Source organism: Polyodon spathula, chromosome 33 (assembly GCF_017654505.1).
Source record: "Polyodon spathula isolate WHYD16114869_AA chromosome 33, ASM1765450v1, whole genome shotgun sequence".
Taxonomy (NCBI): domain Eukaryota; kingdom Metazoa; phylum Chordata; class Actinopteri; order Acipenseriformes; family Polyodontidae; genus Polyodon; species Polyodon spathula.
In genome coordinates, this window is record NC_054566.1 from 5,586,923 (window position 1) to 5,659,011 (window position 72,089).

The following is a 72,089-nucleotide window of genomic DNA, read 5'->3' on the forward strand; positions in this document are numbered from 1 at the left end:
CACCAGAGGTTTCCTCCTGCAATCCATAGCTTGTCCCTACTAACCTCTCCATGTCCTTTTTGTTTTCCAGTTTACGTTTGTGTGAGGTTCTGCGGGGAGCAGGGAGTCCATTTTTGGGGGGGAAGTGAGTCTTACTCCCCCAGATGGGCCTGGCTCTGCCGCCCAGGTTCTTCGTAGGTCAGAGGGGACCCCCAGCCACACCTATTCTTTCGCAGCCCGTGCGCTTTAGCCTCAGAGAGGGTCTAATCTATACGCCTTTCTCTTAACACTCTCTCATTTTACTCCAGGTTCCACGGGCATCCAGCGGGTGCCTGGCCCTCACTTCGGGGCTCATGCCTGATGGAGGTCGGTTCTACAGACTGGACCTGTCTATGTCTTTTTCCTTTCCAAGTCCGGGTACCTTTCTGTCCCCCCGGGGTAGCTGCCGGGACGGGTCCTCCACCGAGGGGGGGGATTTCCTCTATCCATGTAGTCCCCTACTCGCCACAACCGCTCAAGCAGCTAGCAGATCTACAAGCAGTACGGGACCTGTCCTGTCTGTTCCATTTTGTCACTAACACTCTGTCGCCCAAGTCCCACAAGCATTCCATTCCCCTTCCGCCTTTGCAGGCATTCCGTGAATTTATATTAATTTGCTGTACTGCGTACATACGGTTGTAACATGGTAGGTGGTGCAGAGGTTGCTAAGAACTCGTCACACTTGACGACTGGCATTTGTAAGAACTGTTTGTGTGCTGTGCCTTACAATAAAATCCCCAAACCCACAAACAAATTAAACCAGATTTTCGCTTGTAAGTTCGGTTTCGATTCATTGTTGGCTGTCTATCTTAATTTGTATGGTCAAAGTGCAGTATTTTTATGACAAATATAATCCCCAAATATCTGTGGACATAATGCAGGATTTTTTATTTTATTTTTATTTTAGGAAAAGAAAGCGAACTAAGAAGAAAACTTAATGACAACAAAAATGCCCTCTCCAAAAAAAGAGTACCAAACCAAACAAAAAACTTTCAGATGATAGTGACCTTAATGGACCGCAGTTACCGGTAAGATGTAATGTACTTCAAATATTAAATAAAAAAAAAAAATGTATTGCAGACACGTTGTGCTTTATTCTTACAACTGATCCCATAATATTCTCCAAACGTTTCAAGAGTCCAGTAAAGATGAGCTACAGCAAAAAGTTAAGCAGCTCAAAAAGGAAAACACTAGACTTAAATGAAAACCAAGATCTTCGAAACTGTATGGTTGATGGTAAGTTTTTAATTTTTATTTATAGCAAATAATGCCTTACCTTGTTAAACGTTTGTCTTCAGTAATTACATTTACTTGTGATTTTCCTGAGTAATGTATCATAGTTGATCATACTGAAGTAATCTAGAACCACAATACAGATTATAATGTGCACCATCTAATAGGGTTACAAACCACTGTTTATTAAATACATTTTTCAACCTAACTTGTGCAAATCCTCTACATTAATGACTATTTGCATTACATTAGACCTGGTAATTCTTGTCTTTCCTTCTTTTTCTTTTTTTCTATAGCTAATGTTAAGGCCCACAAAAAGTTCAATTTGCTAATAACATACTGCAAGTCTCTCAAGTATAATTGCAGGCATTGATGTTTTGTTTTCACTTTGTATTAAATATATTACTAAAAATTATTAGCATTTAATACTAAGGTTTTTTTCCCCAGAGATTCCAGACATTTTGGAAAATCTGAAAAATTGTAAAATAAAGCTAGGTTTATCAACGATGAAGCCAAAAGAGAGTCACCAAGTGTTATCTGAAAGCCCCACACCAAGTTGTTCTGACTCTGACAAAGAAGCAGCAAAACAGATATAACACTCTTGGTCTACAATATTACAAAGACAAGGTAAAAATAAATATATTGAAAAAATGTATTGCTTATAAACAATCTAATGGTGCTACATTATCAGCTATATTCATATTTACAGTTGATAATAAGAATATGACTGAGTCATGGGTGTCGCAGATTCTGACTTTTTTTTTTTTGTCTGTAAATTAATCGACTTAGGATTTTACCAAATTGAAATTTCTGTAACAAAATCACAGCCTTACTGATAATGTTTGAGTATTCCACTTAACATAATGTATGAAACGTTTTGGGATTTACTTGTTTTTTTATTTACCTTGTGCCTTTTAGGTATTTCCAGTCACGGGAGTTTAGATCGACAAACTGTCCTGGATCTTTGCAGAGGTGCAGCACGAATACATCATATGTAAGAACCCTGACTGTTGCTGTCTTTGACATTCCAACATCACTAAAGAGGAATCTTCTTGATGGTGGCAGCAAGAGAGATCCAGCTTTTGAGAAAGACACCTCTGGATCGTTTAAAGGTGGAAGCCATATATGGTATGTAAATGCTGTTGTACAAAATTTCTAAATCTCCTTTTAAACTCTGTAGAACAAAAAGGGTTAGTATTTCTAATGTTCCTTTGGCCTTTGTTTTAGTTTCAGAGACTAGAGTTAATTTATTAATAAACAATAATACCTTACATGTAGCAGCCAGAAGGATCCAAAAGTGCTTTGCAGACTCACTTCACCCACCACTCAAGTGCAGCATCCTCTGGGGTGATGCACGACAGCCATTTTGTACCAGCACATTACAACACAGCAGTTAAGGTGGAGACAAAAAATGTGTTAGTCCTGATTGAGGAACGCCTGACTTTGGAATTTTGCCACCTCACTCTTTCAAAGACAATACCTTGTAAATCACCTTTGATTAATGTTTCAGACATTTGAATACATAATAATAATAATAATAATAATAATAATAATAATAATAATAATAATAATAATGTGACTTTTCAGCAAATACTTCACATTTCAGTCCAGTTGTAACACATCACTGCAATGCTTAAACAAGGTAATAATGGAGAAAAGACTGCCTTTGCATAGCTGCTTCTCCAAGTACAGATTTTACTATGGACTGTAGTGCAAGACAAGTTTAAGAGCATACACCAAAACGTTTAAATACACCCACACACAAAAATGTTGTTGATTCACTGTGGCAATATAACTAATGAACCCTTCTCAAAGATATGTGGTATGTTTTTTTTTTTTTTAAGATTTTTATATATCTATGTGCAAGTCGTTAAATCTATGCGATAAATGTTTTTTAGGGGCTACCTTGAAAACGTTTTCCTGTACCCCAAAGAGTGTAATGGCCGTGCAATTAACAGCAAGATAAATGAACTTCGACACGGAAACCAGAGTAAAGATTTGAAGGACCAGGAAACGGATCTGTATTTTTTGTTCTGTTTTCAACAGGGTTGGGGTCTATTCCAATTCCTTTTTCAATTTCCAATAAAGACTATTCTGTGAATGCAAAAAGAATTGATTTGAAGGAGGAATTGGAATTGAAAAACAGGAATTGACCCCAAGCATGGTTTTTAATGAGTGTTGTACAAATTGATATGTCAGTGTGTCTGTAAAAAACATTTTTTTTTTTTGTTTAAGACAAGTAATTTTTGGCTTAACTTTTGGGGTATTGTTTAAAAAATAAATTCTAATACTTTTGAATAGCACAGTATTTCAAAGTTATATTACATAAACTGCATAGGACCATTGTGCTTCTTGTCTGTCCTCTCAACATTCTTCAGGCAATCACAATTTAATTGTAAATGGGGGGGGGGGGGGGTAAGAGCAAAGATCAGAACTCTCAAACTTTTCTTTTAAAATTGTGGTTTATTCTTAAAACTAAACATAACTCTTTATCCTTTAAAAAGTTTGCCGATTGATATGAGTCATGTGTAATGTAATAGTAGTTTTAAACTGTGTCTTACATATAAGCTCATTCCATCAAGTAATATAAATGTTACTTATTTTTCAATATGTTGAAAAATCATTTTTTTTTGTTGAAATCTTGTGTTATCTTTTCTATGGAGGAAAAATACCAGGAATTATATTTATATGAAGTGTCAGTGTGACATTTTATTTTCTGGTTACAGTGTGGGGTATGTAAACCTTTGACGACAATTATATTTATAAATGCTGTGTGTATTTTAATGGTTTCATGTTTTTCTTCATTGGTTCATGGATATGAATATATGTAGATTTGAATAGAACATTCACTAAATGAAGGTGTGTATTTCCATTATAAAAAACAGTACATGCGAAGTATATTCAAAGTATAAAAAAGCATACATGTATTTAACTTATAAAAAAAATATTTAAACTATAAGAAACATTTAAAGTACAAAAGAGAATATTTAACTTATAAAAAGCATATTTAAAGTATAAAACAATCATTAAAAATATATTTAAAAAAAAATAAATTATAAAAAACATCTTGAATAACTTATAAAACAAATCATATTCAAAGTATAAGAAACACATATTTAAAGTGTAAAAAAAGCATATTTACCTGGTAAAAAAAAGCATGTTTAAAGTATAAAAAATAAATAATAAACATTAATTATTTAAAAAAAAAAAACATATTTAAATGGTTAAAAGCATTTTTAAACTATAAAAACACATATTTGCAGCACAAACAACATATACGGGAGCAATGTATATTGCATATACAAACACATAAAATCCCTTTATTGTACATACTACAAAAAGGGGCCAATTTTATGACAAAACCACATATGGTTTATATATGAACATATATAAATACTCATACAGAAGCAACATAAAAAAACAACAGGCATATAAGTTGAACATATATTGCTTTTAATATATGTGAAATAAATGTTCTTTCGGTATGGGTTGCTGGTGTAAATACAGTGGCACTTAAAAATGTCGTTGGACAATGAACACCAAAGTAACAAGCCAATTTATTTTATTTTTTTTACCACACATGGGAGGTGCTCTGTCTGTTGTTGTCAATCCAACTAATTTCTCCCACTGTAATTTCATGTTGCGCGCACACTTCTCAAGCTGTTGAAATATATTGTTTGCTGTGGTAGTGAGGTGTATAGCTGCAGCATCCAAAAGCTAATAATGAAGTCTGCATCAACACCCCGGATAAAAATAGATAACGCAACGGTATCAGTAACATCTGTGCTCTCGTCAACAAGAGTAAACGCTACAAAATCTCTTGCTTTTTCAGTGAGTTCTGAAGTTCCTCCAAGGGCTGTATTCGAGTTTGACACCCCTGCCGTAGACGCAAAATAACATGTATGGTAATAGAACATGGTTATAACAAGTGAGAGTGGTAGAGACAATGATGAAACCAACCCACAAAGCTGCATGGCGTGACCATGCTTGATTAACCAGGTCTTATTTTCAGTTGTTTAGCATGCATGTCTGGGATTGACTTTCCTTTGATCTTACTCTGCTTTTACCAGGTATATCACACAACATTTATAATGAAACAGCAACATTTCCTGAACGTATAAAATGTGTTACTGACTGGAAGAAATGTATCCTAGCAGGTCATTTAAAACAAATGTTATGAGAAGATGATTATATCGATGTCTACATAGTTATGTAAATGTGTAGCTAGATGCTAATAATAGACGCATAGATTTGGATATATGGGGGTTATGCAATGACCTGATTTCATCTTTAGAAACTTGTTATATTATTATCCATATTTCAGTAGAGGCTCCAAGACAGGATAGGAACTTGACAGTTATGTGTCTCAGTGTTCCTGAACCCAATTAATCTGTGACTTATGAAACATGATTACCAAACTTCATGATGGGACCCTACTGAACTCAGTGAGAGGAAGAATTGCTAAGTGTTGCTTTTCAATACGTTACTGCAGTACTGCACTGTGTGTTTTTCTGTATTTAAATCCTGCCATGCAGCTTAGATAAGACCATTGTTGGGTTTGAGATTTTTAATGAGGCTGGTTTTATGGGTCAAAAGGAAATGAGGGAATAGTTGGTGAGCCAAGCCCAGAATCGAGCTCAGTGCCTGGTGCTCAGTCACACCCAACCAGACCCAGGAATCAACTCTGCTGTAAATTAGAAACACTCACACACTGACTGAATGATCAGCTTTAAGAGGTGCACTGCTACGGGCACCCTGGAAAACAGGGTGATAAAATGATGACTTTCATTTCTTGTAGTTGGGAAGCATGTTTGCAAACAATGGCTTGTCCTTCTCGTGTATAAACACATATATTGATTTGCTTATTTTTAACTGATTCCTTACTTTGAAAACAGTCGATCATAGATTATGAGAAACTTTTAGACAAACTCAGTGATGAATGTCTTTGTGAGTTTTACAACTTTGTTTAATGCCCACGAAGGCATAGGCTGAAATGTTGACTTGACTTGCTTTTTTATAGTTAACTCAGGAAACTTTAAGGGGAGTATCATGGTGATGACAATGGTGAATGCCGCAACGCCTGAAAGCAAATAAGAAATGCAGCTATGTGTTTTTTATATGGGTGGAGTAAAAAACCATCAGTTTGAGATTTCTATATTCAAAGATGTACATTGTTTTTAGGTTTTTACTCTTCATGTTTATGTTTTAAATGGGAGCTTTGACCACAACTGACATATGACAGGAATTCAGAACACACTCACAGTACAAAGCAAAATGTGAACATCAGCATAAACAAGTCCGATGGAAGCGTCGTATGGAACCACAATACATGAGATGATTGTGCCTTTCAAAGATAAATCCCACATCTAATAACTGTTACAGGTGCTTTACAATGAGAATCCACAGGAACACAACTACTATCCCACATGGAAAACAATAATATTTGGACACAGAGGCACACTGAAACTCAAGCAACAAAGAAGACCTGGAAATACAAATACTGGAAACTATGAAAAACAGACACCCAAAATGAATTGATTGTAAAGAAAAGAAACAATAAAACAGGCAAACATTAAAAGAGTGGGCACATATATTTGTTTCAAAACAATGCTGCTACGCATTATAGTGAAAAGGCAATAAACTGGAGTTCCACTATTTCCAAGAATTGCCATGAAGTTAATCAGAAAACCAATGTATTTATGGCAGCAAAATAATGACACCTCAAGATGAGCGAGGCATTTAGTCTAAAACCATACTTTTATTTGTATGTGAATAGAACAAACATCCCTACATGAAAAGACAGAAACAGTACGTGCTCAGCAAGCGTGCACTGATTATTATAGAGCAAGCACTAAGCAATAAGATAATGCCAGACAAAAACAAGCATGCAACTTGTTTTCATAATGAAAAATTAACCGTGTAATACATCACTGCCTAAAAATAGAGCGTATTTTCAGATTTTTAATAACTTAGTGATTGCAAATGGCATTAATCACCAAGATGTTTAATGAAATGTGACGCAAATAAAATCGCTCCTGCTTTCATTAGAAGTTCTGCTTGAGATGAGCCACGTGAAGTGGCACAGCACACTGCCTTGCACGTTCTAAAAACAAATTGCAAGACATTGAATGCGAGGCAGCTGAATGACACGACAGCAGCTTTGTGGGCTGGAGCCAGTCCTTAATGAAAAACATTTTCTGAATCACTCTATGTGACAGAGTCATTTCCCAACAGACTGCGGTGTGTATATGCTGATTAACTCTGAAGAAAATACTTTTTTAAACCAAGGAAAAAGTCAATAACAGCAGATAATACAATTGTGTTGTTAGCAAGAGGACACTGTAACTAACTTGTGGATTTGTGAAAAATTAAAAAGGAGTTTTAGGAAGTCAGCCAATAGGATATTTAAAAACACAATTATAAGGAATTAAATGATGACTGCACTTAAGATATTTTGAGTACAAACTCCTAGAGACCATTTAATTGATTTTTCATCTTTTATTTCCAAGGTTAATGCCCTTCGCATTCGTCTGTATTAATAGAACTATATTACCAGTGGGGTCGTTCATGCTCATTTGTGGCTGTGCTTTCACTGATAGATTTAAAAGACACCAGGGCAAGAACACTTTTCTTTCTTTGTTTCTCTCTACACATTTTAGACTTACATTGGCAAAAACAAGATCAGCTTATTCATAGAAGCTAATGTTCATATATAAGTGATTTCCATTACATGAGAGTAGATGTTGAACTTCACGCAGATTTGAACTCGGCTCTTGCCAAGATAAGCACCAACTAAGACGTAGCTTTGCAGTAAACTAATGTGATCCATCTGCATCTCCATCCATTTGCGTTGTTCCATCTGATAATGTAGATATCCTTCTGTCTGGTGTTGATTGCTGAAGTGTATTGCTGGCTCCAGGGATCAGCTCATTTTGCCTCCCCAGTGCAGTCTCCCCAGCGCATCAGCATGACAACCGTCTGGATTGAGCTAAGTAGGGTACATCTCTGGAGTCTTCAAGTGGGCACCTTTCATCCTCGGTGTTTCGTTGACTAGCCCATGACACCTCAAGAGGCTCAACATTGATTTTGGCGTCCCAGCATCACCCCCCTACATCCCCCACTCAGCTCAGCCCAGCTTACTTACCTGTACATCAGCGTTGCTTTCTTTCTATAGTGCTTGAGGTCCCCATCCAGAATCTTTCTGTCTCAACCATAGCCAGTTGCTGCTCCTTTCTGCTGCTTCAGATAAGTTCTTCACTGTGCGACGCAACTCTTGGTCACTGAACCCATCGTCTCTGAGAAACCGGGTTGTAGAGTGTGCCACAAATCCTTGACGACCCACCTCCACTGGGTAAACTCGGACTCTCCATCCTCGCTGTTCTGCTTCAGCAGCTAGTTGAGCATACTGAAGTTTCTTCCTCTCATACACCTCATCCACAGCATCCTCCCATGGCACTGTTAACTCTACCAGATGAACAAGGCATGCTGATCCAGACCACAAGACAATGTCTGGTCGAAGGTTAGTGGTGGCAATCTCAGGTGGAAAAATAAGCCGTTGACCAACATCCGCCAGCATCCTCCAGTCTCTAGCAGCTTCCAGTTGTCCTGGGCGAGGCTTGGTTTTAACACCTTTTCTAGGTGGTTGCTCTCCTGGATGGAGGAATATTGTCTTTTGTGTGTAGTGAATTTTTTTAATCTGTATGTGTTTCCTCCAAATTTCTCTCCAGCTCAAACTTAGATGATTTTAGTGTGCCATTTTTCTCACTGGTGAATATTTTCTTTACAAATTTGAATGGATCTTTATAAAAGTTAATTCTCGCTCTCTCTTTTTGTAGTGTTTCTGTAGGCGTTCAGCACTGCGCAATATTGCAAGCTTATCTTTTATGACCCTTTGTAACAGAGTCCCTCCTTCTGACTTTGTTCTGCTCTTCTCCATTGCTTCCTCAGCTGCCTCCTTTCTCTAACTAAGTAAGAACATAAGAACATAAGAACATAAGAAAGTTTACAAACGAGAGGAGGCCATTCGGCCCATCTTGCTCGTTTGGTTGTTAGTAGCTTATTGATCCCAAAATCTCATCAAGCAGCTTCTTGAAGGATCCCAGGGTGTCAGCTTCAACAACATTACTGGGGAGTTGATTCCAGACCCTCACAATTCTCTGTGTAAAAAAGTGTCTCCTATTTTCTGTTCTGAATGCCCCTTTTTCTAAACTCCATTTGTGACCCCTGGTCCTTGTTTCTTTTTTCAGGCTGAAAAAGTCCCTTGCGTCCACACTGTCAATACCTTTTAGAATTTTGAATGCTTGAATTAGGTCGCCACGTAGTCTTCTTTGTTCAAGACTGAACAGATTCAATTCTTTTAGCCTGTCTGCATATGACATGCCTTTTAAGCCCGGAATAATTCTGGTCGCTCTTCTTTGCACTCTTTCTAGAGCAGCAATATCTTTTTTATAGCGAGGTGACCAGAACTGCACACAATATTCAAGATGAGGTCTTACAAGTGCATTGTACAGTTTTAACATTACTTCCCTTGATTTAAATTCAACACTTTTCACAATGTATCCGAGTATCTTGTTAGCCTTTTTTATAGCTTCCCCACATTGCCTAGATGAAGACATTTCTGAGTCAACAAAAACTCCTAGGTCTTTTTCATAGATTCCTTCTCCAATTTCAATATCTCCCATATGATATTTATAATGTACATTTTTATTTCCTGCGTGCAGTACCTTACACTTTTCTCTATTAAATGTCATTTGCCATGTATCTGCCCAGTTCTGAATCTTGTCTAGATCATTTTGAATGACCTTTGCTGCTGCAACAGTGTTTGCCACTCCTCCTACTTTTGTGTCGTCTGCAAATTTAACAAGTTTGCTTACTATACCAGAATCTAAATCATTAATGTAGATTAGGAATAGCAGAGGACCTAATACTGATCCCTGTGGTACACCGCTGGTTACCACACTCCATTCTGAGGTTTTTCCTCTAATCAGTACTTTCTGTTTTCTACATGTTAACCACTCCCTAATCCATGTACATGTGTTTCCTTGAATCCCAACTGCGTTCAGTTTGAGAATTAATCTTTTGTGCGGGACTTTGTCAAAAGCTTTCTGGAAATCTAAATAAACCATGTCATATGCTTTGCAATTATCCATTATCGATGTTGCATCCTCAAAAAAATCAAGCAAGTTAGTTAGGCACGATCTCCCTTTCCTAAAACCATGTTGACTGTCTCCCAGTACCCTGTTACCATATAGGTAATTTTCCATTTTGGCTCTTATTATAGTTTCCATAAGTTTGCATATAATAGAAGTCAGGCTTACTGGTCTGTAGTTACCTGGTTCAGTTTTGTTTCCCTTTTTGTGGATCGGTATTACGTTTGCAATTTTCCAGTCTGTCGGTACCACCCCTGTGTCAAGAGACTGCTGCATGATCTTGGTTAGCGGTTTGTAAATTACTTCTTTCATTTCTTTGAGTACTACTGGGAGGATCTCATCCGGCCCAGGGGATTTGTTTATTTTAAGAGCTCCTAGTCCCTTTAACACTTCTGCCTCAGTTATGCTAAAGTTATTTAAAACTGGATAGGAACTGGATGACATGTGGGGCATGTTGTCAGTATCTTCCTTTGTAAAAACTTGTGAAAAGTAATCATTTAACATATTTGCTATTTTTTTTTCTTCCTCTACGATTTTGCCATTTGTATCTCTTAAACATTTAATCTCCTCTTTGAATGTTCTCTTGCTGTTGTAATATTGGAAAAACATTTTGGAATTGGTTTTAGCTCCCTTAGCAATGTTCATTTCTATTTCTCTCTTGGCCTTTCTAACTTCCTTTTTGACTTGCATTTGCAGTTCTGTGTACTCTTTCTGTGTACTTTCTTTTTGGTCCTTTTTTAATGCTCTGTAAAGTGCCTTTTTTCGCTGAATATTTTTTTTAATTGATCTATTAAACCATTTTGGCAATTTAGTTTTACATTTAGATTTGTCTACTTTAGGGATATAATTGTTTTGCGCCTCTAGTACTACATTTTTGAAGAACAACCATCCTTCTTCTGTGGGTGTTTTCTCTATTTTACTCCAATCTACTTCTGTTAGTCTCTGTTTCATGCCTTCATAGTTTGCTTTTCTAAAATTGTAAACCTTAGCTTTAGTCTTTACTTTTGGGGTTTTAAAAAACACTTCAAATGAGACCATGTTGTGGTCTGAGTTTGCCAGTGGTTCTCTGACCTCTGTTTTAGTTATTCTATCTTCGTTATTTGAAAAGACTAAATCAAGGCATGCCTCCCCTCTAGTGGGTGCCTTCACAAATTGTGTTAGGAAGCAGTCATTTGTCATTTCCACCATTTCTATTTCATCCTTCGCGCTACCCACCGGGTTTTCCCATTTTATTTGGGGGAAGTTGAAATCCCCCATTAGTATGGCTTCTCCTTTGCTACACACATTTCTAATGTCATTGTATAACAGATTATTGTGCTCACCGTCTGAATCTGGCGGTCTATAGCATGCTCCTATTATTATGCCTTTTGAATTTTTGTCTGTTATTCTGACCCATATTGATTCGGTTTTATTTTCTTTGTCCAGGTTTAACACCTGGGCTTCAAGACTGTTTCTTATGTATAGCGCTACCCCTCCTCCTCTTCTGTCCTGCCTGTCTTTCCTATACAGTGTATACCCACAAATATTATATTCGTCCCCATCACTCTCAGATAACCACGTTTCTGTAACACCTATCACATCATAGTTACCTGTTAGTGCAGTAGCTTCAAGTTCTAGAATTTTGTTTCTGATACTTCTAGCATTTAGATAAATACATTTAATGGTTGTCTTACCTGAGTTGTTGTTCTTGTTTTGATGCGGTCTCCCTTCTGTTTTTTTGTTGATTTCTCCCCCCTTCCTTTCTAGTTTAAATGCTTCCGAACCTGCTCGAGGATCTTTTCTCCAAGTAGACTAGTTCCCTTGTTATTTAAATGCAGTCCATCCCGTCTATACAGATAGTCCTCGTTGTAGAAAGTGGTCCAATGATCAAGATAGGTGAAGCCTTCCCGTGTGCACCACGTCTTCAACCATTGGTTTTGATTTATTATTTCCAGCTGTCCATATGGTCCTTTGCAAGGTGCGGGTAGTATACCAGAAAATACCACAGTTTTGGTTTTCTCTTTTAATTTCCTTCCTAGCTCTCTGAATTTGTTTTGCAGGGATTTTGGTCTGTCTCTTCCAATGTTGTTTGTACCGATGTGGACGACTACTACCGGGTCGTCTCCTGTTCGTTCTAGGAGCCTGTCCACGTTCTCAGTGATGTGCTTGACCGAGGCTCCCGGAAGGCAGCACACTGTTGTAGTAAGGGGGTCCAAACTGCGAACTGAACTTGCTGTGTTTCTCAATATGGAGTCCCCAACAATCATGACCTCCCTTCTTTTTGCTGTCTGGTCACCACTGTCAATGGGGTCCTGGATGTTGTTCCTTTCATTCTCTTGTTGTTGGTTCTGCTCATCAAAATTCTGAAGTGACTCAAATCTGTTGGTTGTTTTGATTTCTGGTGGTTGTGTTTGACGAAGTTTCTTTTTTTCCCTGCTTCTGCCTACCTGAACCCAGCTGTTCTGACCTTCTATCTCCCTGGTGGCTTTCAGTCTATTAGGGGTGATGCAGACTTCCATGAATTGTGGGTGTGCCAGTTCCTCAAGATCTTGTTGCTGTCTCACTTCTTCCAGCTCCATTTCTAGCATGCTTACTAGTTTATGCAAATCCTGGATCGCGCGGCACTTTACGCACACTTGGTTTAGCTCCGCTGGGTTTTCTCGGATTTCCCACATCAAGCAGGTGTCACAGATTACTGGCTTGAAGACCATGTTGAGGGTTTTTTTTAAGTTTAGTTTCTTCTGCAGCTGTCAGCCTGCTTTCAAACTGCTTCGAAACTGCTCTGTACTTTTCCACGCCTGTACTTCTCCCACTCGCTGTCGCTTCCACTCGCTGTCGCTGGGAAGACTGCCTCGTTTAACTGCGTTGTTCTGCTGTGCTGTCGGCTCCTCCCCTCGCCCGTGTCTCAAAACGGCGCTGAATTTGAATCAGCTGCTCCGAGTTTCAGCTTGTTTGTTATCAGAAAAACACACGCGGCTGTGTTTCCCCAATGTCCTCTGTTTTCTGATTAAAGCAATTCAAGATGCAATTTCTCCTTTCTGCTTCGAAACTGCTCTGTACTTTTCCACGCTGTACTTCTCCCACTCGCTGTCGCTTCCACTCGCTGTCGCTGTTCATTCTCCTGCTGCCGTCTAGACTTTCCAGGAATAGTTTGTACTTTTTTCTTCCTTTTTTTAATTCCAAACCTCTCGCTTCCATATGCGTAGATGATGTCCCCAAATGTATCCAGCTTCTTTTCAACTGTTCCATTTAACCTTTCCAAAGTAAAACAGAGATCTGTGTTTACTGTGTCCCACGCAGTTTTCTCACAAGCTCTTGGCCATTTAACTCCAGGCTTGTGCCCGTTGAGGTTCTTTTCTCTCTTACGCTGGTTCATCTGACCGGGTTCACAAGGATCATTGGGTTCATCTCTAGTTTGATCCACACAAGTAGCAGCTGCAGGCAATAGAGGCAGCTGCAATCGTTTACCAAGGGGTCATGCATGATAGCATAATGGGGCTGGAGAATCATAAATCTTTTCCTTCGCTCGGTTGGAAGGACCGTGTGAGATGCAGAGAAAAGCGTACGAGGAATATTCTAGAGTGTTTTGTTTGTTTGTTCGTGTCTGTTTAAGTAACTGTCTGTGTTTGTATATCACTAGATGGCTAAACACAAATGTTGAGCGTCAACACTGCACTACAGTCACTGTTAAACTTGTTATCACGCACCACGAGCACTACAGCACTCATCTGGATTTGTTGATGGTGTTTGTATATTGTGGATGTACTAACTGTGTTTTTATTTGGGACTGCAACCCGTTATTATTAAACAGTGCAATACACACTGTTGTGTATTACCTGGGATTATTGTTTGAGGTCATCAGACTTGGATTTCTAAAATAAAGCACCCCTTTTTTTTCTAAACTGGATTACAATCATCTGCCTGTGATTATTCCTACACTGCATCACCTCTGCATCTGTTCATGGTCAGCAGCCAGTTTTCCACAATTGACACAACAAAATGTGAAAAAAGTGAAGGGGATGTAGACTTTCTAGAGGCACTGTATGAATAGATGGATGAATAGATAGATGGCCACCAACATAAAATCAATACAAACTAACAATTATAATTTTTTGAAAATGATTACTTATGTATGCAAAGCAGTTCAAACCTTCATCTTTTTCTTCAAAAACAATGGAAAATTTCCAATGCTTTTGCAGTAAATGTTGTCTTGTAGCACTCTGTGGAACTTTACAATAAGGACAGTTCTTGTTTTTTGCTGCACAGTTCAGGAAGTCATCGATTGTTTTGAAACCCTAACCCTAACCCTAACCCAAATAAATGCTTGTGCATCTGTGATACATGGTTATTTATTATTTAACTTTTATTCATAACTTTATGGTTGATATTGGTAATATTTTCACGTACCACATTAAAAAGAAACTGGCCAGAAATCTAAATTACAATCTTACAGTAAATAAGTTAGAGTACATAACTTAAAGACGTAAAGAAATAGGCTACCTTATTGTAATACTTGTGAAGTCATTGTAATTAACTAGACAAATTACAGGAAAAGGCATGCTTACACGACATAGTTACACTGTATTATTTCAAAGTTAGACGTGATATTAAATGACAAGTCTCTTATTGGTCTGATTTTAGGGTGCTCTGATTGGATTTCTAATACAATGCAAGCAACACATGTATATGTTGCTAATGTGACAAGGTGACCCACATCACTTTATTTAGGGGCATTTTGATTTATTTACATTTGACTAAATGTTAGTTTGTTTTTATTTTATTACATTTATAAAGCATGTGTGTTTATGTTTTAAATGGTTTTATATTTCAGTATTTTAAAAGACATTGGGGATTGTTCTTGAATTATAATTAACCATGATGCATGCAGTACAGGACACCGCAGGACACTCATGCAAAATGTCAGCATCCTATGCAGGACACTCACGTAGCATAATGCAGTCCTATGCAGGACACTCATGCAAAATGTCAGCATCCTATGCAGGACACACGCAGCATAATGCAACCCTATGCAGGACACTCACAGCAGTGTCCCAGGACACCACAGGCCACTCGACACATCTGGTAGCAGAGTGCCAGCACTCAGCACTCAAAATGTTCTAACTCCTACTGCACTGCTGCCCACCGACAGCTCAGCTTCTTGCTTCATTTGGTAAGAAATTTTCTGTTCGGAGTTTCAGATCCCATTCTTAGACTAGATCATGAGTTAGTTATCCAAGAATAATTGGTACTTATAAAAAAAAATGTTGATTTTATCTGGGCACAATTTCTGAAAAGGAAGTCCGAGAACAAAACAATTGATGACAGCTAAGCACCAGACTCAACCATATACTGTGCAGAATGAACAGAATCCACCTTGCAGAATTACTGCATGAGAGAAGCTCTATGTGACTACCCCATCTTCCACAAGCGCCCATAGACAATTCAGTGTGTTTAAACTGCTAATATTAATATAATAAAATACGTCTGATTCCACCGCCATTTTATTACACTATTTGAAATTATTTAGCCTTTCTACAGTGTTACTGCTATTTTGATATTATTAAATTAATAAATCAAGTCTTAATCTGACAAACAGTACCTCTGTCATGTATGTTCACATTTTACTGTACGATAGTTCAGTAGAATACTGCATTGATTATACATCTGAGCCACTTTTGAATGTAGGTGACAGAATTGCAGTGCTGTAGATTGATTCATGGCAGTACTATCACCACTGAACTGACAGAGAAGTAAAGCTTTCATTGGACAAAGACTAGAAAGATTGCAGTGCTCAAAGACAGAGACTGCCAGGCATGTCTGACATTGCTGCTATTTCCCTGTCACAAGAATGTGAAAATTGTATCTGGGGGAAAGGAATCGAGGCGAATGGTGATACTGGAAACTATCAGTTATCATGAAGTCTAATGGTCTAGAATGGCTAGCAAACAAGATTATCAATTGATTTTATAATAACCCCTCCAGCAAGTATTAGACAGGATGACTGCATGCACAGCGATTGGAGAAGTGTGTTTGTTATTCATTTGATACCACTTATACCCCTTGATGCTAAATATATTTCTATCTCTGGTAATTTATGAGCAATAGATAATTGTCTACTCTTTAAACACATGCAACAATCTGCCTCATAAATGCAGTGGTACCCTTAAATATGATTAATTTTCTAGGAACGCATAATGGCTGAGGGAGGGGCATTTGTTAATATTCTCAATCTACTTGAAAGCAGCTCAGAATGTCCGTTTAAGGAGACAAATTGACTTGGGTTTTTTTGCCAGATTAGTAACAGTCCAAATTGAATTTTGATGCAAAGACCTTGATAAAGAGGCCTGTACTTATTTAAAATGTGAAAACACCGCTCTTTAAGATCAGACTGATAAAGCCCATTGTGAGGCATTAGCACTCTCTGTTTGAACAGCTGGTTTGCATGTCTGATGGAACAGATCCAGATTTGGAGAACAGAGCCTCACTAGCCAGGCATTGTGAGAGACGCTCACTGCACCATCGAGTCTCTCTGCTAGTATTGGCACATTTCACAGACTCAACCCGGCAGCTACGGTACTTCCAAATGTGTGAAGCAGGTGACAGCTGCTTTGGTTAAGAGGATTGATAAATGGGTCCAGTTTACTGAAACCCTCCACTGGGAACTGAATATTAAGCAGGGGTTTTACTACACGCTCTCATAAATAGGACCAAAGTTGTTGCTGGGAGCACTGGAGTGCACCCTCTGTTACTACCTGCCGTTTAACAAAGTCTTGCTAATTGTTGGGATAGAGAGCAATTTCAAAGTAGCTTATGATGTCAACTGAGGCTTGTACCAAAACCTCTTGGCTTGTATAGGAAACATCCATTTATCAGTAACGTTGTTTTAGCACAAAGGAAATAGTTAAGCTACAAATAGTTAAGTTTCAAAGCACTGATTTGCACTTCTTAGAAACAATTTAATTTCATTAGTTTAAATTATCTCCACTCTGAGACACAGGCCTGCTTTTTCTCTCCAAATGCAATATAACATTGTAGCCCTTTCCTTATCTGATCTATTATCACTGAAGCACAGTGACGCTAAAAGCTTTCAATGTAGCCTTTATGTGTAGTTCGTAGTTCGGGGGGGTTCGGAACAGGAGAAAAACTCTAAAGGTACTGAAAACAGGTATTGTAGATAAAAAAAAGAAGGTAAACACGGAATATAGTGCTATACAGTACCGGTCCACATTGGAGGTCTGGACAGAATGATTCTTATCCTGTTCTTTTCTCCTTAGGAGCCTTGCGTAGGGATGTCCTTTGGAATATCGGGTTGGAACTGCAAGGATTTTCAAGCAATTAAGCCACCGAAGCCGAAGAATCCAAGCTAGCCAAGAAGTCCTTCACTTCTCCTGGTGAATGAAAAGATAGCTTTTCGCCCCTGTGGGTGACTTTCAAGACTGCCGGGTAGATTAAAAAATAATCCACGCCATTCTGCCAAAGTTCAGCTCTAACTCCCGTAAAGGCTATCCTGCTCTGGGCTACTGCTGGGCTGTAGTCAGCGCAGAAGCCCAAATGGCGTCCCCCTGTAACTGACGGTTGCGCTTTGTGAGCACCCTGTAAAATAGCCTGGCGATCGGCATAACGTAGAACCCTGAACAACAGTGTACAAGGCTTGTCTGAGTTGCTTGAGTGGTTTGAGTAAACATGGTGAGCTCTGGCGATCTCAATAAGCACAGGAGCAGCTGAAGCGAGGTCCTGGATCCAGCAAGGCAGCATCTTCTACAGATATCTGTCGTGCATATTTACATTGTATATCTAGGATTTATGTCACAACCTTTTCCTCGCCAATTACCATTAAAGAAAATACCTATTATAGCTCATAATGTAATTATTAATCATATTTAACACAATACCTTAATAAGAACTAATAATTCTGGCTTAATTATCCCTAGAATCATGATGAAAAGATTAACAATTAATCATAGATGTGTATTTGTTATAAGACAAAAACAAACCTAACAATCCAAATTATTATTACATTTATTAATATTCTCAAAGGAAGAAGAATAAAGGTTATGCTTCATAGTTAAAAACATATGTATAAAGAAGAAACAAAATAAAACACTCAAGTAAAAGTAATGCATCATTAAATGTTCATAATGAATCCTTGATGTGCTCTCTGGTCATAGAGTTCTGCATTAGCGAAGCAGTCTTTAGTTACGTATACATGTGCTAGCTTCCAAGTGGGTAAGTACACATGTACAATGTTCAGCATCTAATTGAATAGATGCACATTACCTATTGTGACGATTTCAATAGCATGGCTTCAGTTCAGTTACTTGTAAACACACAGTATAAGTTTGATACTTATTCTGTTGGTGAGATGTTTAAAACAAAGTCTTAACACGGTTGTCCCCTCTGTGGAAGTTGGTTGTGCACCAGCGCAGTGCAGTATCTCTGTGAAGGCTGTAGGCAAAAGCTTTCGTCATTCCAGAGGGAGCCCATCTTCTCTGGGACAGCTTTGAAGATTACATCATTGCGTCTTCGATGAAGAACTTCGGAGTTTGATGAGTTGAGAGCGATGCTTATCTCTGTATGACGCAGCTGCTAGGGCTATTGCTCACACTTCATTTGGCTCCTTCGGTCTCACTGGGCCATTTCTCAGCTTTTTCCGGAGAAAAGACAACTAGAGACCTGTGCTTTACGTCTTTTTGATGACGCTGGTCAGGGTCTGAAATTGGACTGGAAAGGGAAAGTCTTAATGTCGGACCTGGTCCGACATTGGACCGCAAAGGGTTAAACTTGTGGCTACAAGTTATGTAATTAAAAATGAATCTTAAAGCATTTTAACTAACTTTTAACACAATAATGGTACAACTGCACTGTTGGCTTGGTAAGTTTTATGACACCTTAGGAAACTAAACAATCATGTAGCATTTTGGAAAGCAAGCTGCAAAGAGTTAACACAGTTTGTGGCCTGTGCCTTGGTCTAATCAACAAGCTTTGAAGTAGATCTGGTTACGAATGTTCTGGAATCAGTGTTAACAACCCAATCACAGCATGACACACAGAGAAGAGTCTGAATTAAATGTCAATTAAAAATGCTTACATTAAAATGAATTTAACCATGAATTTCCTTGACATATTGAATGGGGTCGTCACCCTCAAGGCCCGATGGTAAGTTTACCTACCTAATATTGTTTCGCAGTGATCTGTCGTCTAAATAGTTGATTTTAATTTGGAATTTGTCAATCTGGGAGAGGCAATGGTTAGTGTCCTTTTTTATTTGATGAAGATTGCCTTGCGAAATCTCAACCTTAGCAGATGCCCACTCCATGCTTTTAGCATGAGCGTTGATATCTTCTTTAAGTGATCGAAGCATGGCTCCGTTTTCAGCCATGTAATCCCTGACCGAGCCCAGCGCAGTGCCCAAGGCCTCGGACAACATTTCAGCTACCATGCCGCGCATTGAATCTCTTTGATCGGCGATTGTTTGGGATATCACCGAGGCCAGATCATCAGGCAATGCAGAGAACTTAAATCATTTGACCTCAGGAGTTTTCTGCGGAGATGTAGTTTTTTTCTTGTTCGCTGCCATCATTAAAAGTGATTTAATCTAAAAGTATATGTGTTTTGGCAAAGTAAATGTAGATATAAAACGCAGATAGGGGTTAACAGTCAGGAGCTTAATGAAGTGTGACCATCTTGTGGCGCGTGTCACCGGAAGTCTTCTGTGGATTGAATTTAACACATCTATCAATACAGTACATGGCCTGACATAAAATAAAAACATTATATTCTGTGTGGGTCTCTAGGAATGCATTGTTCCCAGAACATAACGGTTCCTTACTCAAAGGGTTTTACTCCAGACACACTTCAGTCTGTTCTGACTGCCTGACTGCCCTTGGCTTTCTTTAACTGCAGTTTCGAAAGAGAACACCCAAAAGCAACCCTAGTCTGTTCCATAAGCAGTAGTCCAAAGAGTACTTCAATCCTATTCCATACATGTCCCTTAATCTGTTATTGTCACAATGAAGTGCCAGATGTTAGGAACCAAACTGACAGCACTTTTTGAACAAGTACAACAAACCCAAACCCAAAATGGACATCTGCAAGAAGCAAAGAGCAGCACTTCTACACTTGAATACTGCAAATTAAACAAACATCCCATTGGCATTTGAGGTGACTTTTTGTCCAGTTCTAAATGATCACCACATGGTCTTTATATGCAAAATGGGAATCTAGCTTAAAAAAACACTTTCAAGTAGAAAAATATACTGTAATAGCTGGGCCATCTTTAAAATACAGAGGATGCCTAAATGTAGATAATTAAGATGTTTGCAGTCCCTTTCTGGAAAGATTTTCCAGTAAATGCAGTGGATTGCTTCAGAAGTGATAAGAGAATATAGAAGCAATGTTTCCCTGTGACAAATGGTACAAGATTATATTGAACTATTGCAACCAAAGGCTCAATAAAAACCTGCTGCTTTTTTAAATATGTTTTAGTGCTTTTTGATTATGCCTATTCTGCTTTATCTGTTACACAGAGCATGCATCCAGTGAGTTCCATTCTTCCTCTGTTCTATAGAGCATGCATCCAGTGAGTTCCATTCTTCCTCTGTTCTATAGAGCATGCATCCAGTGAGTTCCATTCTTCCTCTGTTCTATAGAGCATGCATCCAGTGAGTTCCATTCTTCCTCTGTTCTATAGAGCATGCATCCAGTGAGTTCCATTCTTCCTCTGTTCTATAAATGTGTATCCACTGAATTCCATTCTTCCTCTGTTCTATAAAGTGTGTATCCACTGAATTCCATTCTTCCTCTGTTCTATAAAGTGTGTATCCACTGAATTCCATTCTTCCTCTGTTCTATAGAGTGTGCATCCAGTGAGTTCCATTCTTCTGGAATGTTTGGTGTAGCTTTAGAATGTGTTTTTACCATCATCCATCTCACTGCAAAAAATTAAAATAATTGTGTGGGAGGGTGGTGGAATTCACTGGACACAGACACAAAGTTCAAGTTTTGAACACCCCACAGGGGTGTACTTTATTAATTTCACCACAAGGTGGCACTGCGCTGCTGGCTCACCTGAATACCAACGATGGTAAACCGGGAGCTAATGAAGAGTGCACACACACACACACACACACACACACACACACACACACACACATGCGTCAAAATAATAATTAAAACAAAAGGCGAAAGCAAAAAGAAAGTAAAAAATAATAACAAAACTACCAATAAAAGTTGCTGCTTCTGCAGCGTTCCCCCACCATTGCTATCCATACGGCTCTGGTCTTCAGCCTGTGCCTGCTCGCTATTCCTCTACTAACACTGTGTGGGGATGCCCAGGGTTTCCCAGCTGACTGCACATGTCCCCCTTTGGACCATAACTAAAAGTTTTGTCTTCCCCAATTTTGGGCTATCTTCCTCCGCCTGGTTTGCTAGTATGTTTTCTTAGCTCCATACGCCGGCGTTCTGTTTTTGTCTCTGTGGTAGCTTTTGACCAGAGCTCCCGCTATCGTTCTCCTAGAAGGGCAGACCTGAGGAATAGCAGAGCATTATTTTTATAGGTCGAGCTCTGCTCAAGACCCGCCTCTCGACCACTCAGAGAGAGAGAGAGAAAGAGAGCCTTCTCCCAGCCTCCCCGTGTCATTGCCATGATTGACAGGTGGACCCTTCACGGCTCCCGAGCTCCCCCTGCAGGATCATGCCCAGGTAAAAAAGACAGAACAGGTCCCGCCCTGTTACAGTCTGTTGCAGTGATTACAGTATATTATACTTATTACAGTCTGTTACAGTGATTACAGTCTGTTGCAGTGATTATAGTCTGTTATAATGATTATAGTATGTTGCAGCGATTGCAGTCTGTTGCAGTGATTATAGTCTGTTATAATGATTACAGTATGTTGCAGTCTGTTACAGTGATTACAGTCTGTTGCAGTGATTATAGTATGTTACAGTGATTACAGTCTGTTACAGTGATTACAGTCTGTTACAGTGATTACGGTCTGTTACAGTGACAGTCTGTGATTATAGTCTGTTACAGTGATTACAGTCTGTTATAGTGATTATAGTCTGTTACAGTGATTATAGTCTGTTACAGTGATTACAGTCTGTTGCAGTGATTACAGTCTGTTGCAGTGATTTAGTCAGTCTGTTGCAGTGATTATAGTCTGTTACAGTATAGTCTGTTGCAGTGATTACAGTCTGTTACAGTGATTACAGTCTGTTGCAGTGATTATAGTCTGTTGCAGTGATTATAGTCTGTTATAATGATTATAGTCTGTTACAGTGATTACAGTCTGTTGCAGTGATTACAGTCTGTTACAGTGATTACAGTCTGTTATAGTGATTATAGTCTGTTACAGTGATTATAGTCTGTTACAGTGATTATAGTCTGTTGCAGTGATTATAGTCTGTTGCAGTGATTATAGTCTGTTGCAGTGATTATAGTCTGTTACAGTGATTATAGTCTGTTGCAGTGATTATAGTCTGTTATAATGATTATAGTCTGTTGCAGTGATTATAGTCTGTTATAATGATTATAGTCTGTTACAGTGATTATAGTCTGTTGCAGTGATTATAGTCTGTTGCAGTGATTATAGTCTGTTACAGTGATTATAGTCTGTTATAGTGATTATAGTCTAGTCTGTTACAGTGATTATAGTCTGTTACAGTGATTATAGTCTGTTACAGTGATTATAGTCTGTTGCAGTGATTATAGTCTGTTACAGTGATTATAGTCTGTTATAATGATTATAGTCTGTTAAAGTGATTATAGTCTGTTACAGTGATTACAGTCTGTTGCAGCGATTGCAGTCTGTTGCAGTGATTATAGTCTGTTATAATGATTATAGTCTGTTGCAGTGATTATAGTCTGTTGCAGTGATTATAGTCTGTTACAGTGATTATAGTCTGTTATAGTGATTATAGTCTGTTACAGTGATTACAGTCTGTTGCAGCGATTGCAGTCTGTTGCAGTGATTATAGTCTGTTATAATGATTATAGTCTGTTAAAGTGATTATAGTCTGTTGCAGTGATTACAGTCTGTTACAGTGATTACAGTCTGTTGCAGTGATTATAGTCTGTTACAGTGATTACAGTCTGTTGCAGCGATTGCAGTCTGTTGCAGTGATTATAGTCTGTTATAATGATTATAGTCTGTTAAGGTGATTATAATCTACCCAACATGGTGACATGAAGTAGGTTCCATTCAACCCCCCTCCCCCACTTTCTTTCAAGTCTATGACACTTATGATCTCTTGAAGTCTATGGCATGCTTATTATCTCGAAGTGCTCTCCAGTACATTGGCCGCGACAGCGGCAAAAGTGATTTAAAAATAGGCTTTTTTCAATACTAATTAGAACGTAGTAGGTTGCTCATGTGTTCATATAAGTATTTACCAGCCCATATAAACAGTGGCTTACATTGTCTTTATATAGCTCTGATACACACAAGCTCTTGAGATAGAGCAGATTGCTAAAGCATTGGAATGAGACTGGCAGAGACTGACTGAAACAGGGCAACGGATCAACATAGAATGGTCTAATTAACAAAAGGACTCAAATTATAAAACAGAATGAAGAAACAAAATGGTCCAATGGCAGCACTTTGGATTGCCCTTTGGGGAAAGAGGATGTAGTACTACTGGTTCTCCAGCAGGTGGAACTCGTGGCCTGCATTGTTCCGGGCTTGTCCATAGGCATTGCTTCATACTGATAGTGCTCTCTTTCAAATAATCGTCACCACAAAAAACAAAAAAAAGATTCCCATTTTGAAAGGAAAAAATTGATTGTTCAACCATCCTTGCAATCTGATGCCTCTGTAGAAAAGAAATACTAAAAGAAATTCAAATTAAATGCCAAACGTTTCAACCAGTGCATTCGATCCAGTGTGTTAATGGAACCAGTGTGCAGAATCAGAATGTACGTGATGGACACAGTGGAGGGACGGAAACAGGGAGGCTTGATTCTAGTCATTTCTAACCTCTTTCATTTCCTACCATGCATTTTAATGTCTCTTTTAACCAACAGAAGAAGCAGACAGCTACACAACCTGTAAATTACCTCATTCAACAGAGCCGGGAATGAATAACTAATCCTAGTAACAATTTATTCAGAAACGACAATTTGACAGATAACACATACTAGGATATATTCAGTGAAGGACAGGGGAGCCTCAATGCTCAAATCAGAAATGGTTTATTAGCATCATTAAGTGTAATCTGTGGGTTCTGTTTTCACTTACTTACTCGTTCCTCAATTGAAATGACCCATCTGTAACTGAACTGTATTGCTGAACATTAAGGCATTTTTGCAAAGTCTACATGATAGGACTCTGATTTCCTTTCCACATGGGTAGGTCCACTATAGCGCTTCCACTTTTGCTAATCAGTGTAGTTTCTATGCCAGAATGTTCTTAATTGTGCACTTTTAATAGATTAGGGTAATGAGTGCTTGTATTTCTATTTTTAAAAGCTTACTGAGTTTGCATCTTTACAGTCAAATCAGTCATCAGCTCATAAACATTAGGCAGTTCCTGCTGGCAAGGTTAAAGGTTTCAAAAAAGGTTGTTTCACAGACCATGACAATGTTGATAATTACTTACTGTAAAGAAAGTCACTGGCTACAAAACATGTCAGTCATTGGGTGAAGGAGCTGGTTGGTTAATGAAGGTGTTCCCACTAATGCTTGACAGTTAAAGCAGGGCAGGGCAGGGCAGGGCAGAATAATGATCAGCACCATTTTAAGAACAGGTCAATGAAATGCAGTGTAAACATACAGTATGTTCTACAATTTTATACTGTTTAGCTTCTCCTCTTCTATGTTCCTCAGCAAGTCTGAAAAGTGCAGAATAAAAGAGTAAGTGAAATTAAACCAATTACTTAGAAATAAAACTCATCCATTAGGAATAAGGCCCATCTTGAATCGACGGTGAGCTTTGACATTTTACTAATGTTCTCACGATATATAGAAACCTCATTACCAGCAATAACAGAAGCTGTGATCCCAGAACGTTCTTCTGGGCTGGGTCCTTCTGGTTATTCCATCGTGAGCAGATTCAACAAGCACCAAGACAATGGAGTGAAATATCTGTACCATCTCAAACTGAGAATCTATCACCATTCAACAAATATCTGCACCATCTCAAACTGAGAATCTATCGCCATTCAACAAATATCTGCACATTTTCAAACTGAGAATGTAGTATAATTCAACAAATATCTGCACCATCTCAAACTGAGAATCTAGCATAATTCAATAAATATCTGTACCATCTCAAACTGAGAATGTAGCACCATTCAATAAATATCTGCACCATCTCAAACTGAGAATCTATCACCATTCAACAAATATCTGCACATTTTCAAACTGAAAATGTAGTATAATTCAACAAATATCTGCACATTTTCAAACTGAGAATCTAGTATAATTCAACAAATATCTGCACCATCTCAAACTGAGAATCTATCACCATTCAACAAATATCTGTACCACCTCAAACTGAGAATCTAGCACCATTCAACAAATATCTGCACCATCTCAAACTGAGAATCTATCACCATTCAACAGATATCTGCACATTTTCAAACTGAGAATGTAGTATAATTCAACAAATATCTGCACATTTTCAAACTGAGAATCTAGTATAATTCAACAAATATCTGCACCATCTCAAACTGAGAATCTAGCACCATTCAACAAATATCTCACCATCTCAAACTGAGAATCTAGCACCATTCAACAAATATCTGTACCACCTCAAACTGAGAATCTAGCACCATTCAACAAATATCTACACCATCTCAAACTGAGAATCTAGCATAATTCAATAAATATCTGTACCATCTCAAACTGAGAATCTAGCACCATTCAACAAATATCTACACCATCTCAAACTGAGAATCTAGCATAATTCAATAAATATCTGTACCATCTCAAACTGAGAATCTAGCACCATTCAACAAATATCTGTACCATCTCAAACTGAGAATCATCTCAAACTGAGACTCTAACATAATTGAATAAATATCTGCACCATCTCAAACTGAGACTCTAACATAATTCAATAAATATCTGCACCATCTCAAACTGAGAATCTAGCACCATTCAACCAATATCTGTACCATCTCAAACTGAGAATCTAGCATAATTCAATAAATATCTGTACCATCTCAAACTGAGAATCTAGCACCATTCAACAAATATCTACACCATCTCAAACTGAGACTCTAACATAATTGAATAAATATCTGCACCATCTCAAACTGAGACTCTAACATAATTCAATAAATATCTGTACCATCTCAAACTGAGACTCTAACATAATTCAATAAATATCTGCACCATCTCAAACTGAGAATCTAACACCATTCAACCAATATCTGTACCATCTCAAACTGAGAATCTAGCATAATTCAATAAATATCTGTACCATCTCAAACTGAGAATCTAGCATAATTCAATAAATATCTGTACCATCTCAAACTGAGAATCTAGCACCATTCAACCAATATCTGCACCATCTCAAACTGAGAATCTAACATAATTCAATAAATATCTGCACCATCTCAAACTGAGAATCTAGCACCATTCAATAAATATCTGCACCATCTCAAACTGAGAATCTAGTATAATTGAATGATTACCTGCACCATCTCACACTGAGAATCTAGCACCATTCAATAAATATCTGCACCATCTCAAACTGAGAATCTAGTATAATTGAATGATTACCTGCACCATCTCACACTGAGAATCTGGCATAATTCAATAAATATCTGCACCATCTCAAACTGAGAATCTAGTATAAACACCATTACACAATGGTTCCTTGATTCCATAAGGAACACATTATATGTCAAGGTAATTCATACATTCCTCTGCCATCCTCAGTAGGGCCAGATTTAATGAGCTTTTTCAGCAGATTGCAGGGCAGGAACAGCTATGTAATTACATTGTAATAAATGTAACAACAGAGGTAACCTCTATTACATGCTTATTGCACCAGTGGTTACCATGTAAAAGCAGAACACATTTATAGTTACCCCATTACTGTACAGCAAAGACACATGCAAACATATCATGGTAACTGTTACAAACGTACATTTAATACAATAATATAACATGCGTCTAGGTTTAATAATTATACGCTAATGCAAAATATATAGAAATACATTGGCTAATGCATCAGTGAATCATCAGTGAATCAGCAAGCACACAGCGGACCTCATACCCATCTCCTCATGGGTAATGAATCAGCAAGCACACAGCGGGCCTCATATCCATCTCCTCATGGGCACTGAATTAGCAAGCACACAGCGGGCCTCAAGAAGACGGGTTTTTGTCACAACACAGCCCTACAAATATCATTTGAATTTTATCCTGATATGCACAGGACGAAAGCTACTGGCCTGGTCTAGCCAAGGCTGGAGCTGTCAATAGGGTGTAGGGCCAGTACAAGCAGTCAGGACAGCACTGATTCAAAAGACTTCGTCTGCATGGCGTTACAACTGAGGGAACACAAAGCCAGTTTCTTGAAATCTGGTTTTAGGAGACCGGAAGACCTAGTTTGAGGCAACATTGCTATATCAAACCCCAAGTCTCCCCTGGTGGTCAATGCAGTGGCCTGAAACCAAGTTGCAAAGCAACAAAGTGGCTTCATGTTCCCTCCGCTTTAAGTTTTAGAAGGGTTGACCTTGTTGGGGGTGGGAATCTGTATGAAAACATGTCGTCCAGAATGTCTCGCATAATTATAACCGTTGTGAAACATCACAGATGTCTGTCCCCCTCATAGCATCCTACTATACTTGTCAGTCATGGTTGGTAAAGGGTATGTAACCAATGCTTTGAAATCCAGTTCTTGCATTATTGACTTCTATTTAGTTTCTGCTCCTGTTTTGTTTGTTATGGCAATGCAATAGAAAGCTGTAGGTACACTACTGCATCCTGGTACCTTTGCTGTAGGTGACATGTTCTAGTTGCAGCTATACTGTTACAGTGAGTTTGAACCACACGTGAAGTGATAAGGTGCAAACAGCAGCAACTTTTCATTCCTAGTGTTGTCTTCAAAACAACCGCATACAAGTACAGTATAAAATACTGGCAAAGAACCAATACATCTTCAACAGGCGAAAGGAGGTCCCATTAGTGATAATAATAGATTTGAAGGCCTTGTTTGCTAGTAATAAATTGGAAGACCTTGGTTAGCACCCCTTTAAAACATGCCACATGTTTGCTTTCAATTTGTCCAGACACTAAAGTCAGTATTTACTGAAATAAATAACAGGCAGGAAAATAGCAGCAGATGGCAGCAGTTTAAATCTGTTACCTGGATCCAAGATGCTGGCTGTTTTTAGCTACAGAGTGAAGGGCTTGAGTTCAGACGTGACAAAACCCTCATACAGGCAAACTGAAAAACAACCAGTCTGAGCAATTTCAGATTTTGAGCAATTTTGTGTCCATCTTAAAATCTAGATTTCCTTCATTGATTGGTATTCCAATTATGAGAACTAATTCTGAGCTCGGCATGACTAGTAATCTTTGTGTGAAATAAGGCTAAATCTTTAATACTGACTGTCTGTAGTTTGGATGAATTTTAACATCTGTTATAACTAGGATTTTAGGTTTTAAATGATACGTTCATTTATAAACATTGGCGTGGTTTACATGCAGTTTTGAAACTCCAAATTGTCTCTTCGTTGTTGTGAGAATGTGACGTAGTAGCACATATCACACACATTCAAACAAGGCAGTCTGCACTTGTGGTTCTTCAACACAACCTAAAAACTTCTTTTAACCCTACTTTAATAGAGCTGCACTGAATCGTCGCACAAGGCCAAATTGGAATGCAGACAGAAACATTTAAATTTTCAATTTCATGTTTCAATATTAATTGTGTATTTTGAATTTTGAAGAATAATTTATTTATTTAAAAGAAAACTACATATAAATCCAAATTGTGCAAAAGGTACTACCAAAATAAAGTGCCAAAAAGGTAAGACTTATTTTTGCATGTAACCCATGCCACTGAAAGAACACCAGAGACTGCAACCTGTTCTATGTTCATGGTACAGGATGCTGTGTTGTAGAAGCAGCTCACACTAGGCTTGTTATCTGTGCTGTTGTTTGATTTGCATTGTGTTTCAATAGCAGTAAAGCTCATGCTGTGCTTGTTATCTGTGCTGTTGTTTGATTTGCATTGTGTTTCAATAACCGTAAAGCTCATGCTGTGCTTGTTTTCTGTGCTGTTGTTTGATTTGCATTGTTTCAATAGCAGTAAAGCTCATGCTGTGCTTGATTTCTGTGCTGTTGTTTGATTTGCATTGTGTTTCAATAACAGTAAAGCTCATGCTGTGCTTGTTTTCTGTGCTGTTGTTTGATGTCATTTCTCAGAATGCCTCGGCACAGTAGCACTCCAGCCCAGATTTTCTAGCAAACTCTGTAAAAGTAAGGCAGTTACTTTATCACATGCTATTTGTAGAACTGATTTTATTTTATTTTTATGACACACCAAAACTAATACAACATTTTCTGTAAAATATTGGGCCACAGCTGTACATGCAGTTTATCAAATTAAAACCCTCCTGCTCACCTACAATGCCCTTCATCACACAGGTCCCGAGTACCTCCTCAACCTGTTGACTCGCAATGTCCCTTCGTGCAAGCTGATGTCCTCCGACTCTGGCCTGCTTGTTGTCTCCAAGCAAAGGCGCACCACACTTGGACAACGCTCATTTAGCTTCATGGCTCCAACTCTTTTGAACTCTTTCCCAGCTTTGGTGCTTGGTGCCACCTGTTCTCTTTTGCTTTCCATGCTCTTAAGCCTGATATCTGTTATTAGCTGATGTGTTGCTGCTACTATTTCATGTATTATGCTACTATCATGTATTCTGCACTTTCCACTGTATTTAATGTATTATGCATTTTATTTTATTTTTTTTTTTTACTGTATATCATGTATTATGCATTTCTCTGTATTTAAAGTATTATGGATTTTCTTGTTGTTACTGCATCTTGTAAATTGCTTTGTGATGGTGACAATGACTATGAAAGGCGTTATATAAAATCAAGTTTGATGGATGGATTGATTGATTGATTGATCACAACAATGACTGCCAGCTCTGTCTCTGAGCTCTGTTCCAGTCTGCTCAAGGCTCTATTCCATCTGTTCAGCTCAGGAATCAGTTAAAGGAACTTATTTAGGTTGGAAAACATCTCTGCACTGGAATGGACCTTCAGGGGTTGAGTTGGGAACCACTGCTCTATAGGAAGCCAGGAGTGTATTTGAGTTGAATGTCGTGTCCTTCATATTGAGTGTAACAGAGAGGTGGGCGAAGACAATCAGTACATAAGGGTCCACTTCTAATGAGGACCAAAACATGCAACATGAAACACAGCTAGATTCAGGATGTGATGCTGACAATGCATTTCAAACATTTTCAAATGCTCTTTCTGTTTCTTATAGGTTTAGTCTTCCACAATGCCTGTGTTGTTTTGAGTACATTTTGTTGGCTTCATTAGGTAAAATCCCCTATGCATTGTTTGCAGCACATTAGCGTGTGTATTGAGAGTACTGGATTGTAGCACACAGTGGAAATAAGCATTGATCACAGCCCCTCAAGAGAGAAACGAATGTTGACCCATTGCCGTTTAGTTCCCTGTGAAAAAGTCAATTTCAGTCAATTTCAACATTTTATTCATGTGCCTATTGTTATTTTTAAATTTATTTATGTTTGATAATCCACTATGGTGAAAATAGAATGACTAAAAGATGAAATATTCTACAATTTAGTATTTACTGTTTTTTCAGATAAGCATTTACTGTAAATATATAGTAACGTTTGCTGTACAACAACTCTAGAGAAAATTATCAATTTTTAATGTCACAGCGCTATTTTTGCTTTAATAAATATTATGTATAATCGTGAAATATCTTGAAATATCTATTTTTAGATCGTGAAATAAGCAATTTTACAGCCCTATTTATAATTTAATGGAAAGTCAGCCTAAATGACAGCTGTTCAGGCTGCGTTAGAAAGATATGTTTCTAAAATAACCTCCTTCCCGCTACTAGATGAGAGTGATCCATCAAACCACACACACAAGCCACTTCCCCTGCCACTCACTAACTAGTCTGTTACCAGAGCAGCACAGTGTGTGTGTGTGTGTGTGTGCATGTGAGTGTTTGTGTGCGTGTGTTTGTGTGCCTGTGTGGGGGGGGGAGTAATGCGCCTTACTCTAACAGATAACATGCGGCAAATGATTTCCTGAGACCCCCCCCCCCCCCCCCACACACACACACACAGCGTAATAGTAATAGTACCCATCATTAACTCAAACAGTTTCAGCGTTTCATCTCTGCACATTTAAAGGTACAATCCTCCATGTGGTTTTGCTCTATAGGTGTAACATGTTGGAAGTATATGAAACACATGTATTTATATATTTATTAATGTATTTCTTTATATTTTTATATTAATGTTCTTTGCCGATGTCATATCAGAAGTCGATGCAGTAACATGTAAGGCTGTAATTCAATAAGGTGGTTCTACAGAAATAAACCACAAGAGCCTATTTTATGACAGCTTCATTATTTACTCTTACTGTAGGTCTACATGATTCCTTGTATAATAGCATTGTAGTTACTGGACAGTGCTGTTGTATAGTACAGATACAATGCACTACAAGTTCAGTTAAAATGCAGAGTGTGTGATCCTATAATACATGGTGTGATAGAAATGTGGTTATATTTTTTAAATGTTGCCCGCTTTAAAAAGTCAGTCTGACTGAAATTATGTAAACCACATGAAATTTATTTTGAGGCAAACTACTTTGACAAACAGAAGGCTTATATTTATAAGTATGTATGGACCTCTGTGAAGTGTTTCCAGGATGGGAAAGCTATTTCATACTTGGAAGTTGGTTTCTTTTCCCTATAAATATGCTCTAAGCAACAACAGGAGGCTCATGTTTTAATGCTCTGAGCGTGCCCCTCACTGGAGAGTCTTCAGTGTTTCTGAATGGTTTTACTGCTCAAAATGTACCCCTCACTGGAGAGTCTGCAGTGTTTCTGAACTGTTTTACTGCTCTGAACATACCCCTCACTGGAGAGTCTGCAGTGTTTCTGAACTGTTTTACTGCTCTGAACGTACCCCTCACTGGAGAGTCTGCAGTGTTTCTGAACTGTTTTACTGCTCTGAACGTACCCCTCACTGGAGAGTCTGCAGTGTTTCTGAACTGTTTTACTGCTCAGAATGTACCCCTCACTGGAGAGTCTTCAGTGTTTCTGAATGGTTTTACTGCTCAAAATGTACCCCTCACTGGAGAGTCTGCAGTGTTTCTGAACTGTTTTACTGCTCTGAACATACCCCTCACTGGAGAGTCTGCAGTGTTTCTGAACTGTTTTACTGCTCTGAACGTACCCCTCACTGGAGAGTCTTCAGTGTTTCTGAACTGTTTTACTGCTCAGAATGTACCCCTCACTGGAGAGTCTTCAGTATTTCTGAACTGTTTTACTGCTCTGAACGTACCCATCACTGGAAAGTCTGCAGTGTTTTTGAACTGTTTTACTGCTCTGAACTTAGCCCTCACTATTTTTGGTAGTTGTAAATCATGCAGATTAAAACGATTTTCCATTCTGACGCAGATGCAGGGTTGAAATTGACTGCTGCTGAACAGGAATTCTACCACTGGAATGACACTGTATATAAACTGTGTTTCTACCACAGCAGAGAGTGAGCACAATACTGGAATAACACTTTATATAAACTGTGTTTCTACTACAGGAATAACACTGTATACAAACTGTGTTTCTACCACATGAATTACACTGTATATTATTTGTGTTTCTACCCACTAACAAAGCATGGGAAGAGCACTGTGCAACTATTTCAGAGCAGAAACAGACAACTCACTTTGTTTTATAACTATAACACACAACATAAATGAAGGAGTCATTTTCTCTATAAAACACGTTAATTCCATTAGTTGCCATTAACACCAGTTCAAAAATGTCTTGGCTAAATGCAACTGAGAAACTAACTTCTAGCATTCTCAGATCTAAAACTGGACTTACACCTTAAACCTAAAACCTAATTTTCACACTTAAAATATAGTTGTGTTCGCTAATCAAATGTAGGTTTTAAAATCTCTGAAGTCGGTCAATTATACCTACTGCACCTGTGGAACAGAGTCCCAATTTGACTGTTGCATCTGGATGAGTTTGTGCTTTTTGTATGTATGTGCTGTACATCAGTCAGCAGCCCCTGAGGGGGTCACACTATAGAAAGAAAATATTTGAGGTGAATTTAAAGTTCACTGTTAGTATGAAGCATGACCTCATAAACTAAGCCTGCCAGTGGAGTCACGGCTGGGTTTTAAAAAGGAAATTGAATTTGTTCTTTATTTTTAAACCATTTAATTATTTCAGCAGAATGGCATCTCTAGGCTCCTGGCTAATCTTTACTGACGATCTTTAGGGAAACAAGCCTGCAATATTAGAAAGAGCTCAAGGCCTGAACTCTGGAATGAACTGAATGAATGGAGATCCTAACAGACCTCCTCATACTTGACACTCTATGGAATTCACTTGAAAAGAGAGAAGGGTGGATTGATGGATAATCAGATGTCTGAAATTAAAAACGACATATTAATAAGAATAATATAAAACGGCAAAACCGAAATTAAAATCCTCTCTCCTTTGATACTGTGGGCCCGAGATGGGGAGCGATGGGAAGCCTGGGAACAACACCACCACCCAGCATCCCTCCCAGTCATCGCAGCTATGGTACTGCCAGTCCCATCGGGAGGATCCGCACCTACTCCAGCTCAACAGGCACTAGGCACATCCACGCCAGAGCCGCACCAGACCCCAGCCACCGAAGGAGAGGTGCACCAGTCCCCAGCCACCGAAGGAGAGCCGCACCAGTCCCCAGCCACCGAAGGAGAGGTGCACCAGTCCCCAGCTACCGAAGAAGAGCCGCACCAGTCCCCAGCTACCGAAGGAGAGCCGCACCAGTCCCCAGCTACCGAAGGAGAGCCGCACCAGTCCCCAGCCACTGAAGGAGAGGTGCACCAGTCCCCAGCCACCGAAGGAGAAGTGCACCAGTCCCCAGCTACCGAAGAAGAGCCGCACCAGTCCCCAGCTACCGAAGAAGAGGCGCACCAGTCCCCAGCTACCGAAGGAGAGCCGCACCAGTCCCCAGCCACCGAAGGAGAAGTGTACCAGTCCCCAGCTACCGAAGAAGAGGCGCACCAGTCCCCAGCTACCGAAGGAGAGCCGCACCAGTCCCCAGCTACCGAAGGAGAGCCGCACCAGTCCCCAGCTACCGAAGAAGAGCCGCACCAGTCCCCAGCTACCGAAGGAGAGCCGCACCAGTCCCCAGCTACCGAAGAAGAGCCGCACCAGTCCCCAGCTACCGAAGGAGAGCCGCACCAGTCCCCAGCTACCGAAGAAGAGCCGCACCAGTCCCCAGCTACCGAAGGAGAGCCGCACCAGTCCCCAGCTACCGAAGAAGAGGCGCACCAGTCCCCAGCCACCGAAGGAGAGGCGCACCAGTCCCCAGTGATAGAGGGAGACTACCCGCTGCTCCCACCTCCACCACCAGAGGAAGACTACCCACCTCCACCACCAGGGGGAAACTACCCGCTGCTCCTGCCTTCACTGCCCGCAGAGCTGAAGCTACCTCTCTCGGAGCAGCTCCTGCCATAGCATCCCAAGGGCCAACTCCTGCCCGGTCCTGGTGGGCCTCAATTGCCTGCAAACAAATCCTCTGGGCTGGATGAGATCCATCTAATAGTACTCAAAGAAATGAAAGAAGTTATTTACAAACCGCTAACCAAGATCATGCAACAGTCTCTTGACACAGGGGGGTTGTACCGACAGACTATACAATTGCAAACGTAATACCGATCCACAAAAAGGGAAACAAAACTGAACCAGGTAACGACAGACCAATAAGCCTGACTTCTATTATATGAAAACTTATGAAAACTATAATACGATCCAAAATGGAAAATTACCTATATGGTAACAGTATATTGGGAGACAGTCAACATGGTTTTAGGAAACGGAGATCGTGTCTAATTAACCTGCTCGATTTTTTTGAGGATGCAACATCGATAATGGATAACTGAAAAGCATATGACATGGTTTATTTAGATTTCCAGAAAGCTTTTGACAAAGTCCCGCACAAAAGATTAATTCTCAAACTGAACGCAGTAGAGATTCAAGGAAACACATGTACATGGATTAGGGAGTGGTTAACATTTAGAAACCAGAAAGTACTGATTAGAGGAGAAAACTCACAATGGAGTGTGGTAACCAATGGAGTACCACAGGGATCAGTGTTATGTCCTCTGCTATTCCTAATCTACATTTAATGACTTAGATTCTGGTATAGTAAACAAACTTGTTAAATTTGCAGACGACACAAAAATAGGAGGAGTTGCAAACACTGTTGCAGCAGCAAAGGTCATTCTAAATAATCTAGACAAGATTCAGAACTGGGCAGACATATGGCAAATGACATTTAATAGAGAAAAGTGTAAGGTACTGCACGCAGGAAATAAAAATGTGCATTATTAATATCATATGGGAGATACTAAAATTGGGATCTAATAAGGAATCTATGAAAAAGACCTAGGAGTTTTTGTTGACTCAGAAATGTCTTCATCTAGACAATGTGGGGAAGCTATAAAAAAAGGCCAACAAGATGCTTGGATATATTATGAAAAGTGTCAGTCAAGGAAAGTAATGTTAAAACTATACAATGCATTAGTAGGACTTCATCTTGAATATTGTGTTCAGTTCTGGTCACCTCGTTACAAAAAGGATATTGCTGCTCTAGAAAGAGTGCAAAGAAGAGCGACCAGAATTATTCCGGGTTTAAAAGGCATGTCATATGCAGACAGGCTAGAAGAATTGAATCTGTTCAGTCTTGAACAAAGAAGACTACGTGGCGACCTAATTCAAGCATTCAAAATTCTGAAAGGTATTGACAGTGTCGACCCAAGGGACATTTTCAACCTGAAAAAAGAAACCAGAACCAGGGGTCACAAATGGAGATTAGACAAAGGTGCATTCAGAACAGAAAATAGGAGGCACTTTTTTACACAGAGAATCATGAGGGTTTGGAACCAACTCCCTAGTAATGTTGTTGAAGCTGACCCGCTGGGAACCTTCAAGAAGCTGCTTGATGAGATTCAATAAGCTACTAACAACCAAACGAGCAAGATGAGCCGATGGCCTCCTCACGTTTGTAAACTTTCTTATGTTCTTAACTCAACACAGCATGTGTTTTCTATGAGCAGGAGGAATGTCACTATCTCCAAATAATACAAATAGAAATAGCTGCAGAATGAATACACTTTCCAGTCTAATACTGAGTCACCAGCCAGTTAGCTTTCTGTTGCTAAAGATCTTCTATAATAACTGCTCAAAGAGATAAAACACACCTACATCTGTAAAATTTTAACATCAAAGGTAGCCTTGTCCCTTATAGTAAGCCTGTTTCCATCAAATTCTTATAAAGAGCCCTTTTAAAAGTTATTACCATCCCAGGGCCTCTTTTCTTTTTAAACCCATTAGTTACTGTGGGAACAACGAAGTGCAGTTATTGAGAAAAACAAAACAACCCTGCATTAATAAACTTTTTTCAGCTTTTTTCAGATCAGCCATCTGCACCATTCTCCATGCCCTGGGGCAAGACCTTCGAGTCAGCTGAGAAGCTAAAGGAAGAAAGCCGTTGTTTACATTCCTGTATTCATCTGCCAGGTGCTTCAGGAATTCGAGGTGTGGCTGCTATCTCCCCCCATTATACAGGTATCTTTCTCTATTAAGAGATGCAGAATGGAAAGCATGGATCAATTACACTCAAGAGCTTCATGACGATCTACTGCTTTCAATTGCATGGGATGAGGAAGATAATTGTGTTTTATTAAACAATGAAACATTTTTTTTAAATAAAAACATGTGTGATACATTTAATTTGGCCAAGAAACCAAGATATATTTTTCTTAAAAAAATAAATAAATAAATAAAAATAGGCCAGTAATGAAAGGCAGTGTGACAACACCATAATACTGTATAAGTCTCTTAACTGCTGTATCTCAGCCAGCAGGAGGGGTTTCAGAAATAGCTTTTAAAAGATAATAATGCTATTTTATTTGATAGGTGCGAAGGGTGGAAGCCCATGTTCTGACAGGAAGCATTAATATTTGAAGAAGTTCTATAGTTAACCAGCTCTCTTTTAGAGTACCGCACAAACAAAAGTAGTGATGGTATGAGTTTATTTTATAAAAATATGTAAAAGTATATTTATAAAAAAGTATTTTCCTATTGTCTCTTTGAAGTATATTTAAAACTGAAGCTGTTATGGAAACTTTGCTGCAGAAGTAAGGTGGGTGAATTTGGTTTCTACCACTCCCTGACATGATAACGTCCTACATAAGATCTTGTGGCAGTCCAGCAGAAAGAATTGTTAACAAATGTATTTGTCATTACAGCTGTACATGACGATATACACTTCCACACACATCTTACACAGCATACATGAGACTCCTCCTGAGAGGTCCAGCCCTGTATCCATTGATATGCAGGCTGCAGGCACTTGGCTCAAACTTGTTTTTTGTTTACTTGTAAAAATAAGCAATTATAAGCAGGCCCACAGCAACAAAATAAAGATTACAGTTGTACCTCTCAGCCGTGTTAAACAATGTGTTTTATAAAGAGTACGCGTGTATCTCCCAGCTGTGCTAAAAACATTCAGTCCCTTACTGAAGTAACAACGCCAGTATTGTGAGCTAAAAAAGGAACTGATGTTGTCAAATTCCTTGGATTCCAAAAGTGAAACACATGAGAATCAATTTGTTTTGGATATACCACCAATTATCTAATGCGTCATCCAAAGACTTCATTCACAGCCCAGAAATTATGTGTGCTGCTACATTTTAAACTTCAAATAGACTTTTATTGGATCTTTAACTTAGTTAAAGCAGGGAGGACCATCTGAAGAAAGGCACTTGATGTGAAAGCATGAAAGGAGTTTGCCATTTCAAGTTATTATAATACTTGCTCACTGAATGATTTGCTTCTAAAAGTCTTGTTGGGCCCCCCTGAGTGGCTCCCCTGGTAAAAGCCTGGTCACGTGGTGTGCTCGGTGAGTCATACAGCCAGGGGAGAGCAGGTTCACATGCTGGCTGTGCAAAGTCGCCAGTCTTCACTGGGGATTCCGGAGGGAGTGTCGCATTGGCTCTGACACATCAGCGGGTCAAGGGGGCAAAACTGGCCCTGCCAGCCAGGCACCTAATGAGCAGACAGATCCCTGCAGGGCTGGCCTTTGTCCTCCGGAGGTCAGTAGTTGGTCAGAGACGGCACTGACATCTGCTCTCGAGTTCCTGGGTGTAAAAGAGAAAGCTGTGAGGACTTATTACACAGTCTATATTGGGGGAGAAAATGTAAGAACTTGGGGTTATAGAAGAATCATATTGCGAATCGTCCAGCTGTATATTTTTGGTTAAAAACATGACAATGAAATAGCAGGGAAATGGATTAGCCAACCCAGTTTAGACCTGACATTACAATGAAATAGCAAGGAAATGGATCAGCCATCCTGGTTTAGACCTGACATTACAATGAAATAGCAGGAAAATGGATCAGCCAACCCAGTTTAGACCTGACATTACAATGAAATAGCAGGGAAATGATTAGATTGGGAGATCTGATTACCCCATGCATTAATGTTTATTCACTTATGTGGCAGAGCAAAGCTCTGCCCTTTTTAAATTGGCAGGGATGGGGTTAATTTCCCCTACCTGCCTGAGTTTATTATGTTCAGGTGGCTGGGGTTGATTAGTTGATTAAATGATTAACTTAATTAACGATCAATCAGCGCCCAGCCACCTGACATAAAAGGAGGCCTCTGCTTCTCATTTAGGGGGAGGGAGCTGAGGAAGCAGGTTTGGGTTTGGGTTTGGGTTTGGGTTTGGGTTTGGGTTTGGGTTTGGGTTTGGGTTTGGGTTTGGGTTTGGGTTTGGGTTTGGGTTTGGGTTTGGGTTTGGGTTTGGGTTTGGGTTTGGGTTTGGGTTTGGGTTTGGGTTTGGGTTTGGGTTTGACCAGTGAAGGCATTGCCCAGCCTGGAAACCTTTATTTTGTACATTTTGCTTTTTTGTCTTTCTTTTTGTGTTTAAATCCCTTTATTTTGCCCTTGTGCACTTTTATTTTGTGTTATTTATAATAAAATTAGTATTTTTTTGAACTGCAGACTGTCTCTGGGCCTCTATCCATTCACCAGCCTGCCACAATTTACCTGTGCTTATTTGCTTGTCAGGAATCGGAGAATGGTGGTAAGGGTAGTGCGTGAGTGAGGCTCCTGCTTGATATGTGTGATTCTCTCGGGGGTGCATTCACCTTTTCCATAGAGGTGAAGTTTAATCTTGCCTAACCCTGTTATTTAATAAGGGTAAGATTTAAATTGAAATTAATGTGGAGTGAAGTATTAGTATTGCTTAAATAATAATAATAATAATAATAATAATAATAATAATAATAATAATAATAATAATAATCTGGATTAATGTATTTACATATTTAATTATTATGGGTATTTGCCCAGTATTGTTTTTGCTGAGGAGGGACCTACCTTAGATCAGTATGAGGAGCTCTGGGTGTTCGCTGGAGGTTGGTACCTCGAGGTATATGATTAGGGTGTTTTCTGGCCAATATTTTTTTTGATCCGGGGTCAGTGTAAATATGTATGTGTTGAACGAATATGTTTTCTTTTGTTCACAAATAGTCGTTGTTTCTTTTAACAGAACTTTTGTTTGTGGGTCCTCCCTGTTAACGCTAGCCACAGCCTCACAGTTTATTCAAAGTGATTGTGAGTGAAATCCCTGCTTGTACAATGTATACAGTAACCCTTTTCACCTTGCCTGTGAGCGGACAGCACGTTCTTGAACAGGTGAGGATGGTGATCCCAGAGAGACTCTGTTCCACGAGCTATAATCTCATTTTCATTAGATCTAAAAGGATCTTGCTGGGCGAGAGATTTCTTTTTGAGAGGGAGAGCTGGAGATTAGTTCTGGGTGTTAATTTCTGTATGGATGAATCAGTGCCGCTGCTGCCACAGAGAAGAGATTACATCTCTCTCTCTCTGTGGAGTAGATGTGACAGAGGGATACAGTTTCAATTTCAAACTGTCAGGGTATCCATTTACAACCCATTATGCTTTTGAAAATATTATGGTCTCAGTGTGTAATGTGTAAATGGGTATTGGTTAATTTATAGTGAAGAATGCTTATTCTCACAGATTCCATTTTAAATATTCAAATCGGTGCCAATGGCAGCTAAATATTGAATTACAGAAGCATGTGATGTGCTGGGATATTTCTCTTAAACACAGCCCAGGGTGTTGAATTCATAGTTACTTTTTAACAGAAATCATGTTACTTTAGGTGTGAATGGAAACACAGTCCCATCAGAACATGCATTGTGGGAAAGGGCTCACTGGCACATCCTTTTCAATACCAGCTCAATTCTTTAGTGTGTCACACATTCATAAACACCCAACCCTTAACATTTACAGCATGCTCATGTCTAACAAAACTAAATGAAGCTATTGTTAGCATAATGTTTGGCTGTTGTGTACAGTAGCAATACAAATAAATCCCCATAAAACAAAGTACTGACATTCTGTACAAACAGAGGATTTCTCTTGCTCGATCAGCACGTTTTCTTTGCAAGCATGTGTGTATACAGTAGCAGAAAAAGATGCCTTTTCAATTTATTCTATTTGCTTAAGCCCATAAAAAAGATATTTACTTTGATTTTAAAATATCTGAACATTTTGGAGCCCACTCGTGTAACTAACAGAAAGGAAAAAGCACAAGTGGGTGTCGGAAAGAGAGCTTTTGCAGCTGTTACTTTGTGATGGAGGACATGGTGGGTTGTATAGTGATGGGTCTGGGGTCTGACTAGGGTTGCCACCTGGCCCCATAATTCCGGAACACTTTGGGACGGGACATGGTTTTCAAGTTGCCCTTAAACTGAAAGCAATAAACACGTGAATTCAGCGCTAAGCACTTGCTGAATTTATACTGCTTCTTAATTATCCAAATCATTGTGATCATACAAAGCTTACAAAATAAAAAAAGCATCTTGAACAAACATGTATGTAGGTTTATTCAAGATATTTATTTTGTACAAAATGATATTTCAGTTCTCAATATTTAAAAGATGCTATTTATATCCTATTAATTAGTAATATATAGCCCTAATTTACATTGACTCTCCCAATCAAATAACAACACTGATGTAGTGTTCATGCTGTCTGGTGTCAGGAATAGAGAACAGCTGCTCAGTATTAATGATTTCAGTGGGAGAAGGTGTTATACTATTAGAAACTATAAAGAAACTTTAAAATATATATTTTTAAAACCATGAATAAAATAAATATTGATGATGTACTTATTTATTTATTTCATTTATTAAAAGCTATTATTGTATTGTCATGCTGCCTCAAGATAATTAATCACCAGAATCAATTTAGCAAAGGTTTAGGGCACAATTCACATGTTGATTTCCTTCAGTTTAAAGGCAACTTCAATCCTGTTCTGTCTCACAGTGTTCCGGAATTATGGGGCCAGGTGGCAACCCTAGGTCTGAGGTAGAGCTGAAATAGATACCCTGGTTTATAAGAATAAAATCTTGGAAGGCTACCAAATAAGATATATCTTGTAACAGTTTTGGCATAAACTTGGAATTCACATGAATGCTATGCTATAGTATTGTGAAATGCCATGCAACAGTAGGGCTGGGTAAAACTATTATCTTGAAACTACTTGTTTAACTATATTGGGTTTTGCAGTAATATTTATTTTGAAGGGTAAATTATATGTGAATTGAAGTCTTCACTGCAGTGCAACTCTGCTCACTACTACTGAAGCAATGCCTCAGGTTTTTGTGGCACAGTCCAGCTCACAAAAGACTCAAATAATGTGCCTGGAAGTAGAAGCCTTATGCACATGCCAAGGGAAGCTTTACATTAGATGTTGATCAGTATTTAAAGCAACCCTCCCCCAATCCATGTCGTATCAGTGCTAATTTCTATCCCAGATTATCCATGTCAGATCAGTGCTAACTTCTATCCCAGATTATCCAAACCAGTTCAGTGCTAATTTCTATCCCAGATTATCCATGTCAAATCAGTGCTACTTTCTATCCCAGATTATCCATGTCGCATCAGTGCTAACTTCTATCCCAGATTTAATTCCTGGGTTACATAACGATTCTAAATAATGCAGGGCCTTCAGCTTGCCATGTGTTAAAATTACCCAGCTCTTCAAAACTGAAATATTCATTACTATTGGTGCTATTATTACCAGCCACAAATATTTCTAATTAGACAGTCATTTGCATTGTATGAGTAGCAAACAGCTTCAGATAGGAGGTCTCAGAAAAATGAATAGTTGTCAGCACTAGTACTGATGTCAACACTTCTGCAGGTTTTACCACAATGGAGTGTAATCTTCAGTAAGGTACCAGACATTGAAAGGGTAGAAATGTCATTGTGTTCTCTCATAAGAAACAGAGCTGCATGTGATCCCCTTACCCTCCTTGTCATTTTATTATTCTTGGTGATGCATCATAATAAGCAACAAGGGAAAGACGGTAATCACAATGGACTCGCTTTGTCTATCTTCAAGCCAAGTGTATATTTGTTTCAAAAAACTTTAAAAAATGAGTTGTGGTTTAAGCTTGAAGCCACAAAAATAAGGACATTCCTTACAAATAATGACAAATAAATGAACTTCAATAGCATAGCTTGAAGCCATAACTATAGAAGCATAATAACAGTGGCAGCCACACGATCAGCATTGCTTTACTGATAATAACAGTGGCAGTCATATGACTAGCATTACTTTACTGATAATAACAGTGGTAGCCACACTGATAACACTGTGTAACAATTTTTTTTTTTTTTTTTTTTTGTTCCTGGGTAGTAAGTGTTATTTTCTAATTGCCTATGCTTAAGTATAGAAAATGGCTATTATTCCCCACAAACTTTGCTTTTGTGACCAGGACAGTGATATTTCAAAATATCACTATTTCCAATGGGAAAACGGGCAAATGTGTGTCTTTTCGTTCACATAAAGTCAGAAAAAAACAACATATTAACATGTATTTGTACTAAAGGAATACAAATGACTACAAAAGATTTAGAAGTGAGTAGTTTTTCGAGATTTACGATTGTACTGTATTTCTCTTTTTTGCATCAAAATGACACACACACAAGTGTCATATGAATAGATCTGTCTACCAACCAACAACACACTGATGTGCTCAACACAAAACACTGCTATGAATATCCCATCAGTAGGTTTATGCCTTTTGCATTTTCAGTGTTACACTGTAGCCGGTTGTAGAAAATTGTCACAGTAATGTATACCTACTCAAATATATATATAAATAAACACACACAAATGCAATACAGTAACAAAAACATTGTCATTCATTTCCAAAATGCAGTATTTTTGAACACTTGTGTTTTGTATGTAACACTTTTCATACCCAACAGGAGAAAACCAGGAAAAACATTCAGTAAGATAAAGGGTTTTATGTACAAAAATAAAAAATGAAAGTGGCTCATTCTTTCAAAACTCTAAACACAAAAAGACAAAAACACATGCAAAATGTAAGACAAAAGAAATTAGGCTGCATCCCGCCTCCTATTTTCGTCTGGCCACAGCACCTCATCTACATCACAAGCGATGTTGTCTCTGGCTAAACAGCGGGGAAAGAATCTTCTGGAGTGACGGATCCAGCCGCCGAAAGCCCCCCCATCAACTTCACCACATGCATCCTCCATTGCCTGAAGAAGAGGCATGCATGGGAGGGGATGGCAGTCATACACCTTCCATCGCCATGCCGAAAAAAACTCTTCAATTGGGTTTAGGAATGGGGAATATGGTGGGAGGTACAGAACAATAAATTGTGGGTGGTCGATGAACCAGTTGCGGACCAGAGCAGCCCGGTGGAAACTCATGTTGTCCCAGATGACAACATACCTGGGCTGCTCTGGTCCACCCCTCTGCTTGGCTGGAATGAGGATGCCATGTAGTGTGTCGAGGAATGTGATGAGAAGGGCGGTGTTGTAGGGACCAAGGTTGGCATGGTGATGGAGGACGCCTGGCTGGCTGACGGCTGCCCACATGGTGATGTTCCCTCCACGCTGTCCAGGGACATTCACAATGGCACGGTGGCCAAAAATGTTCCATCCCCATCCCCTTCTTTTGGCTAGGTTGAAGCCAGCCTCATCAATGTAAATATAAACATGCTGAATTGCAGCGGCATCCAGCTCCAAGACTCTCTGAAACAGACAACAAGACAATATGTGAAATAGACCTAGAGCAGTTAATATGGTGAGGCACAATACACTGGATTACAGTACTGTAATGTGTCTATACAGTGCTTATAGGATAGTAAATTCACAGTATAGTACTTACTTGCATATATTCATAGCGCTGTTCTTTAACCCTCTCTGAGTTTCGTTCAAATGGCACCCTGTAGACCTGTTTCATCTGGATTCGGTTGCGCTGTAATACACGGTCCAGTGTAGACAAGCCCACCTGGTGAATGTTATTGAATATTGTGTTGTCTGCAATTCTGTGGTTCTGGATTTCTCGTAGTCTAATGGTATTGTTTGCCACCACCATGTTCACAATAGCGGTCTCCTGTTCTGGTGTGAACAGCCGGTGTCTTCCACCATGTCCTGGCCGTCTCTCAGTTCTGCAGAAGATCCACAAATATGATATGATTGGTTACAGTAAGCTAAAATAATCTATTTTCTTTCAATATGAAATGACATTACTGTAACATTGACCAACAATCACTGAGTAACATAGGCCTACTGATATGTCGGACTGCAGTATACATACATAAAGAGCATAGTGTAGATGGTAGGTAACTTACCGGTTCTCATTTCTGAATGTACGGATGATAGATGCAACCGTGTAGCGGCTCAGGTTGGGCTGAACTCTCTGCCCAGCCTCCCTCATACTCAATCCATGGTTGAGCACATGGTCAACCAATGTGGCCCTGATCTCATCTGAGACAACTGTCCTTCCTCGTCCTCCTCTTCCTCATCTTACTCTCACTCCTTGACCTCTAGTTCTTGCTTCACCATTGACTTCCATTTTCCTCGAAAACAAGAGAGCTCATCTGTGGCCTTTTCTAGTGCTAAAGCTCTGATTTCTAAGTGAACAATTCAGCAACTAGTGTTTACACCTGTGAGGAGTGGGTGTTGCCAGTTGGTGTATAGAGCTTGGCATTGTGATTGGCGTTGCTTTCCAAAGGGACTACAGAGACTTTAATTTTGAATGTTGTGCCTAATGTAGAGAACTGTGTGTAGCGTTTTGCAAAAAGTGTGATATAGAATTGGAAACTGCGTGTAAAGCAGGAATTGTGCTTGCAATTTTGCAGACTTGGTTTAGGGATTTGGTACATGAGTTTCAGGTTTCGGTGATTGCGTTTCAAGTTCCAATTTTAGTGTGTAAACAATTGGGAAAAACTGTAAAAGACTCTTATTAGCTGAGCTGTTTTCATTTCAACTTGAACAGCGCAGAGCCTGTTTGGAGACTTGGCACCTGAAACTGTTTTTAATTTCTGCTGCCAGAAATACACCCCCCATCCCACTCCACCCCCTATCAGTTGAGAATATGTCGAAGATTCACATGAAAGGAATCTCAACCCATCTTCCCTTGATGTCTGATTATGACACACCTGTGATTGCAAATGGGATCTTCAACCAATGTTCTGCAATATGAAGTCCTACTACACTAGTAACCTTACTGACACTAGTTTTGGATTCAATCCACCAAACTGGCTCTTCAAACATCCTCGGATGGGCAATGTCTTCAACAGCACCGTCTTGGAGTGGAAGGGTTTCATGTAGTAGTTCTCTTCATGGAGCAGACGCTCTTCTTCTCGACGTCAACAATCGCAAGCTTTCACTCAGCGCCTGTCTGTGTAACAGTGGCCATGCAGTAGACTCGAACTGTAGCGCAGCTCAATTGGTTGCCCAGCAACGCATCTCCTGTTCCGAGTCTGAATACTGTATTGAAACAAAAAATACAATATGGTGAAAACAAATAGAACACAAGCACATCTTAAAAACACTTGAAAAGTGTTTTCTGTACAAATACATACTATCTGGGCCTCCTAACTTCATTCCCAGTGGATACAATGCAACACATGACAAAGTCATATTTCAGAGGCACTAAACCAATTGATTTCCATCCATACAAAAGAGCCTAATATGTGACTGGGCTTACCTATGTATTTCTCTTTAGCATCCCTATGACAGAGCAGAAGCCTGCTGATGTAACTAGTGTGGAAGCGGGAATGTAAAGTTAGATGGGTTAAATCTGTCCCTGCCAGCAATCACAGGTGTGGCCATTCCCCAATTACCTATCCCTGCCACAATCCCTTTGACCTGCCTTGGTCAGCTTTTTCACTCCTAAACCTTCCTTCTATACGATGAACTCAAACTATGTTGCGTCTATTCTTAAACGGTTATTTACCTAAGAAATCTAATTTATAAAACAGACAGCTAGGAAAACCTTATTTCCAAGGCCATTGTCGTATGCATGTTCCAGTTCTCAAGGCTGATCCAAATGCATTTGCCAGCAAGCACATTCATATGTAGAGATGTGCACTGGAATGTTATTTTAAGAACATCATGAAGAGCAGCACCTCTATTCATCTTGTTTCCACATGTGGAGGCACTTAATTTGAGTTATACAACATTCTTCACTAAAAATAGAGCCACAATGAACAGTAAAAAAGAAAGCATATGAATGTGCTCTTTCTAATTCAGCAAAGCAGAAAGCCGCTGGAATTTATTATCACTGTTTTTGTAAATATGTCACCAAAATAAATGAAAACATCTTATTCAAGTATTGTTCCAATCTTCTCATAACACCATGTTTCATAATACTTCCACAGCCTGCAAGGACCCCTGTGCTGTGTGGTAAATGGGTCCAACCTGGTAAAGAACCTTAATGTAATTACAGTTTTTCTCAATTGCTAAGACACTTTTAATGAAACTGGGGTCCACTTGATTTCCATCATAACCTAATGAGCACAACAGTATTCTTTTTTGCAAAACAGTAAGTCATTTCTCATTGCTTTCACATACAATGCAAATGCTAAACACATTTTTGCAAAACAGTAAACACAGCTCTCTACAAAAGATGCAAAACTCAGTTGAGTAAATCATGTCAAATAAAATTAAAACATTTGGACACAGCTGATACAAATTACTCCCATGAATGTGAACCTCTTCTGCACGTGTGCAAAACTTCTTTGCACAATTGTTCAATCAGCAATCAGTCCTTATTTATGTATAAAAGAGGTCACCTCTGAGTTGCTGTTTGCAAGAATGGTCCAAGTAAGAGGTCGAGGGTGAGGGCGAGGACAAAGGAGAGGTAGAGGGGCCCACAGAGGAAGAGGGGTTCAGATGCGTGGTGGTGGAGTAGCTCAAAGGGGAATACAAAGAGCTAATGTTTCAGATGAAATTCGTGCCACAATTATTGACCATGTTGTCAATCATGGCCTTTCCATGGGAGAAGCTGGGCAGTGGGTCCAGCACAATCTCAGTAGATCAACTGTGGCATCATGTCACAGAGACGGCCGAAGTGGGCGGCGTCAGACCCAGGAAAAGGAAAGAACACAAAGACAGATGATGTGAAATGATGAGGCGCTTGCTTGCGCTGGTTTATTGTAAATAAAAGGTTTAAACACGAAAACAGAAACAGGACACGGCACTGGTAGCCAAAATAAAACAGACAAACAAAAACTGACTAATACTTAACATAAACGGTGAGCAGCTAGACACACAAACAAACAAGGTGAGTTTTAAATAAACAAGTATCGGGCTGGTCCCACCAGCACGTAATAGCAATTGACATATTTAATTCTCCTACCCTCTCTCTCCCGTTCTCCACTCACTGAACACCCCACCGTGAGTATGTGACAACGTGCATCTATATATACTGTTGTGCTGGGATTCAATTACCAATTAATTATTCAATTATTCCCAGCACGTGAATTAATAAGGTGCAATTCCCCGTGCTCACATATTACTACATTTTACTTGCACGTGAAGTGCTGTGCAATCCTCGTGCCTAAATACACATATACATTTTAAACACTCGTGTTACACAGACCCGTTTATATCCCGTGTACCAATGTCTATACACCAACATTAAGTTACAATGCTATACCACACTGTATTTCAGTATTACTGTACTGTATACAGTACAATGTATGTGTAAAACGGTTATTCTGTCAGTGCCCTTCATGTGACCATCAAAATGCCACAGTTTGTACGTATTTACTGTATTTATACAATTCAAAGACAACCACACGCTGGTGGCAGAGGTAAAGTCTTCACTGCGACACAGTAGGCTGCCATAGTGGATATGGTTCTTGCCAATAATTCCATAAGATTGCGAGAGATCCAGACAGCAGTCATTCAAGATCACAACATGTTCAGAAATGCCAACAGTGTGAGTTTGGCCACTATTGAAAAGGTCCTTAAAAGACACAAAGTGGGAATGAAACAACTTTACAAGGTCCCATTCCAAAGAAACAGTGACAGCGTGGAGGCTAGACTCCAGTATTTACAGGTAAGGGTTTGTCACTGTAATGCCTTTTTTACAGTAAAACATTGCATTGCATGCAGCTGGAATATTTTACAATGTATTTACTTTATGTATGAATACATACTGTGTTTCTATTGTATATTTATCTTTGAGAATAATGGAACTTGAAGCAAACGCAACACCTCATACATTCACTTATGTGGATGAAGCCGTCTTCAGCTTTTCAAAAGTAAGGAGATGAGGGAGGAACTTCATTGGTAAGAGGGCCACCATAAATGTACCAGGGCAAAGGGGTGCAAACATCACCATGTGTGCCACTATCTCCAGCGATGGTGTTCTTTGCCACATCCCTACAATTGGCCCGTACAATACAGAACATCTCCTCACATTTCTTGATGCATTGCACCAGAGAGTGGTACCACCAGAAGAGAGAGGGCTGGTGAGGCCTGACATGACCCTCTTCGTCATCATATGGGACAATGTTGCTTTCCACCACTCCCGTCTGGTTACTGAATGGTTTGCAGCTCACTCACGAATGATGATGCAATTTCTCCCTCCTTAATCTCCTTTTCTCAATCCAATCAAGGAATTCTCTGCGTGGAGGTGGAAAGTTTATGATTACTGTCCACATGACCAGATGTCCCTCCTAGATGCAATGAATGCCGGTTGTCTGGAAATCACTGCAGAGGACTGCCAAGCGTGGATGCGCCAAGCAAGGAGACTCCTCGCTGCATTGCGAGGGAAAACATCCAGTGTGATGTTAATGAAAACAAGTGGCCTGATCGACAAGAACGAATGGACTGAATGTGGTGTGTACTGTATTTGTGTTGCTTTTTTGACATTGCTTTGTTTTTGCAGTGATTTTGTTTCTGGATATTTATGCTCTTGAATGACATTCTTTCTGCATTTTCCTAAAATGATTTGGTAAAATCATTTTAGGAAAAAAGAATACAGCCCATGCTGTGATAATATGTTTACTTGCCTTTTATGGTACATACTAGAATTATAGTATCATCAAATGGCACAGACATATAAGAGGGTTAACCATGTTAGGGTATATTGATAACTGTAGTTAGCATTTATTGGGCCATTGATTTATTGGGCTATTGATTGAAATAACTTTTCTTTAGATAACAAGTTGTTTGTTTTGATGGAGGTCGTTGATTTTGTGTCATGTCTTTAATGTTTTGAGAGTCTTAGTGCATTTTGCAAATGAAATGTGTCATTTTGGCCAACATGTTTCAATTTGGGGCTGCGTGTTAATTGTTTTGAAAAAGTGAATTCTGTTTGGAAAAAATGTGATCAAGCAATCAAGAAAAACTGTAACAGAAGACCCTGAAACCAGCACAACGTGCTTATAACAGAGAGTTAGAGCTGCTAAAGAGCCTGAAAGTAGTTAATATTTGTCATACAGTGGCTCTCAAAAGTATTCACCCCCCCCTTGGACTTTTCCACATTTTATTGTGTTACAACATGGAATCAAAATGGATTTAATTAGGAGTTTTTGCCACTGATTAACACAAAAAATGTCCATAATGTCAAAGTGAAAAATAAAATCTACAAATTGTTCTAAATTAATTACAAATATAAAACAGAAAATAATTGATTGCATAAGTATTCACCCCCATTTGCTATGACACACCTAAATAAGCTCTGGTGCAACCAGTTGTCTTTAGAAGTCACATAATTAGTTGAATGGAGTCCACCTGTGTGCAATTAAGGTGTTTCACATGAATTCAGGTTAAATTCACCTGTCTCTGGGAGGTCCCACAGTTGGTTAGTACATTTCCTAACAAAAACTACATCATGAAGACGAAGGAACATTCAAAGCAAATCTGGAATAAGGTTCTTCAAAGGCACCAATCAGGGGTAGGATATAAGAACATTTCCAAGGCATTGAATATCCCCCGGAGCACAGTAAAGTCCATTATTAAGAAATGGAGAGAATATGTATAACTGTGAATCTGTCTAGAACAGGCCGTCCTCAAAAAAAAAAAAAGTAAAAAAAAAGTATCCGGGCGAGAAGGGCACTAGTCAGGGAGGCCACCAATTGGCCTATGGCAAGTCTAAAGGAGTTACAGTCTTCCACGGCTGAGCTGGGAGACACTGTGCATACAGCAACAATAGCCTGGGTGCTTCACAAAACTGGCCTTTATGGGAAAGTGGAAAAAAGAAAGCCATTGTTGAAAAAAACTCACATCAAATCTCAGCTAGTTTGCCAGAAGGCATGTGGGAGACCAGGTGGAAGAAGATTCTATGGTCTGATGAGACCAAAATAGAGCTTTTTGGCCTCAATGATAAGCGTTATGTTTGGTGCAAGCCTAACACCGCACATCATCCTGAGAACACCATCCCTACCGTGAAGCATGGTGGTGGCAGCATAATGCTATGGAGATGCTTCTCTGCGTCAAGGCCTGGAAAGCTTATGAAGATAGAGGGCAAAATGGATGCAGCAAAGTACAGAGAAATCCTGGAGGAAAACCTGTTGAAGTCTGCAAGAGACCTGAGACTTGGGAGAAGATTCATCTTCCAGCAGGACAATGACCCCAAACATACAGCCAAAGCCACACTGGAGTGGCTTAAAAACAGAAAGGTCAATGTCCTGGAGTGGCCCAGTCAAAGCCTGGCACTCAATCCAATTGAGAATATGTGGAAAGAGTTGAAAATTGCTGTTCACCAAAGGTCCCCATCCAACTTGATGGAGCTTGAGCAATTTTGCAAAGAATGGGCAAAATTTGCAGTGTCCAGATGTGCAAAGCTGGTAGAGACTTAATCAAATAGATTCATGGCTGCAATTTCTGCCAAAGATGCCTCTACCAAACATTGACTCAAGGGGATGAATACTTATACAATCAATTCTTTTCTGTTTTGTGTTTGTAATTAATTTAGAACAATTTGTAGATTTTATTTTTCACTTTGACATTGTGGCCTTTTTTTGTGTTAATCAGTGGCAAAAACGCCTAATTAAATCCATTTTGATTCCATGTTGTAACACAATAAAATTTGGAAAAGTCCAAGGGGGGTGAATACCTTTGACAGCCAATGTAAATCTGGACTCCAGAATAGTACAGGTACATGTAATATTAAGTCTCATGTAATGGGCTAAACCTGTCAAAACAAATCATTATTAACAATACCATTCAGAAAACTGAAAGCTGGACATATCTTCTACGAATTACAGCACTGAACAAGAACAATTTTATTATAAAACAGTAATTTGAACCTCTACAATTAATTTAACAAATACTATATTTTAACTCTCAATTTAAATTCATCATCTTAAAATAATTTTCAGATGCATAATATACAAATGACATAATGTCATGGCCGTAGTTCTCTAAACTTATCGTATTATATTCATATATTCAAACACATTATCTAAAGACATTGTCACATACTGTGCCTTTACAATGTAAACAAACTAGCCAGGCTGAAGGCCTGTTTCTAGATTAAGTACAGTACAGTAGAATGCGCAGAGATAAGAATGTGTTAGACAGAGACCAATCTACAGTAAACAGCATATACTGTACAAAAATCTATGATTGCTTTTCAAATCCTTGCATTTTTTTGCATTTCTTTTTTCTAAATTCTGTTTTAACTAATCATAAAGCACTGCAGTGGTCTAAAGATAACAGCGAAAATCAATTTAAAGGATCATCATGAAAAAATACATCTGAGTGAAGTATGTCAGTTGGCTCTATTTTAAACTTTGAAGGTTGAGTGATAATCATGTTGGTTATATAAGTCACTCTCCTGGGAGTAAAGTTTATTGCCAGCCCTTAATGCAGTTACTTATATAACAGAGAACACTGTGTTTACATCAGAACCGGGCTACTGGCCTGCTTCTGATTTGAATACATTGCGCAGGAGGTTCAAACTTCTTCAGCTGTTTTCAACTTTTCCAGAAGAGAATGTGTCCCCAAAGACTGTTTCTACTCATGCTGCACTTCACGGCCCATCCATTCATGTGTTTTAGACATCTGGCTGATAAACAGCACTAAAAAATGACAGCTTCCCCTTTTTAACATTTGGAACTAACGGGCAAAAATCAAGTGGACTTCAACAATAAATGTGGAATATCCACAGAGGTGATATGTGTGGTTTTCCGCACAGTTCTTGGAAAACAATCTAATGGGACATTCTTCATGGATGCTCCTCTTTAACTGTATGTCTTGCTTGTGGCTGTGTGTCTGTATGACATGATGAAGGGTTAGCCCCAGTATGAGGCTGTGAGGACAGACAAACCCAGCTTGTGTGCTCCTTCACCAGGAGTTTTTGGTTACATGGGATTGTGATGATCAGCAATGTCCATCACCGAGGGAACTGCCAGGGAATACAAAGTGGTTTGGGTCACTGATCAGCTTTATTTCACTAGGGAGACCACAGCTCCTAAAGAAGTTTAAGAAGTTATCGTTTGACCATCCAGTTTATTATTGATTACTGATTATTCAATTCAAATGAAAACTATTGATTTGTCAAAGGACCAGGTGCAAACAAATCCACAGTAAGCAACATCACTCACAAGTTTTAATATTGAAAGTCACTCAATGACACAGTGGTTTCCCCCTTTTTGGTAACTCTTTATTCTAGTAAATATCATGGAAGTGATTAAACATGAACCTACTCATGGGCTCATTCATTACAAACTAATCCTGTCTCTGCCGGATTCTATTGCCTGAATTTACAACTTTGACAAAGCAATTGATTCTCGATCTGCCACTTGAGTGATTTAAAAAGATTGCGAGCACAGTAAAATCCTGTGTGCTATGCAATGTATTGTTTCAACACAAATAGTTTGCATGTTTAAAGAATGCTGTTTATTTCTGTGAAAAACAAAACTTGGAATGTCTTGAGGGACAATGGCAGGAAAAAAACAATTTACAGATATGTAACTAGAAATGGAAAATGTGCACATCTTTGCAGCAGCTGTCAGCTGTGTGCAATGCAGGACAAGAGAGGTTAGTAAGAGTGTCAGAAAGTGCACTCAGTGTTTTTGAATGTCCCATTGGCATTAAACCTTAACATTAGAAAACATCAGCATTAACTGGCAGCACATTGCACCTGTGCTAACACCTGGATGAACATCTGACTCTGCAACACACACTTTTTTATTTTATTTTAAGTGACATCGTCAACTGCTGCTTAATTTATGTCCATCTTTCCCCAGAGAATAAAAGCAATTCTGTTCTGTAATGTCCGTTCACGTTTCCACTCCATTGTCTGATTCCAAAGGGTTTGAATTGTAGCTGTTCAGGAACAACGCTAAGAATCAAAGGATTCTTTACACAAAAAGCTATTGATTTGGAACAGACCTCTTTTGTCTTCATATTTTACATTAATCTGTAAGAACGATCCTTTTCTTGTGATGTAAAAGTTGGCTTGGGACGGATGACTCCTGATTTTGATGTGATATAAATGTTTTGATTGGTTGTGGCTGATTAATCAATTTTTTAATGTCTTCGAGGAGCATAAAAAAGCAATTAAAAATCATAAACAAACAACTCTGATAACACGCAAGCAATAAAAACATAGAAAGAGATGGGGCATGTTGAGTGTTTGGCCGGTGTAATACTGTTGGAACCCACCAAATATCATCAGTCATTTCCACAAGCATGGTGAACACAGATATCTGGCAAACTCAAATGTGTGTAGCAAAGGAGAAGCCATACTAATGGGGGATTTCAACTTCCCCCAAATAAAATGGGAAAACCTGGTGGGTAGCGCGAAGGATGAAGTAGAGATGGTGGAAATGACAAATGACTGCTTCCTAACACAATTTGTGAAGGCACCCACTAGAGGGGAGGCATGCCTTGATTTAGTCTTTTCAAATAACGAAGATAGAATAACTAAAACAGAGGTCAGAGAACCACTGGCAAACTCAGACCACAACATGGTCTCATTTGAAGTGTTTTTTAAATCCCCAAAAGTAAAGACTAAAGCTAAGGTTTACAATTTTAGAAAAGCAAACTATGAAGGTATGAAACAGAGACTAACAGAAGTAGATTGGAGTAAAATAGAGAAAACACCCACAGAAGAAGGATGGTTGTTCTTCAAAAATGTAGTACTAGAGGCGCAAAACAATTATATCCCTAAAGTAGACAAATCTAAATGTAAAACTAAATTGCCAAAATGGTTTAATAGATCAATTAAAAAAAATATTCAGCGAAAAAAGGCACTTTACAGAGCAGTAAAAAAGGACCAAAAAGAAAGTACGCAGAAAGAGTACACAGAACTGCAAACGCAAGTCAAAAAGGAAGTTAGAAAGGCCAAGAGAGAAATAGAAATAAACATTGCTAAGGGAGCTAAAACCAATTCCAAAATGTTTTTCCAATATTACAACAGCAAGAGAACATTCAAAGAGGAGATTAAATGTTTAAGAGATACAAATAGTAAATATGTTAAATGATTACTTTTCACAAGTTTTTACAAAGGAAGATACTGACAACATGCCCCACATGTCATCCAGTTCCTATCCAGTTTTAAATAACTTTAGCATAACTGAGGCAGAAGTGTTAAAGGGACTAGGAGCTCTTAAAATAAACAAATCCCCTGGGCCGGATGAGATCCTCCCAGTAGTACTCAAAGAAATGAAAGAAGTAATTTACAAACCGCTAACCAAGATCATGCAGCAGTCTCTTGACACAGGGGTGGTACCGACAGACTGGAAAATTGCAAACGTAATACCGATCCACAAAAAGGGAAACAAAACTGAACCAGGTAACTACAGACCAGTAAGCCTGACTTCTATTATATGCAAACTTATGGAAACTATAATAAGATCCAAAATGGAAAATTACCTATATGGTAACAGGGTACTGGGAGACAGTCAGCATGGTTTTAGGAAAGGGAGATCGTGCCTAACTAACTTGCTTGATTTTTTTGAGGATGCAACATCGATAATGGATAATTGCAAAGCATATGACATGGTTTATTTAGATTTCCAGAAAGCTTTTGACAAAGTCCCGCACAAAAGATTAATTCTCAAACTGAACGCAGTTGGGATTCAAGGAAACACATGTACATGGATTAGGGAGTGGTTAACATGTAGAAAACAGAAAGTACTGATTAGAGGAAAAACCTCAGAATGGAGTGTGGTAACCAGCGGTGTACCACAGGGATCAGTATTAGGTCCTCTGCTATTTCTAATCTACATTAATGATTTAGATTCTGGTATAGTAAGCAAACTTGTTAAATTTGCAGACGACACAAAAGTAGGAGGAGTGGCAAACACTGTTGCAGCAGCAAAGGTCATTCAAAATGATCTAGACAAGATTCAGAACTGGGCAGACACATGGCAAATGACATTTAATAGAGAAAAGTGTAAGGTACTGCACGCAGGAAATAAAAATGTACATTATAAATATCATATGGGAGATACTGAAATTGGAGAAGGAATCTATGAAAAAGACCTAGGAGTTTTTGTTGACTCAGAAATGTCTTCATCTAGACAATGTGGGGAAGCTATAAAAAAGGCTAACAAGATGCTCGGATACATTGTGAAAAGTGTTGAATTTAAATCAAGGGAAGTAATGTTAAAACTGTACAATGCACTAGTAAGACCTCATCTTGAATATTGTGTTCAGTTCTGGTCACCTCGCTATAAAAAAGATATTGCTGCTCTAGAAAGAGTGCAAAGAAGAGCGACCAGAATTATTCCGGGCTTAAAAGGCATGTCATATGCAGACAGGCTAAAAGAATTGAATCTGTTCAGTCTTGAACAAAGAAGACTACGTGGCGACCTAATTCAAGCATTCAAAATTCTAAAAGGTATTGACAGTGTCGACGCAAGGGACTTTTTCAGCCTGAAAAAAGAAACAAGGACCAGGGGTCACAAATGGAGTTTAGAAAAAGGGGCATTCAGAACAGAAAATAGGAGACACTTTTTTACACAGAGAATTGTGAGGGTCTGGAATCAACTCCCCAGTAATGTTGTTGAAGCTGACACCCTGGGATCCTTCAAGAAGCTGCTTGATGAGATTTTGGGATCAATAAGCTACTAACAACCAAACGAGCAAGATGGGCCGAATGGCCTCCTCTCGTTTGTAAACTTTCTTATGTTCTTATGTTCTTATGTAAACTTGAAACCAAAATATATTAGAAGTTAAAAATAAAATATTCATTTATTTTGATTGTAGAAATACTCAATGGCAGTTGCTAGAAACAAGATGCTAAACAGGAATACTAAGAACTGCAATGTATGTTTTGGTACGTGCTGAAATGATATCTAAACAACAACAGACCTTTGATTTGTAGGGTTTGAACAGTGCCCATGACCTTTGATTTGTAGGGTTCATTGTAGGGTTCATTTGGATGAATTCCAGCGTCGTTCCTGTGGTGTTCTTACTGCAGAACAACATGTTTTTCAGAAACCATTCCTTTAACATTCACTTCAGTTATATATGAATTGGGGACTATTGTTTGAAAGTATTTTGAACTCGTTCCCTGCCACGTGCAATCAAGGTAACCATCCCCAGAACTCTCTGCAATGTTAACCTGTGCTGCTTAACTATATCTATATAGAACTACCTATAGTATACATTATTCAGTATACTGTACACAGACACACACTATATCTACATATCTTTGATAAATCAGAGGTCTCCCACCACTTGCAGCAGTAGCACTGTGTCCTGGAACAGCTAAAGAAAAATGTTTGAACTATAATTTCCATTTACTAATGGAATACATTTTAATGTAAGAGTTACAGTGTGCTCTTTTTGGTCTCTGTTTTTCTTTGCTGCAGAGGATAATCTGATGGCTTCACCAGCTGTTTGTTTCAAAACCTGACCTATGGATGCTAGTGAAGAAACAGACAAACCCCAATTGTACACTTTAAGCTAGCACGTCACACGGTTGTGTGAGATGAGGTACCAGACTTTTCTGCTTCCAGAGCATGGCATGAGGTTAACTCAACATTCCTGAATTCTAACCCTGCATGCTACAGTCCAGTGGTACAGTCCAGTGGTAAACTCCAGTGGTACAGTCCAGTGGTACACTTCAGTACCATGCATATCCTTCCCAAGCTGGGGATTGAACCCCAAGTTACAGACTTTCACCCAGGACTCTTGAGGCATCTAGTTATCCTGGACTAATATTTATTGAAAGCATCTAGAGGGGTATATAGATATGTAGTTATTTATTGGTGTTTGCGAGTTCTCTTGTTATAATATTGGTATCTGTCCATTTAACTCTGCTGTTTCCACATGCTTCTATACGTTTGAGCTAATCCAGGTCTGTGGTTACAAACGTGATGTTTTCTTTCTGTTGGATTCTATTTTGAGCACATAGTATCAAGTGCAACATGTGAACTACTGACTGGAGCAGCTGCTGATCACCCTACAAGAAGGAGAGGGGGGAGTGAGCCGAGGGCCGGTGGACTTTAATGGAACTCGATACAAAGGGGTTTCTACAGGATCAGGAATACCTCGGAGCATCTGAGTAGAATTTATGGAGGAAACGGAAAGCTGGAGACAGCAGAAGGGAAGAAGATCATGGGGCCATCCCATGCAGGGTGAGATTACCCATGGCTCAAAACAACGGAAGACAGTTGTTGGGGGAATGTATAGGTCTTTGTGTAAAAGTCCTACAAGAACTGGCAATTTGCAGCAGGAACGTTGAAATGCCTGTGAGCGTTTAAACGCAGAACCATTGTCTGGGTAGTTGAGCTGAGGGAACTGCCAGCAGAGTGACATCATCACCTGCTAGCAGAGCCGCACAGCCTGTATTGAGACTGTTGTCAATCATGGCCTTTCCATGGGAGAGGCTGGGCAGTGGGTCCAGCACAATCTCAGTAGATCAACTGTGGCATCATGTCACAGAGACGGCCAAGTGGGCGGCGTCAGAACCAGGAAGGAATGAAATATACAAAGACAGATGATGTGAAATGAAATGATGGCGCTTGCTTGCACCGGTTTATTGTAAATAAAAGGGTTTAAACAAACAGAAAACAACAGGACACGGCACTCTATGTCAAAATAAAAAGACAAACAAAAACGGACTCGTACTAAACAAAAACACGGTGAGCAGATACTTTATGATGTTGTTGTTGTTGTTATTATTATTATTATACTTATTATTTCTTCCGTCTCCAATCCCGTTCTCCACTCACCGAACACCCAACCGCCAGTATGTGACAATGTGCATCTATATATACTGTTGTGCTGGGATTCAATTACCAATTAATTATTCACTTGAATCCCAGCACGTGAATTAATAAAGTGCAATTACCCGTGCTCACATATTACTACATTTTACTTGCACGTGAAGTGCTGTGCAATCCTCGTGCCTAAATATACATATACATTTTTAAACACTCGTGTACACAGACCCGTTTATATCCCGTGTACCAATGTCTATACACCAACATTTAAACACACCACATGCCACACATAACAGATAATATGCACAGGGGAGGGCACTTTGTCACAGAGACTGAGACAGAGGAATGACTGTACTGTGCTTAAGAACATAAGAACATAAGAAATTTTAGAAACGAGAGGAGGCCATTCGACCCATCCTGCTCATTTGGTTGTTAGTAGTTTATTGATCCCAGAATCTCATCAAGCAGCTTCTTGAAGGATCCCAGGGTGTCAGCTTCAACAACATTACTGGGGAGTTGATTCCAGACCCTCACAATTCTCTGTGTAAAAAAGTGCCTCCTATTTTCTGTTCTGAATGCCCCTTTGTCTAATCTCCATTTGTGACCCCTGGTCCTTGTTTCTTTTTTCAGGCTGAAAAAGTCCCTTGGGTCGACACTGTCAATACCTTTTAGAATTTTGAATGCTTGAATTAGGTCGCCACGTAGTCTTCTTTGTTCAAGACTGAATAGATTCAATTCTTCTAGCCCGTCTGCATATGACATGCCTTTTAAGCCCGGAATAATTCTGGTCGCTCTTCTTTGCACTCTTTCTAGAGCAGCAATATCTTTTTTATAGCGAAGTGACCAGAACGGCACACAATATTCAAGATGAGGTCTTACTAGTGCATTGTACAGTTTTAACATTACTTCCCTTGATTTAAATTCAACACTTTTCACAATGTATCCGAGCATCTTGTTAGCCTTTTTTATAGCTTCCCCACATTGTCTAGATGAAGACATTTCTGAGTCAACAAAAACTCCTAGGTCTTTTTCATAGATTCCTTCTCCAATTTCAGTATCTCCCATATGATATTTATAATGTACATTTTTATTTCCTGCGTGCAGTACCTTACACTTTTCTCTATTAAATGTCATTTGCCATGTGTCTGCCCAGTTCTGAATCTTGTCTAGATCATTTTGAATGACCTTTGCTGCTACAACAGTGTTTGCCACTCCTCCTACTTTTGTGGCGTCTGCAAATTTAACAAGTTTGCTTACTATACCAGAATCTAAATCATTAATGTAGATTAGGAATAGCAGAGGACCTAATATTGATCCCTGTGGTACACCACTGGTTACCACACTCCATTCTGAGGTTTCTCCTCTTATCAGTACTTTCTGTTTTCTACATGTTAACCACTCCCTAATCCACGTACATGTGTTTCCTTGAATCCCAACTGTATTCAGTTTGAGAATTAATCTTTTGTGCGGGACTTTGTCAAAAGCTTTCTGGAAATCTAAATAAACCATGTCATATGCTTTGCAATTATCCATTATTGATGTTCATCCTCAAAAAAATCAAGCAAGTTAGTTAGACATGATCTCCCTTTCCTAAAACCATGTTGACTGTCTCCCAGGACCCTATTACCCTGTTTAGAATGAAATGCTGAACCTATACTGAATGCTAGGAAAGCAATAGGATTCTACTTGTACTGGATTTTTAGTTCTGCTATTGAGAAACAACATATATGTAGAAGCATCTACATCCAATGAATGAGTGTTTACTGGTGCTGCATTGATATATGTGTGAATTGTTATCTCGTGATGATTTTCTAAGTTTTTTCCTTTCTGTACCAGTAGTATTATTATCTAATAAACTGCTACGATATTTTAACCTACCTTGTTGTGGTTGAGGGAGTTTTGTATGTTCATTGTAATTCCTCGATCTTATACGTGTCATTAAATAAAATTAGTATGATGAGGTCTTAATTAGCGTGAATGAATATTCAGATTATTTAACAGATAACTAATAGATTGTCTGGGTTTAGTCAGTGATCTAATGCGGTAATGGTCATATAGTATTCATTCAAGTTGATTAACGCACATTAATTTGAACTATATTAATTATTCAAACTAATTAATTGTTTAATATAATTATTAAACAAACTAATGTGATTAGCCCCATAAAATCCTTTGTCAGGGCAGCGGTGCCACTCTGTCCATTTAAGGAGAGTTCTGTTGTGCCAATGCTGTTACTGGGCACAGATCCAGTGCTGGTTGTCTACCAAGATTTAGAAATGTAATTTGACCCAAGTAGCCCAAGTCAGAAAAACAGATTTGTTTACGTAACACCTTCATATCATCCAAGTCTGCAATTTCCAGTTGGCTTGGTGGAATGGCTAAGTGGAATCAAGCCAACAACTCCTCTGCCACAATAAATACCCCAGGGCATTGCATTTAAACAAGCTCTCCTTGAAACACACTACATAAAAATGCAGAACTAATTCTGTCATCTTCGAGTGCTACTGTTTGTTTTGTTTTGCTTTTTCAAGGTAAAAGCGCATGCCTTATAGTCCATGAGCCAGGACCCCAAATTTTGGCCATCGGTACCACCCAGGGGGACGAAGGCTCATTGTGATTTTTGGTAAGGTCTAGACCCCTAGAGATGGAAAATAGGTGATATAATTGCAAAACTCTTTGCCAAATCTGTTTTATCACCTTATTTTTAACGACGCCCCAAATTCACCAAGAGCCAGAATTCTACAATAGTGCAGCAGGATCCTTAAATCAAACTCCTATGAAATGTTCATTGTTTAATTTAGGGCATTGAAATTAAGAACTAAGATAGTCAAACACCTACACTTAACATTACAACAAACAGGATTTAATTATTTTTACTGGTTTGCTATTGGAAGCCTCTCTACCATATTTTAAATTAAATACAATTTCAGAACACTTGTTTTTTCACAAACAACTAACATAAAGTTTAATCTACATATCTCAGCTCCTTTGATAAGATGTTCTTAATGCACTTTTGTACTGAGTAATGTGTCACGCTTAATTTAAGACCTTGTGTAGCTTTCTAGGTGCTGTATTAATGAGTTTGTGATAGGAAAATATACCCCTACTCCCACTGCTATGCTGCATACTTTCTCCAGGCTCTACCTTATTAATGTGATAGACCCCGCTTTGCCTTCTGTAGGCACATGGGTCATTGAGGGTGTAGTTCACACCACTAACCTCTCCTCTCCCCAGCATTGAGAAACAAAAGCAAAGAACTGTAACTACTAGAAATAAATAACTGGCAGTTTCTGTTGCTGGTGAAAGGGTTGGCCCACAGCCACTAACAGCCACTGCAAACATACAGCTAGGGCTGCTCAGAACAAAAACCTTGTCTGGCTAGTTGCAAGGCAGGCAGACGCAGTAAACCAGAAAATACCCAGTTGGACAGGGTTTAACATTAGTACTAGGGACTTAGTGTCTTGTAGGATGCCATTGGCTATCTTCCTACCATCAATGCCCCAGCTACTGAGTTGACAATAGTGTCTGAAGAAATTTTGAACCAGTCAGAACTCATCAGGAAGGCCCTACAGTTGTAGAAAATAGTAGTGGTCATGGATTAAGCTCTGTATGCAAAAGCAGCAGAAATTGCCTGGAAGCACAAAGGAAGGTATCTGTCAACATTTTGGATGTCATATGTGGACATGGTTGAAGATGTCTTGCTGACCTTGCTGCGTGCTGCACGAGAAGGCAACTGCCAGTTGCACCTCATTGCCTTAAAATGCATGATCCCATGGTGTTTTGCCTATGACAAAGTGAACTATGCTAGGTTTATGCCAGCCTACTATGCCCAGATGATAATGCTTCCAGTGGAACACCCTGAGGTGCAGGAACATTTCATAAATGGATACTTTTATGTTCAGCACTCTGGCAACAATCCTTTTGGATGCATTCCTGTTGACCAAACCACCAAGGTCACAGTAAACAAAGACCCAGACTCCAGGTGGTACAGCAAGGTTCAGTCTTAAACCAGGTGCTGTGAAGAGATATTACATCAGAGCCGAACACAGGAGTGCCTTCCTGGGTCAGATGAAAGAAATGGTGCAGAACAACAGATCAGATCTTGATCATGCAGAGCTGTACAAACCAAGAATTGAAAAAGATGAGGAGGCAGTGTCGGCAGTAGTGAGTCTTCTTCAAAGTTGGGTCAACACGTTTGCTGTGAAACAGGATCTCATTATAATCTCTACGGCAAATGCAAAATAATTAAATCCTGTTTGTTGTAATGGTAAGTGCAGGTGTTTGACTATCTTAGCTCTTAATGTCAATGCTCTAACTTAAACAATTAAGATTTTACAGGAGTTTGATATAAAGACCCTGCTGCATAATTGTAGATTCTGGTTGTCGCCGAATTTGGGGTGTGGTTAAAAATATGATGATAAAACAGATTTGGCAAAGAGTTATGCAATATTATCACCTGTTTTCCATCTCTAGGGGTCTAGACCGTGCCAATTATTCAATTTAATTCAGTGTAATGACCACCTAAGAAATGTCTCACCCTTTAGTCTAGAAGGTACCTCTCTGGACTGGAGGATATTGCATTGCACTTACTGGTTATATACTATGACACATAAGAACATAAGAAAGTTTACAAACAAGAGGAGGCCATTCGGCCCATCTTGCTCGTTTGGTTGTTAGTAGCTTATTGATCCCAAAATCTCATCAAGCAGCTTCTTGAAGGATCCCAGGGTGTCAGCTTCAACAACATTACTGGGGAGTTGATTCCAGACCCTCACAATTCTCTGTGTAAAAAAGTGCCTCTTATTTTCTGTTCTGAATGCCCCTTTTTCTAAACTCCATTTGTGACCCCTGGTCCTTGTTTCTTTTTTCAGGCTGAAAAAGTCCCTTAGGTCGACACTGTCAATACCTTTTAGAATTTTGAATGCTTGAATTAGGTCGCCACGTAGTCTTCTTTGTTCAAGACTGAACAGATTCAATTCTTTTAGCCTGTCTGCATATGACATGCCTTTAAGCCCAGAATAATTCTGGTCGCTCTTCTTTGCACTCTTTCTAGAGCAGCAATATCTTTTTTATAGCGAGGTGACCAGAACTGCACACAATATTAAAGATGAGGTCTTACTAGTGCATTGTACAGTTTTAACATTACTTCCCTTGATTTAAATTCAACACTTTTCACAAGGGATCCGAGCATCTTGTTAGCCTTTTTTATAGCTTCCCCACATTGTCTAGATGAAGACATTTCTGAGTCAACCAGAACTCCTAGGTCTTTTTCATAGATTCCTTCTCCAATTTCAGTATCTCCCATATGATATTTATAATGTACATTTTTATTTCCTGCGTGCAGTACCTTACACTTTTCTCTATTAAATGTCATTTGCCATGTGTCTGCCCAGGATTACTGTACAATAGGTATCAATCAGGAGATTATAGGGCTAAGGTTACCAGTATTAATATTCATGCTGGGTGTTTATAACGCTAATGTTAGTGAATGTGCTGCTCCAGGTGTTTATTGACACATGTTATTGAAAGGAACTTTACTTTGGTATTGTCAGTATTACCAGTGCTTTGTCTGTCTGACTTTTTGTTAAAATGACAGACAGACAAAGGCTGTCAGGGTCAGGGTCAATAGGCTGTCAACAAACTGACAGCCTATTGCATATGTGATATAGCCTCCATCAAGCCAGAGAGGCCTCTAAATCAAGGAACATAATTCTAAGGCTCTTTGGTTATTCCTGTGCATTGCTGGCCTTGAGAACAGTAGCATGTTTCCAACACTGAATAACAGTATAATAATGTGTATAATGGGCCTGGCTGAAAAGTTGTGCAGCTAATGTGCACCGCTACTGACCTACTAAAAAACTGTGTTAAAACTGTTAAAACTGTACAATGCATTAGTAAGACCTCATCTTGAATATTGTGTTCAGTTCTGGTCACCTCGCTATAAAAAAGATATTGCTGCTCTAGAAAGAGTGCAAAGAAGAGCGACCAGAATTATTCCGGGCTTAAAAGGCATGTCATATGCAGACAGGCTAAAAGAATTGAATCTGTTCAGTCTTGAACAAAGAAGACTACGTGGCGACCTAATTCAAGCATTTAAAATTCTAAAAGGTATTGACAGTGTCGACCCAAGGGACTTTTTCAGCCTGAAAAAAGAAACAAGGACCAGGGGTCACAAATGGAGTTTAGAAAAAGGGGCATTCAGAACAGAAAATAGGAGACACTTTTTTACACAGAGAATTGTGAGGGTCTGGAATCAACTCCCCAGTAATGTTGTTGAAGCTGACACCCTGGGATCCTTCAAGAAGCTGCTTGATGAGATTTTGGGATCAATAAGCTACTAACAACCAAACAAGCAAGATGGGCCGAATGGCCTCCTCTCGTTTGTAAACTTTCTTATGTTCTTATGTTCTTACTAAGCCTTCGCCTTGTATTCACTCATTTGCTATTTCAAGAGATTGCAGTGGTCCATCTGTAAACTCCAGAGCATTTGTTTAATACATATTTTCTTACAAAAGCATGTCCAGTATTACAGCATTGCTTTTGGTGAGTGCAAGGGAGCCCAGCCCTCTCCCTCATGGTGCATTGGAAAAGTCCTTACAAAGGTCCACAACAGATCAGAATAAGGGCTCTCAGCTCAGTTCTTCAGTGCTGCTTAGGACCTCAAGCAAAAGCTGTATTACACTTAATCTTAGTTAAATGACATCAGTTTACCTTTGCTTCTTTCCAGTAATTCTAAGGTTGTGCTGTTTTGTTTTTTCGTACATCAGAGTAATGACAACCCCAGCAATCCAGAGGCCTCCTTTTATGTCAGGTGGCTGGGCGCTGATTGATCGTTAATTATGCTAATCAACTAATCAACCCCAGCCACCTGAACACAATAAACCCAGGCAGGTAGGGGAATTTAACCCCATCCCTGCTAATTTATAAAGGGCAAAGCTTTGCTCTGCCACACCAAGCGTCTCAATAATGATGGAAAATGTGTTATATTCTAGTGATAGGATGAACTGCAACACGGACAAAGTTTCCATGTACTGATGTTTTCAACCCTACATGCCACTCAGATGCAGGGGAATTTGCGCACTGTACAGCCAATGTTCTTCAAAGTCTGATCCAGGCAAACCTCTGCATCAGCCACCAGAGTATGACAGCTTTGAAATCCAGCACAGGTCCAGGCAGTAAAGAGTTAATCCATCCAGCTGTCTGTCCTCTAAGCACTGGGACATGTGAAAGGATATAGGAAAGATTCCAGATGTAGTGCTGACAGTATTACCGGTTTGCTCTTTGGCATATATTTTCATCCTGGAACACAGTAATCGCTCATCTTCCACAACTGAACACTGCAATGCCAGTTAACTTCGGGTTACCCAAATCAATAACACTGCAATGCCAGTTATATTTGGGTTACCCAAATCAAGAACCTCTGCACGCACTTTACTATAGACCCCATACACTGGGATGTGCATAGCTTTGCACTTCATCCAAAATAAACCAGAAACTTCTCTTCATCAACAGACCGTCTTTAAACAGAACTTCAAAAACGCTCAATAACAATTCTAAGGTAAATATAAGGAACTAAGCCAAGTAGACAGACTTTTCGCCTTTTAGTTTCTTCAGTGCACTCAGATATTTGTCACAAACAGAAACTTTTGTCTGCTTGACCAAGTTTTTTTTATTTTTACTCTCAAAAAAAAAATCTTATAAAAAATACAAAGCCTGAACAAATACCATTATTTATCGACCAGACTGAACTAAGTGGAGAAGTCTGGGTAATGAAGCTGGGTCCCCTTTACAGGTCACTTCCTGGTGACATTCAAGGTAAGGTTGGAAGGGTTAGGATAACTACAGTGGCTTGCGAAAGTATTGACCCCCCTTGGCATTTTTCCTATTTTGTTGCCTTACAACCTGGAATTAAAATGGATTTTTATTTGGATTTCATGTAATGGACATACACAAAATAGTCCAAATTGGTGAAGTGAAATAAAAAAAATAACTTGTTTCAAAAAATTCTAAAAAATAAATAACGGAAAAGTGGTGCGTGCATATGTATTCACCCCCTTTGCTATTAAGCCTCTAAATAAGATCTGGTGCAACCAATTACCTTCAGACGTCACATAATTAGTTAAATAAAGTCCATCTGTGCGCAATCTAAGTGTCACACAACCTGCCACATGATCTCAGTATATATACACCTGTTCTGAAAGGTCCTAGAGTCTGCAACACCACTAAGCAAGGGCCACCACCAAGCAAGCGGCACCATGAAGACCAAGGAGCTCTCCAAACAGGTCAGGGACAAAGTTGTGGAGAAGTACAGATCAGGGTTGGGTTATAAAAAAATATCCGAAACTTTGAGCATCCCACGGAGCACCATTAAAGCCATTATTAAAAAATGGAAAGAATATGGCACCACAACAAACCTGACAAGAGAGGGCCGCCCACCAAAACTCACGGACCCGGCAAGGAGGGCATTAATCAAAGAGGCAACAAAGAGACCAAAGATAACCCTGAAGGAGCTGCAAAGCTCCACAGTGGAGATTGGAGCATCTGTCCATAGGACCACTTTAAGCCGTACACTCCACAGAGCTGGGCTTTACGGAAGAGTGGCCAGAAAAAAGCCATTGCTTAAAAAAAAAAATAAGCAAACACGTTTGGTGTTCGCCAAAAGGCATGTGGGAGACTCCCCAAACATATGGAAGACGGTACTGTGGTCAGATGAGACTAAAATTGAGCTTTTTGGCCATCAAGGAAAACGCTATGTCTGGCGTAAACCCAACACCTCTCATCACCCCGAGAACACCATCCCCCACAGCGATGCATGGTGGTGGCAGCATCATGCTGTGGGGGTGTTTTTCATCGGCAGGGACTGGGAAACTGGTCAGAATTGAAGGAATGATGGATGGTGCTAAATACAGGGAAATTCTTGAGGGACACCTGTTTCAGTCTTCCAGAGATTTGAGATTGGGACGGAGGTTCACCTTTCAGCAGGACAATGACCCTAAGCATACTGCTAAAGCAACACTTGAGTGGTTTAAGGGGAAACATTTAAATGTCTTGGAATGACCTAGTCAAAGCCCAGACCTCAATCCAATTGAGAATCTGTGGTATGACTTAAAGATTGCTGTACACCAGCAGAACCCATCCAACTTGAAGGAGCTGGAGCAGTTTTGCCTTGAAGAATGGACAAAAATCCCAGTGGCTAGATGTGCCAAGCTTATAGATACATACCCCAGGAGACTTGCAGCTGTAATTGCTGCAAAACGTGGCTCTACAAAGTATTGACTTTGGGGGGGTGAATACTTATGCACGCTCAAGTTTTCTGTTTTTTTGTCTTATTTCTTGTTTGTTTCACAATAAAAAATATTTTGCATCTTCAAAGTGGTAGGCATGTTGTGTAAATCAAATGATACAAACCACCAAAAAATCTATTTTAATTCCAGGTTGTAAGGCAACAAAATAGGAAAAATGCCAAGGGGGTCAATACTTTTGCAAGCCACTGTATGTTCATTTCGATATGTTTCCTTTAATAGCAAAAGCAAGCATCTGGGACTCCTGGAATAGAAGCTTCGTATCTAACTTTGGTAACATTCAAACCTATCAAAAAAACAAAATCCCACAGAGCTGCACATTTATTTTGTGACTAATTGCTTTCTCTTCCTTCGGGTAGTGATCTTACTTTACAGTGTTTCCATTATCCCAGTAAATCCTGGTAATCTGCTCATTTCAAAGCATCCTTTCTGCAACTTCTTTATAACACACGCCCCAACCCCCCCCCCCCAGCATTTCCAGTAAAACCATCTTCCTTTAACAGAACCTCACAAACCGAACCTCCAAAATAAAAAAAACACAAAAACACTGTAGTCACTCACAGCACCTTTATACCTTTATAGATATAATCCAGTATACATTTAAAGATGTTTCCAAAAGAAAAAAAGCATTGAGGATTGCAACAAAGCCTAGTGAAAACCCGGTCAAGCATAGCTGAGCAATGTAAAGCCCATAGAGGGATAGCAGCATATTACAAACTTGTGGCACACCATATAAACCATGGACTTGCACAGTAAAAACATGGGACAAGCAGGGGAAAACTGCCAAATGACCCTGCGAATGATCAAAGGGAATATGTAGAGAAAATAGATTGTTACACTGTGTATTTCCAGAATACGAACAATATATATTTTAAAACACAAATGAAAAACTCTCATTCCAGCATACATTAGGTCAGCTGTTTATGTCACTGAGACTTCCCCCCCAGGTCTAATTATACTGTATTTGAGTTATGCCAGTAATTTCTGGCGGTATGATTTCACATGTTTTTGTAATTGTCAGATGACTGGTGAAAGAGCAGGAGCAGCTGGTTTCACATCCTTGCTTAGCCCTTCACAACAGGGTGAGATCACTCTTTCCTTCAGTCCCACAGCTCTGTAAAGTAGATACAGCAGAGACCCGTCAGAACTGGTAACTGCAGGGTCAACCTACTGTACTCCCTATTGCTTCTTGAGTGACCTATTATAAAATACTGGGGCATAAAGTATGCATTCCATGAGGAAATACTATGCAAAGTGGCCATGTGGTCCAGTGGTTAAAGAAAAAGGCTTATAACCAGGAGGTCCCCAGTTCAAATCCCAGCTTAGCCACTGACTCACTGTGTGACCCTGAGCAAGTCATTTACCCTCCTTGTGCCCCTTCTTTTGGGTGAGATGTTGTTGTAAATGACTCTGCAGCTGATGCATATTGTTTACACACCCTGGGATCATATCTTGTAAAACAATTCTTGATGATGGACCACTATGATAGGTGCTATATGAATATTATTATTTACTAAAGTGTACCAACCAAGTGGGCTCAATGTAAGACTTACAGATGTTAGTTACTAATCCAAATGTTTCAACAGGGAGTTAAGGACCGCTGTGAATGTCTCAGAAGAGAACAAATGAATCCGTCTATGTGTGACTCCTGGGGTATCCCTGCTTTTGAACCCATGTATACCTCCCTAAAGTCAGCAAAGGCTACTGGCTAGATAGAGAGGAGGAAAGAGTTTCTGGGTTAGACCCTGTGGAATAGTCCATGGATATACTGTAAAAAAAGATATTGTATCCCAGGGGATAACCACCTTGTTTAGGAAGAAAAACTAGTCATTTTATTCAACATTCATCTTTATCTGTTATTTTGACGTCCTTGCTTTTTTTCTCTTGAAACCGTGAACTAAAAATATCTTTGTGAAGGAGCAAAAGCTTTTGCAGTAGTCCTATCTTTTTTTTTTTTTTCCATACTGTGCATGGCCTGCCAATGCATGCTGCCAGTAGCACAACGGCTTCTTTGTTTCTCAGTTCTCGCAACTTGTTTTCCTCATTTTTAAACTGCTTACTCAACTGAGTTCATAATAGTGTGTTAGCTAATGACCTGATTCCAATGCTCCTCAACGGGACGATTGTGGCTGGCCTTGTCTCAATAAAAAGGAGGCTTGTTCATTCGTGAGTCTGCTGATAGCCTTCTTCCGAAATTTAAAAATACCCAGAGCTTTAATTACTGGGCTATTGCTTACTAATTTTAGTTCTGACTTCAGAAGGGGTCTGTGGCCACTAAACCCATGATTCAAGCTGTTGCAGAACCCCCCAGGGGAATGCTGGGGACTTAACAGGAAGTAAGAATCAAAGGTTAAAACTGCAGTAAAAAAAAACACAAAAGCACTAATAAAGGGCTTCCTGTGAAGCAGAGTGGACTGGAAATACACTATTGTCAGGATTTGAACCCAGGTCAGACTGACAGAGAGATGTGTGTGTTGATAATGACTGGCTGGTTTGAGAATGAATAGGGTCAAATACAGGCTTCTTCTTCCAAATACAAATTGCAGATATTTATGCAAGATCTTGCTTTAATGTCGTCAATAATACTTTGTCCATATCATTTTTAAACAAATGAACAAACACATAAACAGATACAAAATACTATGTCATCTACATGTTTCAGAGTTTTAGCAAGCACACTGTTGTAGAGGGCACTAGCTATGGTTGTGTGTTGAAAACATCCAGTGTTGAAACAAATGTAAAGTTTGCACCTGTCTTTTTTAATGAAAAGAATCAAATAACTAAATTCATTCAATAAATAAAGAACTTGTCCTAGCTCTGGCTGGATTTGCAATATTGATGCTATTTTTTCTTTAAAAAATGAACAAACTTGGTGACAAATATCTGCATTTCATTTCAAATCTCTGAGGTGAATCTCATTCATTTTGAAGTATATCTGGGAATGTGCCCATTTGAGCAGACTGCTTTTTGCTTTGTTTCACATCAAAGCCTCCTTCCAACTCGTTTTTTCTTTGATTTCATTCATTTCCACACAAAACCTCAAATGCATGGACTCACACTCTTACTAGCACACAAAACATAGCACAAAAGCATCATTAAATATGAATTTGCATTAGGGTGTCCGGTACAAGAACATCAAAGGGACAACATGCCTCCATTTACTGTGGCTATACACTTGAAACAACATAATAAATTGAAGACTGCAAATACCATCAAATACAGTTCACTTTGACCATTGATTAGAACTGCTGGACATGCAGTACAGTATGAATACAATCTTCATGCACATTATAAAGATGTCTTCCAGAGCTATTTACAGATGACATTCCTAAATGAGTGGAATTTCTTTTTTGAATATGAGCCATTCTCCAGAGGTTTAAGGAGGACAGAGGCTATTACGCTGTATGATGTCATGTCTGACATTTCGTTTCAATGTCTAGATGTGTGTGAGCGAAGCCTAAAACACTCCGGGCTGTCTGTTTAGAAGCTCTTCTGGAAACTGAAGGAAACACTTAATTAAATGTCAGTCCTTTGGTGATTTTGACTTAGTGTTTCATACGAAAAAGATGTGTAATAATATGGGTTGATCTCATTAGAATTCAACTGAAAATCACAACAGATGTCTGTAATTCAAATGTAATTGTGTATAAAGATTTATA

At 39.2% G+C, this 72,089-nt stretch overlaps 1 protein-coding gene and 1 long non-coding RNA gene across 2 annotated transcripts; one reads left to right on the forward strand and one right to left on the reverse strand.

Annotated features, from left to right (window-relative positions):
• The first annotated feature begins 1,166 nt into the window (after positions 1-1,166).
• Positions 1,167-3,255, forward strand: LOC121303522. Its single transcript, XR_005947810.1, has 4 exons — positions 1,167-1,254; positions 1,699-1,878; positions 2,170-2,379; positions 3,150-3,255. It is a non-coding gene; the product is annotated as an uncharacterized LOC121303522 (long non-coding RNA).
• Positions 3,256-44,020: 40,765 nt separating this feature from the next.
• On the reverse strand, positions 44,021-45,329 carry LOC121303496. Its single transcript, XM_041234214.1, has 2 exons — positions 44,869-45,329; positions 44,021-44,732 (listed from the first exon to the last, which is right to left on the reverse strand). The coding sequence occupies exons 1-2, from the start codon at positions 45,076-45,078 to the stop codon at positions 44,073-44,075; spliced, it is 870 nt and encodes a 289-aa protein (XP_041090148.1). The 5' UTR covers positions 45,079-45,329; the 3' UTR covers positions 44,021-44,072.
• Positions 45,330-72,089: the final 26,760 nt, after the last annotated feature.

Coding starts and splice junctions, on each gene's coding strand:
- LOC121303496 (XM_041234214.1), bottom strand. CDS start 45,078: ATGGTGGTGGCAAACAATACCATTAGACTACGAGAAATCCAGAACCAC. Junction 44,733..44,868: donor AGCGCTATGAATATATGCAA/GTAAGTACTATA, acceptor TGTCTGTTTCAG/AGAGTCTTGGAGCTGGATGC.